The sequence below is a fragment of the Mustela nivalis genome (assembly GCF_964662115.1).
Source record: "Mustela nivalis genome assembly, chromosome: 11".
NCBI classification, from domain to species: Eukaryota; Metazoa; Chordata; class Mammalia; order Carnivora; family Mustelidae; genus Mustela; species Mustela nivalis.
This window is the reverse complement of record NC_139030.1, coordinates 103,586,943-103,659,031: the sequence shown is the minus strand read 5'-3', so window position 1 is coordinate 103,659,031 and position 72,089 is coordinate 103,586,943. Positions and strand designations below refer to the sequence as shown.

The 72,089-nt window shown below is 39.5% G+C and overlaps 1 long non-coding RNA gene across 1 annotated transcript; it reads right to left on the bottom strand.

Annotated features, from left to right (window-relative positions):
* Positions 1 to 16,204: 16,204 nt before the first annotated feature.
* Positions 16,205 to 58,375, bottom strand: LOC309844462. The gene is made up of 4 exons (XR_014300711.1): positions 58,280 to 58,375; positions 21,560 to 21,622; positions 20,156 to 20,248; positions 16,205 to 16,403 (listed from the first exon to the last, which is right to left on the bottom strand). It is a non-coding gene; the product is annotated as an uncharacterized lncRNA (long non-coding RNA).
* Positions 58,376 to 72,089: the final 13,714 nt, after the last annotated feature.

The following is a 72,089-nucleotide window of genomic DNA, read 5'->3' as shown; positions in this document are numbered from 1 at the left end:
TGGAAAGGGTATTTTAGAATGTTCTGGAATATTTACCATTGCTGTCAGTGTAGGGAGGCACCTGCCCATGGATCGGGGTCAAGAACGTAATTGTGCCCCCGTGCATAGGACCCGAATCTGTCACGGTGCACTCGAACTGTGGCGCTCCTTACAAAATAAAGGACATGCTCTGCAATTACCAGTCTGCCTGGGCATGTACATAAAGAGAGCTGACAAATGATAAAGGAAATTGGAAAGGTTGAGAGGATGAAGTCAATAATAGATTTATCTCCAGACATTTAGCACTTGAAGTGCATCTGTTATACAATATGTAGACATATTTTACAGCAAATTTGGAGATACTGTGAGCCCACTGGGAAGGGACAATATCTAATTTTATATTCTATATAATTCTGAGCATAACTTTGGTGCTTAATCACTAGGAGGAGGAGGTACCCTGTGCTTACAAGAGGAGAAATGCATGAAAAGGAGCACAACTTTGGGTTTGGGATGCAGGAGCCGTGAGGGGGAATGGTGCGGGGAGAGCAGAGCCACACACAAAACCAGGTCTTCCGAGCGACAGGACAAGACTGCATTCTGAAAGTTCTTTTGATGATGAAAAATCACAATTTCTATTTTTTTTTTTTTTTTGCAAACTCAAGGAAAGTTATTGCAAGGTGTGAGTCTAAAAGTAAAAAAGTTCAGGAAGAAATTGAAACCAAATTTTAACTAGATCTCACTGGAAAGCATTTAGGAAACAATTTCATGCCAGCCTGAGTATTATTTCCCCCCAAAGAATTCATCTTGTCCTTTCGAAGAATTTATTTTATTTCGTGAATGCTCTAAATACAATTAACCATAGATACTGTAAAGTATTAGCCTTTATAGTGCTAGTATTTACAGTAATATGGCCCCATTTCTCATATGCATGTGAAAGAAAAATTATGCCTCTTTATTTCTATAAATGTGATCTGTATGTGTACTTGAAAAGTTCCTATTTTACTCTCCACGCTTTTCTTTCCACCTATCTGTTTTCTTTCTTCTACCACACTGCACAGAAAAACACACATGTCTTAGGGCTTAATTTTGCTTAATTTTGTGTAAATTTGTTTATACTTAAAAATGTGGAAAGACAGAAAGGGAAACAATACTGTAAAATATTTTTGCATCGTAGCTTGGTGCCCTGGGAAAAGGAAAATATATGCTTGAGCCCTATTGTCACTTGTCCTATTGTGCATGGTGCTATACCGATCAGTCAATTCAGCTAAAAAAATTTGTATCCCGTGGCGTTGCTTCTGGCCCTGGACCTGAAACAGGCTGACTTGTGTCCTACCATCTCTACACACACTTAATTTCTTCCTAGAGTCCCTGTTTCAGCTGCCAGTTAAAATGAATTATTTCACTTAGTTGTTAAAGAAGGTTATTTTGACCAGTACAGAAAGGACTTGATACACAGTCCCTTGCTGTAGGAGGGGTTTATGCTGTTACCGAGAAGCCAATAGCTTAGCATTTAGTGATGTGATATCATTCTTGCCCTAAGCTGCAGTGTTCTGTCTTGGAGAGTGCGTGGCTCTACTTTTTTTTCAAGGCATTTCACATCAGAATGCTTGGTCTTAGATGGTGAGTAACCAGCTAAGTAACCCAATTTGGGGTGAGTAACCCCAAGATGGGGTGTAAATAGCTTGCTGTTTGTCACTTACCATACTGTACAGAATTCCCATGTATTAAAACTTCCTGGTGAGAAAAATGTCAAACTTACCGTACTCTGGTACATAGATTCAAAAAGACTTGCCAGTCTTATTACTACTTAATTTTAGTGTAGTCTTTCAGTTCTATCAGTTGATTTTCTTCCCCATACCGTCTTGTTGTGAAAAAACAAATACGTGACCGTTCTCCCTGGTGTAAACAACAAAGGAAAAACTTGAAAACACCTTTAATATGTAAGATTTACACTCAGAAAACTTTTTCTGATTTTAATATTTAAAGTAGTCATCATGATCTATATCTTGATTAAAATAGTTTTAAAGAAAGAAAGAAAGGAATCCAGATCCTGGCATTATCTCAGCAAAGCTCAAGCTAACATTGAAGAAAGATTACAGAGAACAGGAAGGCTTTTTTTTTTTTTTTTTTGGAATACACAGTGTATTCCTCTTTGCAACTTTATGCTGATAAAATCCTCTTTCGCTTTATAAAGTTGTATCCTCTTTGCAACTTTATGCTGATAAAATCCAGCTACTTAACTGGACAGTTGTCTGAAAAAGAAGATGTACACCATTGTTTTAATGGAAGAGTTTTCTAAAGAGCTCGAGACACTCTCCTTGCTTTGGGAAGGGACTCAAGACAGGTGTTCGACCAGAATTTAACTCCATTTTATTTTGACTTTTGGTAGTCATGTGGATTGAAGTAACCTTAGGATTCAACAGTGCAAACTCAGACTACACTCTGATTAGTTCCTTCCAATCAGGGAAAACCGTGGTTTGTAAAAATCCCCAGTCACTCGCTCTTTGAAAATAGTATGAAAAAAATAATATACAGTCAAATGTGCTATTAAGAAATTACAATTAACCGAAGGAATCCTCTTTTATGTCTTTTAAAACATATAGGTAGATCTCTAATCTTGCTTTTAAAGAGATGTACATGTTTTAAGAGACTACATATCAAGAGCAGAGCAGTGAACTAAGGAAGGATACCAGCTATATTTTGCAGCTGTATACCATTATTTTTAAATAAAACATGAGAGAAAAGAGCCAAATACTACATTCTGAAAGAAATAGAGGAACAGAATGCGAGTTCAATAAGCTGAGATTTTAGTGTGTTTGACGTAAAATAAAAATGCACAACTGTGATTTGGAGAATGGTTAGGCAAAATCTTTTATGTGCTCCTGTATATTCAGAAAACTGTGTCCGGATCCTTTTTATGTAATGGCTACCCGAAGTCCTATGTGTGTCTTCTCATGTGAATATGAAGAATTCTGAACTAGACCCTGTGGATGTACCCAGATAGAATGCATTTAGAATTATTTTATAAACAAAGTTTAAGTCAGAAAAAGAAATGTGAGTTTTGGTTTTGGAATTTTGCAAATAGAAAAGAGAATGAGTCAAAATAGTCACTTCCAGCCTTTTTCATTGATCAATTTATGGTTTCAAATAAAAATATTCTTTTAGATTTTCAAAATGGGAAAAATATGTATATATGAGTCTATATATTTTCTGCATGTTTCCAATATTAGCAATTACAAAATTGTTTTAAACATTGCTTCTAAGAATGGATTCTCTTTTTTTCATGAATAAATATGGACTTATAGGAATTTTCTCAGATGTTTACAAAATGCTGTGGCAGATTATATTACAGCATTTTATTCTTCTATATACAATATGAAGGTCACTTATGTTCTGTAATGAGCGAAGACTCTATTTTACTAATGTTTTCTATATCACGTTTCCAGTCTGATCTCCAGTTTTATCCTTGTAGTCTGGAAGTCATTGGGCAGACCAATTTATTGTCTAGGGTTAAATGAGAACAATTCTAAGAAATAGCTGCAGTTGAGGAAAATGAAAATTAAGAGAATGATTTAATTTTAACCTTTAAAGAAATCAGGTGTTTGGTTTTCCTTCTTATTAATGTATATTGGACTCTGTGAAGCTCTCATAATTATTTTCCAAGTTAATTGTCAAGAAAGCTTTTGCTGTTTCAGGTATTTTAAAGTCTTCTGCTGTGCCTTTTTCTGTGTTCACGCTCTTTTCTCTTCTTGCATTCTGTGTATTTTCTTGACTCTTTTTAGTTGCTGCCTTTGATCTTTCTTCCCTCGCTTAGGAACTTTCTTTGATTCTTCAGACTCTGGTTGAATCCAAAAGGACCTCCATGGATACATGGTCCTCCCAAGCCCAGCCATGCTAAATGATACGACTGAGTTTCTCAGCAGATACTGTTCTGTTTTTTTTCTCATAGTCCATTGTTTGATTTGCAAAAAGAAAAAAAAATATATCAAAAGGTGATTTTTTTTGAAAAAGGTAATAAAATGACATATACTAAAATTAGATTTCATAAGCAAGGTTTACTACCGATGGTGAGGTAAGTTACTGCAATTTGGATCTGTCACAGGTTCATGGAGACAAGAAGAAACTCGAAACCTTCCATCATTTATCTTTTTTCCAATCTAGCAACCTCCTTTTGTTTAGGGGCTATAGGAAATCAGTTAGTAGTATCTTTTGGAATATGAGGAAAGTACATGTTGCAAAATTCTTTGAGGCTTTTGACTTTATTGTTCCAAATCAGGAAATCAGAAAATCTCCTTTTTTTTTTTTTTTTTGGTCATTCTTTTTCTAATCAGAAACCAAGAATGACAAAAGCATAAAGTTAGATTCTGAGAGGGTATCAACCTTAGTCAATCCTTCATAGTCATATGCACAAATATGATGTTTGTGCAGAAAATGGTTACTGAACCATGTAGATCACACAATATAGAGTTTTCACAGCAAAAAAGGAGCTTGTGTGATTTGGAAGGCTACTGTAGAAAAAATTTGGCCTCTGGTGTCTAAGTCAGTTGCCACCAGAGGGCGATTACTATAGCAAACTTTACTCAATTGCTTTCTTTTTTTCTCTTTTCTTTCCTTTTTTTTTTTTTTTTTTTTTGGCCTGGTGGTCCAGTTAACAAAAAATGTACCATTCTCACCATGGAACGGTTAAACTTTATACAGGATAACTCTGACGGCAAGTTCATTTTCAATTTCAAAAAAGAAGTAAATACTGTTGGTGTTGGAAGGGCAAAGGGAAATGAGATTTCTTATTAGATCGGCCAGGAGATTTTTAGATGACAAACTGAAAGAAGAAAAGCGTGCCTGAGTAGAAGACTAGTGCTCCCATGCACTTCCCCCCAAAGAGGTACTCTTTTACTCTGTTTGATCCTTTTTTTTTTTTTTTTTTAATTTAGGAGTGACAGAACAAGTTGATGCCTACTCCAGTGGTTTTAAAAGTCATTAATTTCTAAAGGTTGTTTTTTTTTTCTTCTCCTTGCCAAGAGTCATCTCAATGAGATATTTGGTTTTGATCCTAAATATCCTTTATAGCTTTATATACATTTTATCCTGGTCTGAACATCAGACTTTATAAGCGATACAGTGATGCATTTAATAGCACGGAATGTAACATGATACAAGCTTTTAATACCTGGAATACAGTAAACCAGTAGCTTTGAGTTATATTACCCATCGTAAACTTCTTTAACCTGTGGCTCATTTTCAAAATAATAAACGTAACTATTCCATAAAAATATCTCAACACAGAAGAGCCAGAAAAGTGAAGGACATGAACAGATGGTACATCAATCTTTTGCATTTATACAATTTGTTTTTTAATGCAAATAGTGTGGGTTGCCTGCTCATGCCTTGGATATTTGTTCCAAAGATGAGCACATTTTCTTATCTTTCTGGATCAATGTGACATTTGCAGTTATCATAAAGTGGGAGCCCATTTAATGATGTTAATGCTTCCTTAATGTAAAAATAAAATCACCTTCTTTATAAAAGCAAACAGATAAAAAATCCCAAAGAGACCATTGAAATCTGTGACATTTGCAGTTACTGGTAACTAGATGGCTTGATTATACACAGGTAAAAAAAAAATCTTAAAAGCATTGTTGATGATCATTAATCAGAACATTAAATATGAATTCTAGATTCCCCTATGAGTAAGAAGGTAAATAAGCATCATTTGATTAAAGAAACAAGCAAGTTAAGGACTTTTTAAAAAAGAGGTACCACAATTAAATGTCAATAAGCACCTCTGAATTTTGAGAAAGCTTGCAGCATCTTTGTGGATCCTTACAAACAAATGATAGTGTTTCTGAGATATAATATTTTTCTGAAACAGAAAACAGACTTAAAAATAGTACAGCAGTGTAGATAGTAAAGCAGTTTAGGTGTGGCACTGATTTTTTTTAACTTAATTCATAAAATGATTCTAGTGTGTACCCGCCCACCCCCATATATTTCCACTTTCACAGAGAAAAGTCATTTATAGAAGAAAAGAGTGATGTTTCTAAGGCTTATTTCGTTGCATCAGTAGAGACTACTTGGCTACTTCATGAGGAGCCTGCTTTGGGAATTCATCTCTTTTTCGTGTGTATTGTGTCTGTTTTCGATGTTTCATACACATGCCCAGAGGCCGTCTGGCAGCATATACACTTTTTAAAGCCAATTTGAAAAAGCAAATCATTTCCCTTCCTGATAAGACAGCTGGCTGTTGCGTACAGCCTTTTCCACTAGATATGAGCTATGGTCACTAACTAATTCCAGAAGGCCCAAAGACTTGGCATTTGATGAGAGCAAGTTTTGATCACTATCAAGTTGGCATCAACTCCAATAATGGGCCAATGTATGAGATGCAGGGTACAGGGGTGTCATGGAAGTAACCTCAGATGCTCTGTGTAGCTCTCCAAAGGGCCTGTGGAGATAGAACAAGGGCGACACCACCTCAGGAATGTTCTCTGAAACAAATAGAGATAGGTCTTAGGTGTTTTTTATAGATCTTTTTATAGATCTCATCTCATGTGGAATGACTCCCTTCATGGGTAGGTGGGTCATGTCTGCAAAGCTTATCTATATACTTGCCGTAGATCTCACACCCAGTCTTATAAATAGAACTGATGGAGTGAGGGAATTTAAATCTGGGTAACAGGGCCTTTATTGCAGCATTTAAATATTTTCAGGCTTAGGCCTACGTGCCCAGGGTGAAAATAAAATCATATTGACTTGAAATAATTGAATCGTATTTTGAAAAGAAAAGAAACACGCGGGCTGGGGCTTCAGCCTCTGAGGAACGTGATTCCTCTAGTCACTCATTCCATCATCCATTAAGGAACGTATATTTCTGGAACACCTGTTTTGCAAAGCCAGGCACACATAATAACTGGGTGTTAAGGGTCCAGTAATAAGATGGCACACCCTGTCTTCACAGAGCCTGTGGTCTACTGGGGAAGATCTATTAGTCCAGGCATTACAATAAATAATAATAAAGATAATCCTAGAGGATAGATAGGGTGTTTATGGCAGCACAGATTTTGGAGATCTAATCTAGCCTCGAAGTCAGGAATGAAAGAAAAGAAAAGATTGTTTCTAGAAGAGGAACTGATAAATGTTCAGGCTCAGTGACGAGATACACAGACTAGAGGAACTGAAAGTCCTGGCAGACTCAAGTGGGTATAATGGAAGAGAGAGAATGACAAGCAATGAAGAGGGAGAGACAAGTGGGGTCCATGCAGTAGTGGGTCCAAGCACTGAAAGGTTCTACAACATGACAACCGGAGAAGGGATGAACTAATAACCAGGACTGGCTGGAGGGATCAGGAAAGACCATGTAATGCTTGGCATGTTGGCAGCAGAAGCGTAGGTGGTAAGTCTTTACTTTCAGTAGCTAAAGAGTGGTCATGAGCCTCACGCCTTCCTGCAGTACTGGTTAAAGCCACATTCACCATCGTATGCCCATAAACTCTTTCTCCGTTCCAGCATGGAGACTGGCAGATAGTAGCTGCTCAGTAAAGTGTTAGGAAACAGAATCCAGGGGATATATTAGTACTTGTGTGACTGCTGTACCAGATTACCACAGACTTTGTGGCGTAAAACAACAGAAATTTATTCTGTCACAGTTCTGGAGGCCAGACCTCCAAGATGAGCCCAAAACGAAGGGGGTCGCAGAGATGACCTCCCTCCTGAAGCTCTAGCGGAGAATTTACTCCTTGCTTCTTTGAGCTTCTGGAGTCTGCTGGCATTCCCATGGAGTGATTGCTCACTCCACTCTCCATTTCTGTCTTCACTTTGCCATCTTCCCTGTTAGTCTTTCTCTTATAAGGACACTTATAGGACACTTATAAGGACACTTTCTCTTATAAGGCCCTTAAAGAGCCTTTAGGGCCCACATCATTATCCAGGATAACCTTCCCATCTTAAGACTCTTAATTTAATCACACCACCAAAGACTTTGCCATATAACATAACGTTTAAATGTTCTAGGGATTAGGAACTGATATCCTTGGAGGGCCAGTTTGCAACTTACTACAGTACTTACAGTCCTTAACATCTTTAGTGCTGACAAAAAAGATAAAATAGCCTTCCATGTCACAATTGTTCTAAGATTTAAGTCTTAAACTCCAATGGAAGCAACCATTCAACCTTCCTCTAAAGATGATGCTAGCACCCTGTGTCACTGTGCTGTGACACACCATGTAGGTGTTGGAAGGGTCCTTGGGAATAAGTTATCACAAAGATGCTTGGAGTAATTTAGTGCTTACTTGTAGTGAAGTGGATCATAAGAAATGTGAAAGAAAAGCCAATGCCATTTTGCACCTCCTACAGAGATTAAATCCAAAGGAGTTTTCTCTGTGCTCTCTCTGTGGAGGACCCTGTCTTAAAGCATTTCCTCACAGTTTGATTAGGGTGGGTTAAAACTTCCAATGTAGGGTTTTTCTTTGAACCCCACACTAAATGCTGGGAATGGTTCTTTTACTCAGAACAAACAAAAACCGACCAAGATAAATATCTTCTGTATTCCAGGCACTGTTCTAGGTTCTAGCTCACAACTATTAGATCTCTTGGAGGAAGTTCTACACGAGGAATAAATAAAATAAATTCTAGGTGTTTTCTGGTCCTGCAGTATATCATCCCTACCCCAGAACATGGTCGCAGGGAAACCATGAAGTGTTTTGGGCACTTGACATATGGTATAATACCCAATTCTCACAACTCATAATATTATCATCAACCTTTTAACAAATAATAAATCATGGCTCAAGAGTTCAATGCATTTATGAAGTCATATAGCTAACTTGGAGTGGAGCTGTGATTAGAATTCAGATGAGTCTGACCCCAATGCTCATGATTATTTTCTCATAACAACCTGACTACCCAGAAATAGAATTGGAGGTTGGATGCCCTTGTGTCCAATTTTAAGTTTGCCATTATGCCATGCACCACAAGATCAATTCCTGAAAGAGGCCGTTTCAGGATAAATAGGAGAATGCATCATTTTACCACTACATTGAAGAAGTTCATTTCCTTAAGATGTAGTAGAGTCCAAATTAGCAAATAAGTTTAGCTAAACTAGATCACAAGGCCATAAATATCGGGAAAATGTCTTCATGGAATATTACTCACCTTTTGAGGCTGCTGTTGTGGAGAATGGCCATGACCTTAGACAAATATCCTTAAGGACATTGGTAAGGATGACCATCTTCCTGATTTCTTTTGTTTCAGATGAGCCATGAGAAATGTGTGCCATTCTTGCCTTTTCTAAGTTTAATAAAATGGCTCACTAATATTAGCAAGCTCTGAAAACATATTTTTCTGATTTACATGGCTTTAACATGAGTCAGAAGCACAACTACAAATAGTAAAATTGTCTTATTAAGTCAATGGTAGAGTAAATGATCTGGACATGCCAAGGACATGGCTACTGCCTTCTCTTCAACAATCCTTGGCATCCTAAGGATGTCACACAATTTCTTCCCACAGCGAGGGACAGATTCATGCTGTTACTTTTTTTTTTTTTTTTTTTTTTAAGCAATCTTGGTTGAAAGCACCAACAGTGATACAACTTGGTTCATTTTGTCATTTTTTACTCCCTTGAATTACTACATAAATATTAATAGCTAAACACATTGCAAACAGGTGGAGCTCATTCTGTCTCTGGAGCGCTGCCACCGTTATGTGATATCTCAGATGGGTGACGAGATTTTCCATGTGGGGAGGGCGGTCTGTCATTCCATGCCAACCCCATTGGACACACCCTTGGCTTGGAGTTCTTTATTTCCTGTGATATCTCTATGACAGCCTTCTTGGTCTTTTAACAGTTCATTCAGTAGAGTGGGAAGGAGTAACACACTCCACTTAAGAACCACATTCACTTCACTGTATATCTGGTTACTTTTTTTCATACAGTGGCTGCTCCTGATAAGATCATGGAAGAAAGCCCCCCAAATTTAAAGGTACCTATCAGCTATGGATGAAATATTGGTTTACCACACATCCAAAAATTGGTGTATGCTTGATGACCTATTCAAACTAAGGGAATCACAGATTTATTATGGTAGGTAATATTATGCCAACGTCCCCTTTTTTGTCCCCTGATTTGCAAATACAAAGCTTAAACTATACACCCATTCAAAGTAAAAGTATATTATCTTACAGTTATCAATATGTAAGTGGCATGATTGTTTTCAAAGGCCTTAGGCGTGTGGGCATAATATTCATCTACCTTTTCGTGCTGAATTATTTTCTTCATGTATGTTTACCTCCAATGCCCAGATATATTTCTAAGTGAAATTCAGAAATCCGGCTGGACATAATGTTAGACGTGATGACTAGGTTATTCCTCCTGTGCCAGTAAAATTATTCATTTAAAATATATGTTTTTTTCACGGGAAGCAAGCACATTTAGACTCGTTCTGGAATATGTTGAATGCATGTGATTGCGTGTGACGTGCTCTGACTAGAAAATGCACGAGGCTCGGTGTACTTGAATTCCTCAACTGGTTTACAACAAATCCACAAATCTTGTTACAAAATTTTAAAAATTAGATTCATATGTCCAAATGGCCCATCTTTAAAACCTAGGAATTTAGAAGAGTTTCTGATTAACCCCTGCAGTTAGGCAAAATTTAAATTTCATAATTTCATGGAGGAGGTTTTAGTCCAAATGAAGAAGCAAAGTTGTATTTCTCTTGTCATCTCATTGGTTATTTATTACATGTTTAAAGAAAAGCAAACTATTGAGGTAAATGCATAGCTTTCATTTCTCCAATGTAAACATCATTGACATTAATACTTTTGGTATCTGTTTAAAAATCTGCATTAAAATTAATTAGTAGTCCTGTCAGATCTGAAATGGTCAGTTTTTAGGATCTTTTTCCTTCTCTACTTTTAGCTTAGATTCGGCTCCATCCCCATTTTCTCTGCCCGTTGAGCATTGTCTGGGGTACAGGGGTCCTCCTCAAGATGGCTTCCAATTTGCTTCTTAGGGAGAGAGAGCTCATAATGTCCATTCATGTACACAGGAATCTATGACAATCTACCATATGAATCCATACACTTACATAATTCAAACCATGGTAGAAGGTGTCCAGAGAAATGAAAACCAACAGATTATGTGAGGATGGGAACATGGCTTCCATTTTCATCCAGCTTTGTACATGCAGACTGTTTCATTACAGGGAAGAGGAGCTCAATGTGACCTAGGACTTCCGGTCCTCAGCAGAGGCTTTCGTTTAGAGGGGTGTCTGCCCCAGAGATCTGATAATACACCAACAGATATTCAGATGTATTTTAATTTTTTCTTCTTCTCATAAATACTGTTAAACGTATCCACTTCTAAACATGAGTTGAGCAATCTCAAAGAACCCTGATCTCTTAGTCATAGCTGCCTTGTGTCCTCATGGGAACCCCTGCCAGTAGGTATAACAGAGTACTGGGCTGTTCATTGGAGAGCCTGGGTGCCAGCCGGATTCTCCTGCTGGTTAGCTGGTGACTCCAAATAAGTCACATTCAGGACCTCATTTTCCTCATATGTGTTTTGAAGAAGACATTGGATGGAGTTTGATGGATCCAGATTCAAATTCCTGGCCTGTCACATACTATTGTGTATACTGGGGCAAGGTGTCTATTTTGTTGCTGCCTCAGTCTTTCCATTTGTTGGAAAATCTGTACACCGTGGAATTATTTCAATAATTAGATGAGGTAAATCAGATAAGGGCTTATCATGAGACTTGACATATGATAAACATTGCAGTTGTTATCCAGAAAGGTCAATTTAGTGATAGTTCTTAAGAATTAAAGTTTTGTTTTCCTGACTTATAGTTACCCCATCATTTTCTATTTTCATAAGCTCAAAAAAAAGTAAATATCACTCACTTGTAGTAAGTGATTTTCTGTCACCTTGATTTTGCTTCTACCATGTGCTAACCTCAAAAGGACACTTGTTAAATAAAGAAGGAGCAGGGGCATGGATGTGTAAGGAGAGCACTGAGCGAGGGGGACCATGGTATAGGCCAAATGACTGGTCAATGCGTCTGGGGAAGTTCAACTTGAAGAAGCAGTGTGACTCAAAGCAAACAAAAGGTGGTCATGAAATATTTAAAAGAAGCCTTTATGAAAGTCTCTGCTCATGTTCCCATGATGCTCAGGGGTAGGCGTGTGACAAGGTGAGTGGGGGTTACATGAGAACAGAATTTGTCTCTCTATAAGTAACATCAACTTTAATGTCAGAACTCTCCCAAAAATGAAAACATCAGATTACTTAAGGGCGCACTGTTTTTCAGTGGTAAGAGATTTCGGACTTGACATAAACCCCACCAAAATAATTTGCTATTGAAGAAAATTTTTTTTTCCTATATTTAAACCAAATCTGTCTTTATATATTTTCTTTTTCACTTCCAATTTTTCACATCTATGTTTTAAATTAATGATTCAGTCAACTGTTCTTTGTAATGCCATTAATGACTTTCTAATTCCTGAAGCTAATAAGCAAACATTCAGTTCTTAAATATGTTATATCTGGTTGTCAGTGCATACTCAATGTTATTGTTATAACACCATCTTATTATTATTCTTATTCAAAAATCTGAGATTTTTGTCATAACTAACCTTGATTTTTCTTGAAACTTTCTCTGATTTCTATAAATTCATTTCTGAAATCAACATTTCAAATATCTTGAGTCTATTTTTTTTTTTTTTTTTTGCTCTTAGGTTCTTTTATTTCCTTGACATTGAAATATAGGTGGTCACAGCTCTTGATTCTTCTTTTCCCTAGGTTAACTTATTCCCTAGGTTAACTTTTTCCTAGGTTAACATCTCAATAAGGGTGCACAAAGAGAAGGAAACTTTGATGCCCTAGTTGTCCATTCTATGTACTGACTTAACTTTTCTCCTGTGCATTTGGAATAATGCCAGCTATGTACCATCCTTGGGAGAATTGAGAAAGTGGTAATTGAAATCATTTTCTTTAAGATTTAATTCCTGCAGGGGTGCCTGGATGGCTCAGTTGGTTAAGTTTCTGCCTTTAGCTCAGGTTATGATCCAGGGTCCTGGGATTGAGCCCCACATTGGGCTCCCTGCTCAGTGCAGAGTCTGCTTCTCCCTCTCCCTCTCCCTGCTGCTCCCCCTGCTTGTGCTGTCTCTCTGTGTGTCAAATAAATAAATAAAACCTTAAAAAAAAAAAAAAAAGGATTTAATTCCTGCATGGAATTCAGACTGAAAAAGGTAACTCTCCAAGATCTCTCTGGCCCAGACCACTCAAGACACATTCCCAACATCTTACTAACCATTACCTGGACAAACAGGAGCCCTTCAAACCTGGTATTTTCTTCTAAAAGCTTTCTCATCATCTTCATGCATAAAGATAAACAACTGTTCAATCACTCGCTCCAAAAGTTCAGGAGAAATCCTGGGCTCTTTTCTCCCTGAAACTCGAAGAGATTAGCTACTAAATATGTCTCAGATCAGTTGCAGTCTGTCTGACCATTGGTTATGTTTAGTTCTTAATTACATTTTATTTGGACTATTATCAGAGAGAAGTAGCCCTATACCTATATTTCTTGCTGTATGAAATATCACCTAACCATTATCATCATTTTAACCTATTCTTCAAAACTGTCAAAATGATCTCTTCTGAACATAGATAAGATCTATATTCATTTGGTTTGATCTTGGCTCATTCATTGGCATGGAACACAGTTTTCCATTGGTCAACCCAGGTTAACTTTCCCAACCCCCTGGGACAGTCTGTCTTCTCCTCCTGCTAGACTACTTGAAATTCTTTGAAGGTACAACATTTTTTTTCCCCTTAGTTTTTATGTTTGCTATTACCCTTTCCTAAATGCCATTCACCTCTTTATCTATCTGGTGAACTTTACCCTTCCGTCGATATTTAATTTAAATTCACCATTCTCATTAAAATACTTTGATCCCCCAGTTGATTAGTATTGAGTAGAATGTCTGGAACATAAAAAAATCTTAATAAGTATTAAATTTGATATATATATATTCTTAATTGGGCTAAAATTGGAATATAACATATTAGTTTCAGGTGTACAACAAATACACAGTTGACCCTGGAATCTTGAACAGTGCAGGGTTAGGGGCATTGACAAAATCTGTGTATAACTTTCAGCTCCCCATAAAATGAACTACACTTGATTTTAGCCAAAGGCCAGGAAGCTATCCCCTCCGATAAAATGAACTACTAGTAACCTACTATTGACCAGAATCCTTACCAATAACTTAAGTAGTCAAACAATTAATTTATATTTTGTATGTCTTAAATATTTTATACTGTATCCTTAAAATAACATAAGAATTACTTTAAATTAAAAAAAAAAACAGAAGGAAGAGAAAATAACTGATAAGAGTATGCTGTACTTGTCAAAAAAAAAAAAATCTTTGGATAAGTGAACATGCCTGGTTCAAATCAGTGTTGTTCTAAGGTCATCTGCATTGTGAAATGATCACTAGTAAATATTTTGTTAATAACGTGTTACATTATGATTATGGTATTGAAGATGGGATGGAGGCTCTGGATATGAAGTTGTTGCAACATAATTCTAGGTGTCTCCTAAGATTCCTTGGTTCTATGATTTATTTTCAACTGTTTAGAGTGCTGGGTGGTATAGGCAACAAATGAATCACTGAACACTGCATCAAAAAATAATGAGGCACCACTATATGTTGGCTAATTGAATTTAAATAAAAATATATCGTTAAAAAAAGACACACACACAAGAGAATGATATTTATTTCCTTTTTTGATGATGTCTTTATATTCTTTGCCCCATGTTCCCACTGACCAACTAAAATGTTGAAGTTTTCCATGTTGATCTGTAAATGTGGTCCATATTTAAATAAACGAATTTATCATGATCAGAAAAAAAAAATCCTATATTAATTCAATTTCTATTTTCCTTTGGTTAATATGACAAAAACACATTAAGACCTCAACAATATTTCTCAATTGACTAGGCTTGAGTTCCTGGAATTAATATTGCAATCCTAACTCTAAGACTATAATGTCATATTGACATTTCAAAAAATACATCTTTTAGCTCACTGGCACTTCAATGGAATTCTTTATCCATGAAGGTTCCTCATTTATTTTGTGCCTAGTATAAGGCATATTTTATAGCATTTAAACATTAAATCACATTTTATTACTTCTCTCACCTAGCCCTAGGGTCTATTTTAGGTTCGAACAATTCTAAGTCAGTGTTCTTGCCTTACCTTATGGAGGAAGAATCCTGGAAAAGAAAATCTGTATTTTTTTTTTTTTTTTTTTAGTCAAAATGTGTCCTTAAATCTCTCTCTACCCCACCATAGTGCTCTGTGTTTTTACTTTTCTCTTTCCCTCTCCCTCTCTGCTGACATTAGCATAAAAATGTGCTACCCTAACTAAGCAGTCTGCTAACTGATAAGCTATCAAAAAATCATCTGTTATTTTTATAGCTCAAAGGCAGATGCCATTTCAAGAACTAGAGTTGAATGAGTAGGGTTTGTTAGTGCTTTTTAGATTCATCATTGTAAACTTGAGGTATTTTAAAATGGAATGATTGGAGGCTTGAAATATTATCCCATGAGCAATCAAGCTTTAGAATTTTGCTAGCCTTAAATTTTTGTCTGCATAAAATCATTTCATATCACATTGTATCATAAAGAATTTTGGTTGTTGTCTAATGTTTGTATGGAAAAATCTTTCCTGCATTAAATCAGACCTTTGTAATTATCCAGGAAAACTGATCAGAACATCCCCTTCTTTTCCAGCAGGGGCCCCCTTTACCATGAGATGCTGTTCAAAGGGTCTCTGAAACAGGAAACTTGTGCTTGGTAAACAACTGTCTTCTCAGGTTGCTTTTCCGAATTGCTTTGGGCATAACAAAGAGGCACTCTTTTTAGAAGCGGGTCAGTTCCTGGTCCCAGGCCTCAAGACCCCTGAGATTGCTCTTGGAGGTCTGGATGAGAAGTCCATTTGAATAAAAGAATTTATTTAAAAACCAGGCAACTTGGCCTGCCAAGACTTGTCACTGTTATAAACTGTTTTTGTGTCACAGAAGCTAGTCGCCCATTAAAATATCACCCATTTATAGAAAAAAAAAAGCCAATGATTCACAGGAAAGGAAAAAAACCACAAATGGTGGAAAGGAAGATAAACTATTTAATAACACAGATATGAGAACAGTAAACATGACAGTGGATCAAGATGTATATATGATTATGGTCTAGTATATTTTATATTGTGCAGTCATCCCGCAGTGCCCTGACAGAGTAAAATTTGAATATGTTTTAATTTCCTGATCAGTAAACAATTTGGAGCAGATGATCTCAACAGTTCTTAAAATCTAGACATCGTTGTCATCTTCAGTGTATCCTTCTTCACAAATAGCCACCAACATCTTGTAGAGACGAAACAAAATATGTGGGTGTATACTATGATTATTTTTAATTCAAATAATATTTTAAATTACACAAATGTTCAATGATCGCATGCTTGTTGTAAAACTTCAAACAATACAGAAATATATTCAATAAAAAGATATTCTTTCCCTCTCTACATTTACTCAAAAACCAAATTCTGTCAATAATCTATATGTATCCTTGAGGGTCTTCTAGCGGGTGTTCATGGCATATCTGTCTGTCTATCTCTCTACCTACCTGCCCACCTATCCCTGTGAAGTTTGCAACATCGTGCAGTTTTATCTCGTTTTTAGGGAAGTGTCATCTCATATACACCTAAAACTCTCAGGAGTCAGACGTCCTGCTAGCAAAATCTTTCACCTTCCACGAGTCACTTGGCCCTCTGTGCTTCGGGTACCTCACATTTCACAGATGTATAATAATGGTCCTTACCTCAAAGAATGTTTGTAAGAAATGTCTGTGTGTGTTCCATAGTTCTGATTATTTCTCATATTGATTATATTGATGAAAAATTGCATTATTCCTATCATAAAATAAATATTGTATTAGTGTTGTTATTTTTATTTTTTACTCCAATGTCCTCTTTCCATGTAATAATATAGCTTATATCTTTCCCGATCATTCCATAAAGATCTATCACATTCATTTCAAATGCTATATAGTATTCTCGACCCTGGAAGTGATTTGTTTGACTACTTCCCTATAGATGGAACTTTCGCTCTTTTCCTTTCCTTTCCTTTTTTTTTTTTTGCAATTAGCATAATGTAATGAGTATCTCTGTGTGTGTATGTCTTTCTGTCTGCATTTACGTGCCTGCTTATACATAGCTTCTTAGAAATGGAATTGCTAGATCAAATAATATCAATATTAATTATTTTTTAGAAACTCCCGAATTACTCTCCAAATTGCTTTAGAAATTTGCATTTGCACCGACAGTGAGTACAAGTGTCTTTACAACCTCCCTGACATCCTTTATTGCAACCAAACCATTTCTTACTACTTCTTAATATTACAATTTTGTTTCAAATTGCATTTCTCTCAGTGGTGCATTTGGGCATTACCAGCTAAGTAGAGTGTTATGACTTTTGAATTTCTTGTAATCTGATAGGCAAAAAATAAATAAACAAATAATTTTTTTCAATTTTGCATTTCTCTGATTAGTAGTGAGGTTGGGTATCTTTTCATGCATCATGTTTATGTTTGGTTTTTTCTTTAAATTTATTTTTATGATCTAATACTATAGATATTAATCATTTGAATCGCATGTGAAACAATTTTTCCAATTCTTTTACCTGTTTTTTAATTTAATGTTTTTTAATTATAAAAGCTTTACATTTTAATGTTTTTAAAAAGACAGTATTATTTTTAATGGCTTCTGCATTTTGTGTTCTGTTGTGAGATAACAGAAAATTTATACATTGGCCTCTGCCCCTGCTTCCCGCAGGCACAGAGCTCTTAAAACCCTTGTAAATTCCTAAGTGATAAGAGAACTAGGAGTATCTATTGTTCTAATATTTACTTCGACCCCATCCCTGACACAGGGCTCCTAAAAACCCTGTGAATTCTTAAGTGATAAGAATTATGGGAGCAACTTTTGTTCTAATGAGGTGGCAGTGGGGGTGGACTCCTGGATGGGGACTGGTCACCAGCAAGACCAAGTCATGATTAGAAACTAGAGATTTTCAGATCCGCCCCCGCCCCCATCCTCCAGAAAGGGGGAAGGGCTGGCAACTGAGTTAATGATTGGTCATGTAGGGGGATGCCTCTATAAAATCCCAGTAAGATGGGGTTCAGAGAGCCACTAAGTTGATAAATCCACACTGGAAAGGTGATGCATCCCAACTCCCCAGGGACAGAAGCTTCTGTACTGGGGACCCTCCCAGACCTTTTGTGATCTGTTCATAGGACTGTTCATTCATATTCTTTATCAAATTCTTTAGTAAACTGGTAAATGTGTTTCCATGAGTTCTGTGAGGGATTCTAACAAATTAATTGAATGCAAGGAGCCGAGCGGGAGGGTGTGTGGAATTGGAGTCTCCGATCTATAGCAAATTGGTCAGAAGCCCCAGCTCTGCAGTGCGGATGGGGGTTCGGGGGGCGGGTCAGCCTTGTGGGCGCAAGCCCTCGCCTGAGAAATCTGATGCTATCCTCAGGTACTGCCAGAATAGAGTTAAATTACACGACCCCCAGCTGGTGGTATTGAGAATTGCCTGATGTGGCGAAAAACCCAAACACATTTGGTGACCATCAGTGTCAGAAGTGAAGTGTTCTTGGGGTGCCTGGGTAGCTCAGTCATTTAAGCATCTGCCCTTGGTTCAGGTCACGATCCCAGCGTCCTGGGATCAAGCCCAGCATCGGGCTCCCGTCTCAGTGGGAAGCCTGCTTCTCCCTCTGACTCACCCTGCTTGTGTTCCCTCTCTCACTGTGTCTCTCTCTGTCAAATAAATAAAATCTTAGGGGCACCTGGGTGTCTCAGTGGGTTAAAGCCTCTGTCTTCGGCTCAGGTCATGATCCCAGGGTCCTGGGATTGAGTCCCACATCGGGCTCTCTGCTCAGCGGGGAGCCTGCTTTCTCCTCTCTCTCTGCCTGCTTCTCTGCCTACTTGTGATCTCTGTCTGTCAAATACATAAATTAAAAAAAAATCTTTAAAAAAAAATAAATAAATAAAATCTTAAAAAAAAAGAAGAAGAAGAAGTGCATTCTCTGGGAGTAGTAAAGGAGACACACAGGAGAGAAACACAGTGGGAAGAAGTGGGTTTTTCCTTTACGCTGAATAATATAGATCAATACTCCTATATTTTTGGTAAATTTTAAACGTGTAACCCTGGAACCCATCTGAAAGTTATGTTTCTGTATGATAAAATGTGAAGTTTTTTGGTGTGAGAGAGAAATCTGTTTTACTTCCCCCATATAAAGAGCCACACCTAATACCAGTTATTAAATAGTCTATATTTTCCTTAATTATTTAAAATGCCGTCATATCACATGCCAAACTCCCATAGATGATGAGTGGACTTCTTTGCTCTCTCTTCTGTTCTATTAATGCTTACCTAGTCTTGTGCCAATACCACATGTATTTAATTGAAATAGTTTTACAGTATATTTTAATACCTGTCAGGGCATTATTATTACCACAGGGGATTTTTTTCAATTTTTTTTTCCCAAAATCCTCTTTCAAATTAACTAAGTCATCAACATATCAATTTCTGTAACACCAAATTGGAATTCTGATTGGAACTGCATTACATTTAGTGTAATTTTTTCAGTCTTAGATTCATTGAATCATTCCATTCAGGTACACATTATTCATTTCCTTCTGTTCTTCTTTCTTTTCTTTTTTTTTTTTTTTTTTTTGTGTGTGTGTGTGTGAGAGAGAGAGAGAGAGAGAGAGCAAGCAGGTGGAAGGGGCAGAAGGAGAGAAAGAGAGAAAGAGAGACTCCCAAGCAGGCTCCACCCACAGGATGGAGTCCCACACGGGGCTAGATCTTCTGACCCTGAGATCAGGACCTGAGCTGAAATCCGGAGGCTGAACTAACTGAGCGGCCCAGGCGCCCTGTTCTCTTTCTGCCTTATTATCTTAGTTAATTTGAATTTGACTTTATCTGTCCTGGAGCATGGTGTTTATTTCTATTTCCATCTACTGTGAATTATGTCCCTCGTTAACATTTTGTAATTCTTTATGGAATAATAGCAATAATAAATTATAAACTTACCCAAAGATAGCACTTACTTTTTGCCAGGCACTTTTCCACCAGCTTTACACATATCTGTTCATTTAATCTACTCAGCAACTCCGCAGTGGTTAGTACTATTGTCTGCACTTCTAACACATGAGGAAAGAGAAGGGTTTTTGAAAAGTTGCCGAGGGTCACACAGCCGGTAAGCACTAGAGTCAAGATTCACACCCAGGTGGCTAGCCCTGGCATTATTGTCCTAAGGACTGTTGAGATATTTTATGATTATATCTCTTGGATCATGATACTTTGTGTTACAACTGAGACTGTGATTTTTTTTCCTATTAAAATTTCTAATGGCTTATTGATAACATATATAGAAAAGCTATTTTTTGGCGAGGTCTTGTGTTATAAACATATCTATTAAAGACAGTTTTAAATATCAAATATGGTGCTGCTTTATGTCCAAAATTAAGCAAGTCTCAATCAGTGGGCACTTAGTTTTACTTCCAATTTGCCAGTGGAATAACTGGTCTTTTTTGGAGTTCGTCAGAAAAAATGAGAGTGGAAAGAGTCTCCTTTCTTATAGTGTCTTCCAAAAAATAATGGAATTTTTCACTCATTTATCAAACCTTTATTGAACACAAATGGAAGCTATGCTCATTGTAGCATATGGACAAGATGAATGTGAAATATGATTGCAAATTGATAGTTTGTCACTAATGAGGGTTTTTTAAAAGTCAGTATTGAAAAATCATTATGCGATTTATATGAATATTTGTTGATCCTGTATTTAAATTAAAGCTTTTAAAAACATTATTATGAATAAAATTATGACATGAGATGTCACTGCATGACATCTTGTGGGGAAAGGGTCATCCATGATTTTTACTGTCCTGTCTGTATCTATTATTCTCTTTTTCTTATCCCTATGCCTGTCCCTGTTCCTAAGCTTTCATTTTACTTAGAACACTTTTCTGCCCGGTGAAAACATCACGCAAGCAACGTGACTTCCACTAAAAGTGCACAAAACAGAGGGATGGTGTCACTGAGGGCAGAAAAGGAAGCCTTAGACTCTCCATCCTCACATGAAAACACCCACTTAACGATACACAGATCAACTCCCTTTGTGAGAAATCTAGGAAACAAGAGGTTCCTGCACCCCATGTGAACATGCATCCGAGTACATTGAAGCTAACGGGATATTTGTGGCCCTCACTCAGCACAGTCCCTCCCTTAGCTCTGCGTGGCACAGTTGTGACAAAACTCCCAGCTCCCAGCTTCTCTCCATAGGGAGGGAAGGAGAAAACTAAAACCTAAGTGTAACACACAGACTTTTCTGGGGGCTGCCCAAGGAACCGATTTCTGTCTTGCCTCAATCTAAGCACTGACAGGAGTGGGCGCCAGGTTGGAGGCTGCTGAGACTAAAGGCAAAGATTTGTGCTGGTTGCATTACTCACCATAGTTCTTCCTGGGTCAGCACGGAACAAGTGCGAGAAAATTCCCAACGTCAGGTCGTTTCCCTGAAAAACACAGATGCAAAAATCTTCAAGAAAATACCAGCAAACAGAATCCAACAGCACATTAAAAGGATCGTAAAGAATCACCAAGGGGATTTATCACTACGATGCAAGGATAGTTCACCATAAGAACATCGATCCCCTAAGAAGATCTGTACACTAAAAACCGTAAAACATTGATGAAAGAAATTGAGAATGTATAAGTGGAAAGTATTCTGAGTTCATGGGTTAGAAGAATTAATATTGTTCAAATGTCCATACTTTCCAAAGGGATATATATACTTTATTTTATTTTTTTTAAGATTTTATTTATTTATTTGACAGACAGAGATCACAAGTAGGCAGAGAAGCAGGCAGAGAGAGAGGAAGGGAAGCAGGCCCCTGCTGAGCAGAGAGCCTGATGTGGGACTCGATCCCAGGTCCCTGAGATCATGACCTGAGCCGAAGGCAGCGGCCTAACCCACTTTTTTAGAGAGAGAGAGAGGGGGATGGGACGGTTAAGGGAACGGGAACAAGAGAATCTTAAGCAGACGCCACAGCCAGCCTGGAGCCCGATGCGGGCTCAATCTCATGAAACTCCCAACTGGAAGATCATGACCTGGGCTGAAGTCAAGAATCAGATGATCAACCAACTGAGCCACCCAGGCTCCCCAGGATATAGACTTTTTTTTCTTTTCTTTTAGTTTTTTAAAATTATTATTATTTAAATTCAATTTAATTAGCATATAGTGTATTATTAGTTTCAGGGTAGAATTTAGTGGTTCATCAGTTGCATATACCACCCAATGCTCCTTACATCAAGCGCCCTCCTTAATGCCCATCACCCAATTACCCCATCCCCCCACTTCCCCTCCAGCAACCCTCAGTTTGTTCCCTATAGTCTAGAGTCTCTCAGAATTTGCCTCCCTCTCTGTTGTTATCTTATTTTACTTTTCCTTCATTTCCCCTGTGTTCATCTGTTTTGTTTCTTAAATTCCATACATGAGTGAAATCATATAGTCTTTGTCTTTCTCTGACTGACTTATTTCACTTAGCTGAATATCCTCTAGTACAATCCACGTCATTGCAAATGGCAAGATTTCATTCTTCTTGATGGCTGAGTGATATTCCTGTGTGTGTGTGTATGTGTGTATCACATCTTCTTTATCAATTTGTCTGTTAATGGACATCTAGGCTCTTTCCATATTTTGACTATTGTGGACATTGCTCCTATAAACACTGAGGAGTAGTGCCTTGTCAAATCAGCATTTTTGTATCCTTTGGATAAATACTTGGTAGTGAAATCGCTGGGTCGAAAGGTGGCTCTATTTTCAACTTTTTGAGGAACCTCCATACTGTTTTCCAGAGTGGCTGCACCAGTCTGCATTCCCACCAACAGTACAAGAGGGTCCCCTTGTCTCTATATCCTCCCCAACAACTATTGTTTCCTGTGTTACTAATTTTAGCCATTCTGACTGGTGTGAGGTGGTCTCTCACTGTGGTTTGATTTGTATTTCACTGATGATGAGTGATGTTGAGAATCTTTTCATGTGTCTACTGCCATTTGTATGTCTTCTTTAGAGAAATGTCTGTCCATGTCTTCGTCCATTTCTTGCCTGGATTTTTTGGTTTTTGGGGTGTTGAGTTTCCAGGGATATATGCTTTAAATGCAATCCCTATCAGAATTCTAATGACATTTTTCACAGAAATAGAAAAAAATCCTAAAATCCATATGGAACCACAAAAGATCCTGAATAGCCAAAGTAATCTTAAGAAAGAAGAAAAGAGATGGAAGAATCACATTTCCCGATTTCAATTATATTATAAAACCATAGTAATCAAAACAGTATGGTATTGGTATAAAAATATACATATAAACCAAGAGAATGTAATAGAAAGCCTAGAAATAAACTAATGTATATATGGTCAACTGATTTATGACAAAGGAGCCAAGAATATACAATGGGGAAGGAACAGTCTCTTTAGCAAATAGTTTTGGGGAAACTGAAAATCCACAGGAGGAAGAATGAACTTGGCCCTTCATACTATACCACAAAAAATCAACCAAAAATGAATTAAAGATTTAAATGTAACAGCAAAAATATAACTCCTAGAAGAAAAATCTTGACATTGGCCTGCCTTCCATTGATTATGTATTTATTTATTTTAAGGGTTTATTTATTTGAGAGAGAGAGAAAATAAAAGAGAGAAAGAGAGCTTGAGCAAGGGGAGGGAGAGAGGGAGAAGCAAGCTTCCCACTGAGCAGGGAGCCCGACATGGTGCTTGGTCCCAAGATCATTACCTGAGCTGAAGGCAGAGGCTTAACTGACTGAGCCACCCAGGTGGACTAGCATTGATTGATACCAAAAGCTTAGACAACAAAAGCACAATAAGCAAGTAAGATTTCATCAAATTTATAGTCGTCTGTGCAGTAAAGGAAACAATCAACAAAATGAAAATACAACCCCTGAATCGGGAGGAAATATTTGCAAACTATCTATCTGATTAGGAATCCATATCTAAAATATGTAAGAAACTCCTATGACTCAATACCCAAAATACAAGTAACTCAATTTTTTTTTTAAATTGGCAAAGGACTTAAGTAGAGATTTTTTCCAAAGAAGAGATACAAATGTCTGGGGCACCTGGGTGGCTCCATGGATTAAGTGTCTGACTCCATCTCAGCTCAGGTCTTGATCTCGCAGTTGTGAGTTTGAGCCTTGTGTTTTGGGGGAAAAAAAAGAGAGAGATAGGGAGAGAATAACAAAGGAAGATATACAGATAGCCAACAGATGTATGAGAAGATGGACAACATCACTAATCATCAGGGAAATGCACATCAAAACCACAGGAAGAGATCATCTCGTTAGGGTGTCCATTATAAAACAAAAAACAAAAATGAAGAATGTAACATTGTGTAGCCATGATGGAAAGCAGGGTGGAGATTCCCTAAAAAAAAAAAAAAAAAAAAAAAAAAAGAATTGCCTTATAATGCTACAACAATCCTACTTCTGGGTATTTATCCAAAGGAATTGAAAGTGGGTTCTTAAAGAAATATTTGCACTGCTATATTTATTACAGTCTCATTTGCAATATCCAAGAGGTAGAAGGAAACTAAATGTCCATTGATAGATGAATGGATAAAGAAAACACTGTGTATACAGACTATAACAGCCAACTTCTAAAAAGAAGAAAATGCTGTCACAGGCTTCCACATGGATGAACTTTAAGGATATTACACTAAGTGAAATAAACTAGTCATAGGAAAAATACTGTGTGATTCCACTGAGAAGAGGTTTCTAAAATAGTGAATCCCAGAAGCAGAAAGTGGAACGGTGGTTTCCTGGGGCTGGAAAAGAGGGACATGAGGAACTTCTGTCCAGTAAGAACAGAGTTTCCGTCATGCAAGATGAAAAAGTTATAGAAATCTGTAGAAAAATGTGCATATAGTTAATAATACTATACCATATACTTAAACATTTATTAAGAGGGTATATCTCATGTTTTGTGTGTGTGTGTGTTTTTTTTTTTTTTTTTTTACCACAATCAAAAAAAAAAAAAAATCAGGGGTTCCTGGATGGCTCAATTGTTAAGCCTCTGCCTTTGGCTCAGGTCAGGGTCCCAGAGTCCTGGGATCGAGCCCCAAATTGGGCTCTCTGCTTGATGGGAAGTCTGCTTCTCCCTCTCCCACTCTCACTGCTTGGGTACCCTCTCTCACTGTATCTGTCTGTCAAATAAATTAAAATTAAAATTAAAAAATTTTTAAAAAAGGAAATGCTTATGCCAATTTGCTGTTCCATATATATAACAATAGAGTTGTCTGGTTTCAGTGATTTCTTGAAAAGTGATTGGCAAACTAGTCTCATGGGCCAAATTCAGTCTGCCATCTATTTCTGTAAATGATTTTTAATTGGGACACTGCCATGCCCAATTATTTACACATTATCTGTGGTCACATTTGTGCTCCAGTGACAGAGCTGTATAGGTATGACTGAGACCCCAGGGCCCACAAAACCTAAACTATTTGCTCTCTGGCCTTTTACAAGAAAAGTTTGCCAACTTCTGCTCTAGATGGTGGGGAATTTCTTTACTTTAACGCGTCTTCCTTCATCCCATTTAAAGCCAAACATGTGTATGTTCAATAATTGCTTGCGGGTCATGACGATATATTGCTACTGATGATAATAATATGGAAATGTAAACTCTATAATTCTTTGGACATGTAAAATTAATATGAAGAATTAGTATAGAATTTCAAAACTGGACTGAAATTCTGTCTCATCTGTTCCAATGGACAGAGGAAATGAGACACAGCAGAGCAAATTCTGATCGTTATTACCGTAATATAAACCACTCCAAAACATAGTGGCTTAAAGCAGCAACTGCTTGTTATATCTTAAGTCTCTGGCTTGATTTAGCATATCTGCTCTCTGGCTGGGATCCGGTGATGCCAGCTAGCCTTGCTCGAGCATTTACAGTGAGCTAGTGACTTGGCTAGCAGCTGGCTGGTCTGGGATGGCCTCAGTTGAATGATTTAGCTCTCTTCCAAATGCCTCTCTTGTTTCTTCAGTGAGTGGCCTGGACATACTATCAAGGTGACAGGTGGTCAGAAGGTTCATAAGACAGTGGAAATGTACTTTTTTTTTTTTTTTAAGATTTTATTTAGTTATTTGAGAAAGAGCATGAGCAGGGGCGGGGAGAGAGAAGCAGGAGCCAGATGTGGGGCTCAATGCCAGAACCTGGGATCATGAACTGAGCCGAAGGTAGACTCCCAACTGACTGAGGCACCCAGGTGTCCTGGAAATATACTTTTTCAAATATTTGTTTTTATCAACTCACTAGTGTTCACTGATCAACAGAAGTCCTATACCCGAGGCCGGAGTCTGTGCAGGTAAGTACAAGGAGTGTGGATATTGGAAATTATGAAAAAGTAGAATCCTTAGTATGATCAGTTACACCGATAACTTGAGCTACACCAGAGTATTTTAGAAGGGGTCGTCCCTCTCCTAAGCTCTTTCTGTCACAGCAAATGATTATTACTAATGTTCTCTAATACATAAATTAAGTGAAAACAGTCTGTTTCAGATATAAAATAGTAAACAGAATTTAAGTTTGCTGATCATAATCACACACACCATGCTTCTAAGAGATACGTAAGGTGACGCCCTGGGCGAGAGCGCCACTATGGCAATTGTCAGACCTGGGCAGTTCTGTTTCTTGACGCAAGTCTCTTACTACCTCTCCCTTACCATTACTGTACTATTTAAAAAAATATTTAAAAAGTAATATTTTGTAAAAGTAAAATCATTTTTTTAAAAGATTTTATTTATTTATTTGACAGAGAGAGAGATTACAGGTAGGCAGAGCAGCTGTCAGAGAGAGAGGGGGAAGCAGGCTCCCTGCTGAGCAGAGAGCCCAATGTGGGGCTCGATCCCAGGACCCTGAGATCATGACCTGGGCCGAAGGCAGAGGCTTAACCCACTGAGCCACCCAGGCGCCCCGTGAAATCATTTTTTTAAGCTTCAGATAAGGTGTTTTAATTGGCACTAAAAAGAAGAATTAATTGCTCCATATGTATTCACTGGCATTTTGTCCCTAAAAAATTTGGTATGATACTGTGGCACCTTGGTGACTCAGTTGGTTAAGGGTCTGCCTTCCTCTCAGGTCGAGATCTTGAATCTTGGGTTTGAGTCCTCCCCCCAGCTCATGCTCTCTCACATTCTCTCAAATAAATAACATCTTGAAAAGAAAAAAGAACTGGTATGGTGCTAAAAGGATACCATTACTCAAAGAGTAAGTCTGTCTTTTCAAACAATTTTTTTTAAGATTTTATTTATTTATTTGACAGAGAGAAATCACAAGTAGACGGAGAGGCAGGCAGAGAGGGGTGGGGGAAGCAGGCTCCCTGCTGAGCAGAGAGCCCGATACGGGACTCGATCCTAGGACCCTGAGATCATGACCTGGCTTAACCCACTGAGCCACCCAGGCGTCCCAAGTCTGTCTTTTCCATGAAGGCTCAAATCTGATATAATGCCGAGGCTATTTTTGTGTTATATATATTCAAGACTTAGTAATAAGATAAAAGATGAAGACTAAATAACTCTAAGATTCATACATTTGCCGACCTAGGTTGGAGAACCGGCAGAGAACTTGTGCAGTATGTGCTTTTATTTATATCAGTGGATCTTAACTGAGCAGTTGCTAAGTATCTAGACACACACATGCACACAATATGTCATTGATCTTTCTTGGATACTCACTGTATAATTGTTCCGTCCCTGTTTTTATTAGTGATAGCAAAGAATTCAATGGAAAGCACCAAACTTAAAAATGCCATTGGACACAGACCATTCGGATTCCATTCACAGCGGAGCCAAAACTCTGTTCTAGGAGATGGAGATGAGTAGGGTTTTAGTGCGAACAGTGTGTGAACTAATCCAGGGCATATACTTTGGAATTAACCGGCCTGTTTTGGGATTCTAACTCCATCACCTCCTAAGTATGTGACCTTGGACAAGTACCTAGACCTCACCACGCCTTGGTGTGAAGAACCTCCTGTGCTCTGTACGTGACCAATAGGCATTCGTTTCTAGAATAAACAGTGCTAGGATTTATTGAGCCCCTGCTTTGTGTCAGATATCATTCCATGTGTTAGGGTGCAAATAACAATGACTATAGCGAACGAATTTTGACCGATTTTTCTCAGTTGTGCCAGGAAACAAAATTCCTAATCTGAAACTTCTAGAGTCAGCTATGGTTCAGAATCCAAAATTTTTAAGATCCTAAAACAGCCGTGAGGGTCTGGGGCACCCTTCCTAATCTAACACATTAACTTTTCTGTACTGAAATGTGTGACAAGGTGCACTAAATGAGATAGTCTATACTTTCACATTAGTTCAGGCCACATGAGTTCAGGCCATCAATTGGGTCTACTGGGAATTTCAGAATTGTGACTCAGGGATTGTGTCCCACTTTAACCTATGAAGTTGGGACTGTTCTTGATTATTGCCATGGCTGGTTCAAGGAAACTGAAGTGTGATGAGGTTATATACTGTATCCAGTGTCCCTAGCTACAGTGAAGCAAACCCAGGTAAAAGCACTCCAGAACCACTCTCTGAGGCAAATGATTTCGCAGTAAATAAGATCGATTAAGAGAAGCTCAAGGAACTCGGAGTCCGCAGGAACCGACAGACAAGCGGTTGACAAACACAGCGCACGGCAAGGCAGAGCAGGGTTCTAGGAACCACAGGATGGTGCGGGTGACCTGTAGGGGTGCTGGGGAGTGGTCCACAACCCCACAACATATAGGACCGCAGTGTCTCTCAAGTAACTACGAGTCTAAAATTTAACTTAGAAGCTTCGTATGGTTTCGTGCCGTATTAGGTTTGCAGCATGAGGATCTTGACTTCTAAAAGACGCTCGATTTGTCTAAAACAAAACCTGGAATTCCACTGCTAAGGAAAGGCGGCCAGAAAACCCAAGGCATTTGAGAGCAGCCAAGTTAAATATTGTATCTCTTTTTAAGAAGTTAATCCCCCTGGGTCTTTGACCTTTGTTCTTTTCTCCCTAAGGCAGCGACATACGATGTTTATCTTGCCAAAAATAGTTAAAAGTCATCTAGAAGCTCTCTGCTGAGTGGGCCAACCGGCTCTGACCTTTCTGACTAGACCAACTCCTGTTACGTTAACCTCTGACTTCAGTCGCCTTAATGGCAATATCCCCCAGCACTGTGATTTCCCTCCCACTGTGTTCTCTCAGGCAAATATTTACTACTGAGGTTTCACAATTTATTTTTCAAACAAAGTGGCAGGGACCACCCCATGCCACCACATCTTCATTTCATATTAGAACCCATCATTGCCGAGATATAATTTTACCAGAACAAATGTGCTTTAGGGACTTTTGACATGAGATGAAGGCTTGACTTCCTATCAAAACCAAACCCGGCCCTTGTCAGCCTCGAGATGGATATAAACAAGAAATGCAAGCCTGTAATTGGTGATGGAAATCAGATAAGACCTCTTTAAATACAACCATTGATACAAAAATGTGAACTCGAATTACCTTTGATTAAGTCACTTAAGAAAATAAAGCTGGGGTGGGTTGAAAGAGATTCTGAACACACTTGTGAACGGGATTCTTGCAGTTTCCAGCCTCTCAAAGGCAAGCTGAAGAAAATTAAAGTCAGAACCAAAGGCTTATGAAATGAAACAGAACTCGGAGTAGACCTCCCCGCAACCTTTACCGTCTTGTAGGTCCCAATCCTGACAGAAGTCCAGTGGTGATTCCTTCGGAAGCTGCCTTGGGTTCTTTCTATGCAGCGGAAACCCTAGGACTGATGGAGTCGACATTCTTGTTTAGCTGTGAGAGGTGTAGCCCACCAGGGACAAACAACCAACAACCTTCTACTTCATGCGCGGCATGAATTATCCAATAGCAATCTTAATAAAACTTTTTCAACAATAGTCTTTATCCCTGATGTGTTCTCGTGCAGAGACCAAGCCTTTTCTAAACTTGGACATTTTATACTCTTCTCTAGAAGAAATAAAATTCAAAAGGATGAAGTTACTTCCTGCCCCCCCCCCCTTTTTTATGTTTTGCTTGAAGTTTTACAACTTGGTTTCAATTCACTAGGTAGAATTCCTTAAAATGAAATTTCTCATGTTATCAATGTGGAAGAAATAAGTTAATAGGATGTATTTTATTTGGTTCAATATATTCTATTTTCTGATGCCAAAGAGAAATTTGTGGCAGTGCTTTAATAATTATCTAAAATGCTTAAGAAAAGAGGCAGATAGAAATGTAAATAGAACCGTATTTTAAATCATTAGAGTTTATCAGTTAACAAACATGTAGGCAAATATAGGAAGAAAATAAATATACTATACGAAAACATGTTTTACGTTCTTTGGATTTTTAGCCTGTGAGTATTTCTTTTCTATCATTATGTTATAAAAGCCAAATCTTATTATCTCACTTGGGCTCTATCTTAGAAAAAATGGGAACGTTCTATAATACATATGTAACCTTTCAAAGTCTGCTTCAGGCTTCATAGACAATACCACATAAAAATCTTACATATTTAAAAAAGAAAGAAAGAAAATGACAGTATCTTCTAACAGATGGCAATCTAACAAGTTGAAATTTTGATACTCTGTATTCTATTTAGAGTGTTACTTTAAAAATAGAAAAAGCTCCATTACCTACCCTCACCATTTTTAGTCTTGACTTGAAGCCTAAGTTATCTATATTTATAGTTATTATTAAAAAATAATTATATGGTGTGCTTCCATCCACCCACATATCATATTTGTGGAGTAATTTTCTATCAGGATAAAATTACGTTTCCACAAAGGAGTGAAGGGAGGACAATGTTTGGGGGGGTGTCCAACATACCGCATTCGAATGTCCTCGGAAATACATAGAAAAGCATTATGTGGGCTCATTTTTTTTAAAATAAATAATAGTGAGCATTGGTGTAAGGAAACACATATGCAAATAAAATTAGATTCTCTAAACAATAAAGTATACTTGTTTAGACAGATCTTAATATTTATCAGGAAGAGATGAATATTCTACTTCTTGCTCTTTTTGTTTTTGTCTGTTTTTCTTTCTTTCTTTCTTTCTTCTTTTTAATCAAGGCATTATTAAGCCAAAATATCACAACCTTCCACTTTTCTTGGGGTTCCTATTGACACCCCTGAAGGAGTACCAGGAGAAGGGAGGAAAGGAGAAGACATCTAATTTAGCATTTATTGCTGAATTTAGCTGCTTCTTCTTTTTTTTTTTTCTAGCTAGCAACTTTTTTTTTTAATTTATTTATTTTCAGCATAACAGTATTCATTGTTTTTGCACCAAACCCAGTGCTCCATGCAATCTGTGCCCTCTCTAATACCCACCACCTGGTTCTTAATAGAGCTAAATAGTAACTTGACTATACTGTTACCCGCATCCTCACAGCATCCTGCCTGTGCTGAAGGACCAGTAAAGCAAAAATAATGCCATTGCTGTGCTACTTCTTTGCCACATTTTCCCTAAAAAATAGGGTGAGTTAGGAATATGAGAAAGGCATCCCTTCTCTAATGTGGAGTTAAAATAAGGCGTGGGAAAAATAAATAAATACAAGTGTTATATTAAAAATTAAAAAGCATATCTCATTAAAATAGATGTGTCTCTTTATTCAAATGGTGAGTAGGTAATTTTTAAGAGAAATTTTTTTAAGGGAAATAACTTTTTTTTTTTTTCTTTTAAACAAGAACCCTGGCTGTGCTCCTAATGATCACAAAAAGATAACTCTGGAATATAAGCAGTGTCATGTGCTACTTTATCACACTTACATCTCTGCAAATTTATTGTTCATAGAAAAATAGAAAATCTCTAAGAATAGTAATATTTCCAAACCACACAGTCAAAACAAGTTTTCTCTTGTCCCCCCCCCCAAGGACTATTTACAATAGAACGATATCTTTAGAATTCTCTATTGAAATACAACTGTATGCACAACTGAACTCCATTGGTCCCTTTGTGCAGATAAAACTAAGATTCCTTTTTTTCCTTTCTCTTTCTCCAAATTGTTATTGTATTTGTGCTGAAGGACTGATTGTGGGAAAATTGCATTCTCTACCATAAAAAAACAAAAAGAAAATATAATAAAACAGTAATTGGTCAAAGACAATTGAAGCAACAATTTTACAGTGCAAGTCAGACACTCATTGTGACTGATCTTTGTACTCTTCTCAAGGTACAGTGCATTCCATAAAACAAGTCCTACTTGATAAAGGTCTTATTTTATATCACATCCCTTTATCTTTGAGTATGCAATACTATAAATTGCGTAGGCTATTAAAGTTACTTTTTTGTTCTATAGTACTGCTATCAACAAAAGTTCACTGATGGCATACGTGACAATAAATTATTCTAGAAAGAGAAGAGTAAGATGTTCATTCTGTAAGTTTCAGTATCGAGAATATTAAGGTGTGTGTGTGACCAGTAAGAAGATCTGTGTCATGGTGGAAGGGGAAGGCAGGAAGGACTTCCTGACTAATGCACGTGTAAGCTCAGCCAACTCAGACAAAGCCAGTTCATTCAAGCCAGCATCTGGGGATTTTGACATTGAGTTTGTATCTCTAATTATTCTTCTAATTATTCTTTTTACAAGTCTTTCAGACACTATATGGGAATGGATTAGCTCTCCTTTTATTTGCAAGACCTCTCAATGAAATTTTGTATTTTACCCTGGTATCTTCTTTATTGAGTTTTCTCCTTGAGAAAGAACAGAATACACTTCTGTTAAGAGATGGGGTAGAGAATGCAATTTTCCCACAATCAGTCCTTCAGCATGAATACAATAACAATTTGGAGAAAGGGGGTTTGGGGAGATGTTCAACTCAAACACTTCTTTTAGGCTGCCCGCATTAACACAGACAAGTAATCAGGAAATATGTAATTAGTTGACTTATTTACTTTGAGAAATTACCACAGAAGAAATTCATCTAATGGTTCAATTTTCCATGATTTTTCAGAATGAGAAACATTTATTTTTTTTATATTTTTTTAAAGATTTTCTTTATTTATTTGACAGAGAGAGATCACAAGTAGGCAGAGAGGCAGGCAGAGAGAGAGAGAGAGAGGAGGAAGCAGGCTCCCTGCTGAGCAGAGAGCCCGATGCGGGACTCGATCCCAGGACCCTGAGGTCATGACCTGAGCTGAAGGCAGCAGCTTAACCCACTGAGCCACCCAGGCGCCCCAGAATGAGAAACATTTAAAATAGGTCCATCTCAGGAAGAAGAGCACTGGGAATTCATTGTCATTTCCTCTTAAACAGCATCATTTTTCACATGATAAGCATGTAATCAATTCTTACTTAATATTTTGCTGATAATAGCATTTTCATTCCCGTCGCTTAGTTTGTTCTGTGCACTTTTTAAAAAAATTTTTCAGTGTACCAGAATTCATTGTTTATGTACCACACCCAGTGTTCCATGAAATACGTGCCCTCCATATATTCCGTGCACTTTTTAAGAAATACAATTACTTTCACTTTGAGCCTTTGAACATTTCGTCAGCAATCATGCATTGATAGGTACTGTGTGAATAATTTGGTATTAAGAAGGCAGGGTCCGTAGTTGCCTGGGTTCAAATCCTAGCTCTTCTGCCTACTAGCTGCAGGTCCTTGGATAACTTGTTTAATCTCTTTGTCCTTCATTTTCATAGTACTAATATTTATTCCATAGAAATTGAATGAGGTAGTATATACAGAGCACACAATGAGATAGTATATACAGAGCACACAGTACAAGACACATAGTAAATACTCAGGAATAGTAGCATTTCTCATCAGGATTCAGGTTGACAATGGTGCTAGTGGGTGATCACCTATAGAGCACTGTAACAGGTTTGCTGGAAGCTATAAGGAAAAGTTAGAGCTTTTAATTTCAAACAACTCAAAGCCATGTAAGTTCTGTTGCAATCATGGGCCAACTGATAAAACAGTTGCTAAAGAATGAATAACTAGAGAGTACTTAAGGAAGCTATGTTTTAAGGTCCTGTCAACCACAAACTCTAAGCAAAGGTGAGCTATAAAAGACTTTAAAGCGTACTTCATTTATGTTTTAGAACTATAATTCAGGCAGCCGTGTAAAGAACATACTGAATGGAAAATAAAGAAAAGCCCAGTTGGGTGATAGAAGAAACATACTGGAACCATCAAAGGGAGAGAGAGTGGGGTCTGGTACATGTGGAAGATGTTAAAGAACAGGGCAGAAGAGAAATGACCAACTCAGTTTGAGGAGTAATTTAGAGACAGTTCTTAGATTTTTAGTTATCTGATATTGAAAAATATGAATTTCAGTTTGTACTTAGGGGTAGATGTTCCGTGTCTGTGAGAGAGATAGAAGACAGGAATGAGGAAAAGACAGACGGACTCAAAGTATTAGGTGAGAGCTCTTTGCATGTATTATCTCATTTAACCTCTCGGCAATCCTGTAAGTCTCCCATTTTTGGATGATTAGATCGAAGGCATCCAGGTCTCTAAGCTGTGGCCTTAGCTATGGTGTTCTGTGGTTCCGCAATAAACTTGAGGCAGTTGGAAAAATGAGTCTGAAGCTCAAGCAAAGAGAACTAGTAATATAAATGCCTACGTAAATGTGTAAAATGACACAAAGTTTGTGGAAAAAAGAGAAAAAGAAGGAGTGGAAGCCTGAGGAACAATAATCATAGCTGCTGACTGAATGAGAGAGAGGGAGTGGCCAGGAGAGGAGCCAGCGACCGGTGTGGACCGGTGTCGGGAAGACAGAGGCAAGGAGGAGGGAAGGAGGTGGGTGAAAGGGACACAGGAAAAGGAGAAGAAAACCGGCAGTTTGGGCAAGTAGTTCGTCTGTCCAACAAAGGGTCATGAGGCCCAACTACAACAGATGGAGAATGAGGAGACATTGAAGAAATGAACTATGAGTATAGACAACTCTGACATGAAGTTTGGCAGAAGGAGAGGGAGGAAATGTGACAGTGGTTTGAGGGAGTCACTGAGTATCGCGCAGGAAAAACTAATTGACCTTATATATGCCAAGAATCTTCCTACTGATTGAGACATTTTATATCCCTTAATCCCCATGGCAACCTATAAAAGCAGTATTATCATCTCCACTTTACAAATGAGTAAACTGAAATTCAGTGGTAGCATTAAATAATTTAACCAAGATTATTTGGTGGGAAAAGTTGGGAATCTGGGAAGTCTTTGTGGAGGAAGTGACTTTGCTTTGTTTCTTAAAGGTTAGGATTTTCAGCAAGTACACATGAAGGGAGAGGACTTCACAGGGAGGCAAGAATGTGAGAAAAAACCAGAGGGGGTGGAGGAAGGGGCTTCAGCCTAGAAATCTTGGTAGAAGGGACACAGAGACAGGTGGCACACCATGTTGAGAAGCAGACCAGTGGGCAATGAATGTCACCATAGAAACATCTGGGCAATTTTTTTTTTAAAGATTTTATTTATTTATGTATTTGACAGAGAGAGAGAGATATCACAAGTAGGCAGAGAGGCAGGCAGAGAGAGAGGAAGAAGCAGGGCTCGATCCCAGGACCCTGAGAGCTGAAGGCAGAGGCTTAACCCACTGAGCCACCCAGGCGCCCCTGGGCAAATTTTTTTGAGTAGAGGGAGAACAGTGGAGTTATATTTTGAAAAATAGTTTCAAATTTTCTTTATTTAAAAAATGAGTAAAGGGGCACCTGGGTGGCTCAGTGGGTTAAAACCTCTGCCTTCGGCTCAGGTCATGATTCCAGGGTCCTGGGATGGAGCCCCACATCGGGCTCTCTGCTTAGCAGGGAGCCTGCTTCCTCCTCTCTCTCTGCCTGCCTCTCTGCCTACTTGTGATCTCTGTCTGTCAAATAAATAAATAAAATCTTTTAAAAAAAAAAATAAATAAAATAAAAAATGAGTGAAAAATCAAACCATTACAAATTTTAAATCTTCGATCTAAAATAATCTTTGAAACAAGAGAGCATATTAACTATAATGATATAATATTGAAAAATAATTATGACAGTAACACTATGCATTAGGTTTAACCGTATGAAAGGATCATTTTTGTTATGTCAAAAACTATCAACTACTGATGTCAGTTTCAGATGGTTCAACCTAAGATTTCTTACTAGTTATAATCAGGGAAATTTTCATAGTTTTAAATGCTTTTATCATTAAACAAGGAGGAATTAAAATGACTACAATTAAATTTAAGAAAAAAAAAACAAAGATAAACCTAAGAATAACAAGAAAAACCAAAAGTAGTGAATTTTTTAAAATGAGAAGGGGTAAAATTTTTAATAAAGCCAAGAATCAGTTCTCTGTCTATAAAATAGACCAACCTCTGGTGGTTCTAATGTCAGACAGTCGGGATGGAATTGCATGTTGCCATACTGATCTAAGGGACTTTGAGCAAAACTGTCTCAATGTTAGGAGATCTTTTATTATCTTTTATATATTCATACATCAGAGGAGAAAAATGTAACATTGTAATATATGCCTTACTACTCTCATCCAAAAATGGGAAAATGATAGCATCTACATCCAAGGATTGTTAGAAGGATTAAAAAAGAAAGGTGTGTATGGTGGTTAGCCTGGCACCTGGCAAATTATATTATGATGACAGCTGCTAATGTATTTATTATAATGGGGAAAAAAGAGGAGGATACAATCGGAGATGGGAAAATTTAAACATTCTCACTACCCATCAAGTATAATTCTAAATTGATGATATTAAATTTTCAGTGAAGTGGGTATTTCCAATAAAATCGAAATCTCTGAAGCAATATAAAACTTAACTATATTAGTTATTATAGAAGGCACGTCTAAATTGGTCAGTGATTATGAAAATATTTGTCAAGCCAAAATGACTTCATCAGCAATTCTTTTTTCTAAATCTTCAAGAGACAGACTCTCACGGAACAATGAAATCCTGTTCTAGTTGAGCTGTTCGAGAACGTAAATAAAGAATAAAAGGCTTCCCACATCATTTTTAAATTTAACGTAACTCTAATCTCAAATCAGAGACTGATATCATAAAAATGAAAACAATGAACCAATGTCATTTATAATAGAGGTAGAGTTCCTATGTTAAACTACAATATAAGAATACTAAAAGGAGTTATTCTAGGATTTAAAGGATGTGTTAAAATAAATCACAAAAAACCAAACAAACAAGCAAACAAAAAAAACACCACTTTCGTGCCAGGTTAGCAAAGGAATATCCGATTTGTTAGTATTTCTGTCCCTTTCCTGCTTTTCCATGGTTATTAAAATATTTCCCTAGGCTGTATGGGAGCATCCGTGCTCCTGCCCCACTGTATTCTAATGCCATCTCCTTTCTCGTCCTTTGAGCTTTCTATTTTTCTGGAGTTTTTTTTTATCAGTGACACACAACTGAAAAACTTTCAGCCCAGTTCAGATTAACAACAGAAGCTTATTCAAGCAGGATGGTCCTTCCCTGCAGACGTTATGGGCCCTCAAAGCAGACCAGTCCTGGCTCAGTACCTTCTATCCTTAATATTCCACAGTAAGAGATGAGCAGAAACAAGCTGAAACACTGGAGGCGGTACCTGAGAGGACAGGTGTTTCCGTCGGGGTCCCAGCAACTCACAAATGCCGTATTTGCACTGGGTAGCTGGAGGCGATATTGAGAACAGTGTACACAGGATGTACACCAGTTACAACTGCATGAGTGGGTTCAATGAAACGATCAAGGACTAAGCTAATACCACTGGTAGTAATAAGGCTCTGTGCTTAAAGGGTTAAGGAAAAGGAGTTAGATACTGTATTGGGTTAAATAGTGTCCCCTCCAAATTCATGGTCCGTCTACTGGAAATAGGGTCTTTGCAGATATAATCCAGTGAAGATGAGGTCATCGCACTAGGATTTGGATGGGGTCTACTTCAATGACCAGTGTCCTCAGAAGAAGAGGGAAATTTGGACCCAAACAACATGAAGGCGGCGTGAGGTCAAAGGCAGAGTTTGTCGCGATGCTCTGTAGACCAAGGAGTGCCAGCGACCATCAGAAGCTGGAAGAGACCAGGAAGGGATCTAGCGAGTGTCACAGAGAGAGCGACCCCGGCAACACTGTGACTTTTTACCTCTGGACTCCAGAACTGTATAAGCATCAGTTCTGTTGCTTTATGGCACCCAGTGTGTGGTACTTTGTTACGGCAACCTGAGCAGACGAGGAGAGAGACCAAAGACAGCACGGAGGACAAACAGAATCCTCCAGATGGCAGAGGCGTGGTGACAGTGAGAAATAGACAGTGTTGGCTGGAGTCTTCTTCAGCGTTCGTCGAGCCATCGGTCTCTCTCCTCCTGACTCTGAGAAATGCTGACCACTCAACTCAGGGTGACCCAGCACCTCCGGCTTCCTCAAAGGGTCTGTGCTCTGACCGTTCACCGGGCTGGGCCGTGGCAGGAGTGATGGGGTAGGAAATCAGTCCGGAGGGTGCTCCTACTTCTTCAAGGAAAAGGAGGAAGTGCCCCAGAATGCAGATGGTATGCTAGTGCTGGTAAAACAAACAAACAAAATAAACAAAACATGCTGTTCCATAAGTGAAGGGAGAACATACCAAAATGATGCTGTCTGATGGAAGAATTGTATTTGAAACATGAAAAGAAAACGGAAGCATGGGACGTCGAGCCTGAAACAGTTAGGGTGCCCAACAGGGGTGCGCTTGGCGCCCCCCTGGCTGGCGGGCTGGCTGGCGGAGGGAATGAATGAATGAACGGACAAACCAAGAAAGGGCTTACATAAACTCTGCTCTCACCCAGTCTCGAACACTGATTCTGTGACAGATTCCTATGTAAAAAGAATTCACCTGGTTCTGTTTCCCTAATAAAGAGAGACTCTGGATCAGGCTTGCTAAGGAATTTTTCTTCTCCTCTGGACTTAAAAAGAACCAGAAATTTTATTCTAGTCCAGAGCTAAAATGTCACAGAATACATTCTTTTATTCATTCAGACAATTTAACCTTTAAACTGTTTTAGTTGTTTAAATTATTTTACTTCCAAATTTTTACTTGAAAAAGGACCTTAAGTTCTTAGGGAACGTGGATATTGACTTTTCAAAAATTAATCACAATGGAGAAAGCTCATCACTTCTACTTGTTTGATTTACCAATTTCCCGCAAAATGCTTTAGGAGTCCAGAACAGACACCTACTCCTGGCCTGACCTGTCTTTTGGGACCACTCAAGAGGACAGAAAAGTCTCCCTCAGGAAATACATTTCTTGGAAGAGCAACTTGTGGCACGCCCTCTGTGCCACTGTCACTGCAAGTCACCCCACTCTCATTGGCACACAGTAGGTGCCTGGCAAATAAGCATGAGTTGAGTCAGACGAATGTAATGCATGGATCGTCAGAGGAAGCTGCTTCCCTTTTACCACTGTCTCTGCTTTCAGCCTTTAAACTCAAAACTTAAAGGGCAAAACATATAAATATATGCAAAGCTACTTGTGTTTTCATTTTGCTAAAGGTATTTATATCATAAGGCATTTAGAGTCATCTGCAATGCTTTGTGAGACATTTAACTGGTACTGCCTTGGTTTCTCACTAATTAAAAATCAAGTTATTAGAATATAAATCTACTGGCAGCAGATTTAGGCAAGCGCAGCACAGACACAGTATAAAATACAGGGAGGGGTCGGTGTTAGGTTTTATGACTTTGACATGCTGAAAATGACTTCCTCGTTAAGAAAACATCTTGCCTCAAAGTGCATCAGCTAGTCTCAGGGGTCTCGGGACCCACCAAATAATTATTCTGATGGCATGTTTTTAGTTTTTTAATTTTAATTTAATTTTATTTTATTTTGGTACAAAAATATATTCCATGTTTCTAAATGTCCATGGCTTAGCTAAAGGAAAAGAAAAAAAAAAAAAAAAAAAGAAAAGAAAGAAAAAGAAAAAATAAAAAAAGCTTTACCAACACAACTGTGTAAAAGTAGTGTGTGGTGAGCTGTCGGCTATATGCCTTGGATACAGACAGATGAGCAATTAGCAGAGACACCCCCCGCCGCTCCTCCAAAGGAGGAAAGTACTGTGATCACTGGGGTGAGGTGCATGTTTCGTGGCCCTTGGAGTGAGCTGTGAGATGTGGCTTGCCAAGGAATGCTGTGTCACCAGTGGTTCCAAAAGCCCATTCACGGGCTCCTGGTACTCTCTGAGACACTAACATGAACTCGGCTAAAATCCAGGTTTATATTCATATTGAAATTTCTTTTCCAGTTCCATCCATGCCCATGCCCATAAGGGACCAAAATAAGCCAAAAATAAATCAGATCCAGAATAGCTACAGAGCAATTGCCAAAGGGTTTATAACTTTCCAAAGGTGGCTTTATAGTGAGGTTCATCTCAGCCTAGGTCCTGGGGCAGTTGGGGGGATGACAGATTGCAGATCGTGGACATCAAAATACCCCCCGTTGGGTGCTTTGTCTGTCTGTGTAGATGGAAGAACTACATAGACCGACAGTGTTAGCAGGTAGCGTGTTAGAGGTTCTCGAGGGGTCATGCTCTTCAGACTCAGTCATTCAGCAGCGGTCGTGTTTCCTGGCCATGTGTTGTGTTCTAGGGGCACCAGGAGGAGTGAGACTCCCTACCGATGACCAGCTCTGTCAGAACATATCCCGTCAAGGCAGTGTGACTGACCCAATCCCGAAGCTGTTCAGGAGAGCATGACGATGCTGGGAAGAGCCTAGCTTACGCTTGGAAAGGGAACACTCAGGCTGCCTTCGAAAGGTAAGTGGGAAGTAGCAACCCAGAGGAGGAAGGTCAAAGAAATCCTAGGCAGAAGAAGAGCGGGTGCTGCGGTCGGGAGAGGGGAGAAAGCCCACTCTGCAGGAGAGAAGTGGGCAGTCATTACGGCCGTGGCTGCAGGGGCCTCATGGAGAAGCGATGGCGGAGGAGGCCAGGAAGGAGGGGTGGGTGCAGGCATGGTCATGCGTCTGAGAGAAAGCTTAGCGTCTCTCCTGGCAAGGAGATGGCTGAGACTTCTTAAGTGACCAAAAACATAACCAGACACAAATTTTAGAGAAACTGCTCTTTCTAATTTGTGGAGAATGGAGACGAATGACCTCCTTGTCCATTCTTGCGCATCTTAACAAATGGGAAAATTGGCTACCGAATGTTCAAACCCCAATCCTAAGTGTCATTCTTTACTTCTCAATTGGGCTCAGTCCCCATATCCGAAATACCTACTCAATCCTTTTTCTTCGTTTCATTTTCCATCACCATCTTCCCTTACCTGGATCGTTGGAATAGTCTCCTAAGTCGCCTTTCTGGTTCAGGCTCTGCTCCCAGACAGCTTGCTCCCAGGACAGCAAGAGGGAACTAACCAAAAATTAGATTATATTTAATGATATTCTTCCCTGCTTAAAACTCTCCAGTACCGTCTTAAAGCTCCTAGAGTGAAATCCAGACTCCTTTCAGTAGCTGATGAAGTCATGTGATCTGCTACCAGCCCTACTCCCCATCTGAGTGGCTGTGACACTTTCACCTTTTCCATTCGCCGTTCATGCTGGCTTGTTCTCTATTTCAGTTTTTTGCCTCCGTCTATTTCTGGGAGACTCTCTACCCAGTTTCAGCTGGCTGGCTCCTTTTCATCTTTCAAAACTCAGCTAAATGCTACAAACTCAAAATGCCTTTCCTAAAAAAAGTATCCTCCCTTAATACCCTCCAGTCAGTAATAAAATAATTTCCTTTGTAGTACTTAAAACCATCTGCAGTGATCTAGTTTGTTTTCTTGGCTACTGTTTGTCTCTAAGCATTAGAATGAAAGCCCCTTGTCAGCAGAGATCTGGTCCTTATCCCCAGTGCCTAGGAAGCACCAGGTTCATTGTCGGTACTCAAGAAATATGTATGGATTAAATTAAGAAGTAAATGTGGCAAAAGCAACTTGGAGGGTTATGAAACAGTCCACGTGGAAGACAGGAGGGTCTGGATTATGGCAGTAGGACTAAGGGTAGAGGGAAAGAAGGGGATGGGAGAGAATTGTGGTGGATGGAACAGATAAAGCTGCGTGACCAGTTGGATGTGGTGAGAAGGAGAACAAGAGGTACCCACTCAACCCAAGAATGTACCAGATGAACCAGACATAAAATGCCCTTTGGGCTCTACCAGTGTAAAGATTTGGAGCATTTCTGCTGCTAAATAAAAGTATAAACAGGCTGTGCTAGTGAATGAATGAAAGGATCATTCTAACAAAAGAGTAACTGAATTATTCATGTTACCTAGGAGAACTTACAAAATATGTATTAAAATTGCACTGAATGCTGGCTCTGTGTTGGGTGGTACAGGGGATATGGCAGAAGTAGAAGATGCTGCCCATGCCCTTTTTTACTCAAGAATACAAAATGAAGAATCATAAAGCCATTAGAGAGCAACGCAAGGGTGGCGCAGTCACTAGTTTGGAAACCGAGTGATTCACCAGGGCTCCAGGAATCGCAGACCAGACCAGATAATAACACCTCAAAAGAACTTCTGGGGTAGAAAATATCATTCTGCTTTCACCTCAGCTCTTTCTCTGGCCAAGAATGTTCCTAGATTAAGCAAGCTATCTTTTGGAGCTCCAAAAAAATGTTGGCACTTTGAGACTTAATTTAATAACATTCAAAGGGAGAAGAGTAGAAGTCTTTTTTTTTTTTTTTTTTTTTTTTGTACAGCAAGTGGATTTAATATTTATATAAAAGTTCCAGAGTGGTGCAGTTTGTGCCAATGCTCTCTTGTTAGCACAGGCCCAGTTTTGAACAGGACAGGTCAAGAAAAGAGGAATAGATGGAAATTGCTTTAGGAGAAATTGCCTCATAAGATGTTTATTCTCCTCTTTATCTTACTTAGTTTCTTCCTACAACACTGGAATCTCTCCCACCGTAAGTATGGTGGTACCACTATCTCTTAGAAGACAGCCCATAGTTCAGCCCAGATCTTTGCTCCACCAGGATTTGCTAGTTGATAGATGAGAGAAATCTAGGTCTTCAGCCCTAGGGAAGGCATAAGGAGGATTCTTTTTTGTTATCTGCATTTGTTTAAAATGCCTGGAGGTAGATTGAGAGAGGCAACACAATTTCTGAAGATCCCTCTGAAGTGGATGGATCTGAGTACAAAACTGTTTATTCTGTATCATCACATCCACAGCCTGTGTTAATGCAACTGCTAACTTGAAAAATCTCTGGGTTCTTTAACGATGGAGTGGACTTGGATGAAGGCCCTCACAATGGTACAGTCATGCCTCAGAACTTCCATATCATTCTTGCGTGTGCTACCTCATTTTTTTTTTTTCTCCTAGCAAGCCTGTAGCAAGGTTGATCTACCAGTGATAGTGTCATTTTATAGATAAGACCTCTGGGGACTTTGCATGTCTCACAGGGAGTCATCATGAAGCTCGGGTTAGATCCTGACCCCTGGCCTCTTGGTTCCTCTCCCTTTCCATGCTAAATAACATGGGAACCATGATATGTACTATAATGATTTGTGGGTATCATCAGCTTACATTCAAAGAATGCACAGCCACTCCTAAGCCTTGATACTCTTCTAATATCTGGAATCATAAAAGCATACCATAGCCTTACACTGACAGTCAGAATTATGAACACTTACTGTACTGATAAAAATTTATATTTACTCTGTGCACTTGGCAGTCTCAGCCATGAACACTTCTGTTACAGAGCAGTGCCAAAACACATAAAGTTTAAGGCTTGACCAAGCACTAAAGCAGAAGCTTTCACCCTTGAGAGTACTGAATAGGAGAATTAACTAAACACTTTCATGCTGTATCAAAAGCATCTCTCACCCTGCTAATTAAGATCAAATTGAAATAGTAAACACTTGCACCCATGTGTCTTCCATAGTTGGTAGGTATATTTCACATCTGAACTTGATTAATTTCACAGTTCTTAGTGATGAAATCTTAGTGACAAAAAGGAACAAGTATCATTTAAAAACCTAGTATATAATTGATATTCAAAAGAATCACATCCATAAATCAAAAGCAGAGAAGAAAGAGTTCCACATGTCTGCAGTTTATACAGTACCAAATCCTTATGTGTGGTATCTCCTTTAATCCCCAAAACATCCCAATGATGTTGGTATCATTGTCAGCATTTTCCAGATGAGAAAACAAAGGTTGAGGGGTATTAAGTAATTTCTGGAAAGTTGAACAAATATTTCTCCAATTCTGACTTCTGGAGAGTTGAACAAATATTTCTCCAATTCTTATTTCTCCAATTCTGATTACATAAATGATTTTTACTGTTGCCTGAGAACACACACACAAGTTTGCTCTAAAATACCAAAAGACCTACCAGTGATCACAAGGAAAGGCCTTGACCTTCAGGATAAAGACGCGGGAATAGGGCCCTCAAAGTAATGGGAAATCCAGAATTTGGTGGAATGAAGGTAGCAAGTAAGCAAAGGCAGTAAAGTCACTATTAACAGAAGTAGGAGCATCAGCGAGCAACCAATGAGGTTGAAGAAACCAACATTGAAACAGAGCAGGAAACTCTATACTCAGTTGGAAAATTTCACTCAAGTGGATGCGAATATTAAAACTCATGCTCTTCTCCTACCCACTTAAGCCTCCATGTTGCATCACCACTTCCTCATATCAGGGAGATCATATGATAGTTGTCTTTCTCTGCTTGACTTATTTCGCTAAGCATGATACGCTCTAGTTCCATCCATGTTGTTGCAAATGGCAAGATTTCATTTCTTTTGATAGATGCATAGTATTCCATTGTGTATATATACCACATCTTCTTGATCCATTCATCTGTTGATGGACATCTAGGTTCTTTCCATAGTTTGGCTATTGTGGACATTGCTGCTATAAACATACGGGTGCACGTGCCCCTTTGGATCACTACGTTTGTATCTTTAGGGTAAATACCCAAAAATGAAACAAGATGGGATTGGGATGGAGACAAACCATAAGTGACTCTTAATCTCACAAAACAAACTGAGGGTTGGTGGGGGGAGGGGATTTGGGAGAAGGGGGTGGGATTATGGACATTGGGGAGGGTATGTGCTGTGGTGAGTGCTGTGAAGTATGTAAACCTGGTGATTGACACACCTGTACCCCTGGGGATAAAAATATATGTTTATAAAAAATAAAAAATTAATTAAAAAAAAAAAGAAAAAAAAGAGACTATTAGTGGGAAAACTGATGAAATCTAAATAAAGTTTGGAGTTTAGTAAAAATAAAATAAAATAAAATAAAACTCATGCTCTGCATCTGTGGATCTCAGACCCTCAGATTTAACATTCCCCCTTTACAACAGATAGTTTGTAAAATCCCCCATACCACCACCACCAGAAAAAAAAAAAAAAAGAAATCAGAGATAATATGAGAACTTTGAAAAATCAGTATAATGCCCTAGCTGTAGTAAGAGAATGAAATAAAGAACAATATAGATTTAAAGTCTTTTTGAATATGGAAATATCCAGTGATGCCTACTCTAGAAGACAAATCCCCACATTTCCAAACTGCCCCTGAGGGTAAGCCCCCTACGTCTTCCAGGTTAGATAGGTCCAGGGGCATTAGCATGGACTTTCATTAGATCTTGGTCTGAGCTAAAATGGGAAGGGACAGTGTTTAGGGCTTTCTGCCCCATCCCTTGATTTCCAAGGATGTTATTGATGCAGACATAGGGTTCAAGTGGAAAGCAGCGGGAGCTGTTTTGAAGGTGGATTTCTCTAGTGGGAGAAGTCACACAGTTCACAAGTTAAAGGGAGAGTGGCAAACGGACTCAAAGTTGCCCAACCCCTCATCTTTAGGGGAACGTAGGAGATTTTTCTCAGAAGGCTGGAGGAGGAGGTCTCCACAGGGTCTCTTGGCATCCTTCCCCGCTGAAAGCAGCATATCTGGATTCAGGGGGCAGTTCAGCACCCACATGATGCAAAGGGGCGTCTGTCCATGATCCCACTCTGGACCTCACCGTGAATCCCCTTCCGAACTGCACTAGGTTTTTCCTTCACTGTAAAAAGCAGTTGTGATTAATCCTCCTTACGCTGAACAGTGTAAACAGTAAAGCAAACTACTTCCCCAACCGTTGCACACTCTTGATAATACGCTAAAGCATAGGATTTTGTAACTCTTAAATCACCTTCTCTTTGACGGCTCGGATATATATCTAACTGAAGCCTGTCAAATTCCTTCTCGAAGCTGGCACCGTGTCAATGACCTCCTGGCAATGGTCTCCGAGGGGTGAAGTGTTCAATGGAAGGAAGTAGTTCTTTTTATTGGTTCTAAATTTACTAGCCTTTAGCTTCATTGAATTAAGTTATGGCACGGGGCGAACATTAGAGTTAGAACTGACATTTATAAACTGCATTCCATCCATTAATCCTGAAATGCTATGCAAACTGATTAACAAAATTAAATGTACAGATGTGTGCCCGTTCAGGCTTCCTGACAACTCTCCGGATACTTACAGGTCTTTCGCGGTGTGAGGGGCGCACAGATTGCCCCCGTGGCCGCCTTTCTAACCCCAGCCTTCCCGGGGGCCAGAACAGGTCTTTAGACGCGGTGTCCTGTGAGCCTCTGATTCTTCCCCTGACTCGGGCAGAAGGAAGCATTTGGCACAGCATGGGGTGTCTGGCCAGGGGGTCCGTGGGTCTCCACAGTTCTCTACTTCACGTGCACCTCCTTTCTTCTTTTTTCTTTTCTTTTCTCTTTTTTTTTCTTTCCTTTTCTTTTCCTTTTTTCTTTTCTTTTCTCTTCTTTCCTTTCCTTTTTTTCTTTTCTTTCCTTCTTTTTCCTTTCTCTTTTCTTCATTTCTTTCCCTCTCTCTTCCCTTTCGCCTCACCTTGCCTTCCTTTCCCTTCCTTCCTCCATCCATTCACCCATCCCCCCCTCCTTCTTTCCTTCCTCTTTCTTCCCTCTCTGAGAGGCAGGATGGTATGCAGGAATGGCCAACGAGGCCAGTGCAACGACCCGTGTTTGTAACTAGGCTCTGACAGTCACACCCTGTGTCATCGCAGATGAATCACGTAACTACCCTTAACTTTAGTTTTATCAGCTGTAAAATACTTGAGTTGCATGACTGCTCCAGTTCCTCCGGTGACTTTCTAGAGCTCTATACTTTTTTACTTTTTATACGACACTTTTTCTCAGATTGGGTGGCTTTTATCAAATATACCTCTCGCCAATTAACCCTGGTTTGGCTTTACTGCAAATAAAATCCTAAACTTAACAATATATGTGGGCACATGGTTGGCTCAGTCAGTTAAGCATCTGCCTTTAGCTCAGGTCAAGATCCAGGTCAAGATCTCAGGTCAAGATACGGGGCTCGATACCGGGATTGAGCCCCATAACAGGGTCCCTGCTCATCAGGAAGCCTGCTTCCTGCATATATGCAGGAAGCATATATATATATATATATATATATATATATATATATATATATATATATGTATCTGTGTGTGTGTGTGTGTGTGTGTGTGTGTGTGTGTGTTCCACAACCAGGGAAGAATTGACAGCCTTCCCACTTATGTATCAATATGTGCAAAAGCAGGCAAGCTGCAAAGTTCCGCCTGGGCTATATAAATGAGATTGTGGACCAGGTTCGAGGATCTATAGAAGGATGTCGATCTCTCCACAATAATATATTGTGGTATAAAAAACATTGTAGTACAGTTTGGGTTTTTTCCGCCTTTAGTGAGCTATAATTGGCATATGACACTGTGTAAGTTTAAGGGTTCCAGTGTGGTTATTTGATACCCTTATGTATTGCAAAATATGATTTCATTTTATGATTTCACTTATCTCTTGACTTAGCTGATACTTGCATTAGGCCATATAATTACCATTTCTTTTTTGTGGTGAGAATATTTAAAGTCTACTCTCTTAGCAATGTTCAATTACATAATACAATATTCTTAATTATAATCACTATGCTTTATGTTAGTTCCCCAAACTTACTCGTCTTACAGCTGAAAGTTTGTAATCTGACCAGCGTCTCACCTTCCCTCCCCCCAACCCCAGCCCCAATCAGCACCATTTTAGTCTTTGTTTTTATGCGTTAGACTTTTTTAGATTCCACATGTGATACCATGCAGTATTTGTCTTGTCTCTGCCTGGCTTATTTTATTTAGCATAATGTACTCCAGGTTTATACATGTTGTTGCAAATAACAGAAGCTCTTTTCTTATGATTGAATAATATTCCATTTTTATAGCTACATATCTGTATCTCTATACATCTTCTTTATGTATTCGTCTGTTGATGGACACTTGGGTTGCTTCCATATCTTGGCTATTATAAATAATGCTGCAGTGAACATGGGAGTGCAGAATTCTCCCTGAGATCCTGTTTTTGTTTCCTTTGGACATATACCCAGAAGTAGGGTTGGTGGATCATATGGTAGTTCTATTTTTATTTTTTTGAAGAACTTCCATGCTGTTTTCCATAGTGACTGCATCAGTTTACCCTCCCACCAACGGTACACGAGGGTTCCCTTTCCTCCACATCCTTGCCAGCCCTTGGTATCTTTTTGTTGACAGACATCCAACAGGCATGAGGTGATCTTTCATTCTGGCTTTGATTTCCGTTTCCCTGATGATTAGTGATGTTGATGAGCCTTTCATTCACCTGCTGGCCATTTGTAGATCTTCCCTGCAAAATGTCTATTTAGTTCCTCTGCCCATTTTTAAATTGGATTGTTTGAGGGTTTTGCTAATGAGCCATATGAGTTCTTTATATGTTTTGGATATTAACCCTTTATTAGAGAAGAATGTTCATTTTATCTGACTCAAGGTGGTCAATTAGGTAGCAAGTTATTTGATGACAATCTTGGCAGAGAGTCAATGAAAAATGGCCTTTATTTATTTCTATTTATTTATTTATTTTATTATGTTCAGTTAGCCAGCATATAGTCCTGTTATGCTCAGTTAGCCAGCATATAGATGTAGTGTTCAGCGATTCATTAGCTGCATGTAACACCCAGTGCTCATCACAACATGCCCTCCCTAATACCCATCACCCAGTTAGACACACATAAGGGAGGAGGAGTTTTGTTCACCAGACAGAGAATACTGCTGGGCTCTGCCAGAGCCAATGAGCTAAATGATGAGTTATGCCATGCATCATACCCCAGGTCCAAATGTCAGCAAGGCAAACACTAGTGGACAAAGAGCATTGCCCTCCTGACCATTGGAGGTATAAGATATCATGAGTGAAGTCTTTCAACTCTGTTGTTATAAAATTGGATAAGCTACACATAGACTCAGACTTTAGGAAGGAAACATTAGACAGGGGCTACCTGAGAGATTGCACATGTTTACATGAAAGCCTGATGTCTAAATTGACTATTTAAATAATTGGATCTGATCATACTTTAAACCATATTTGACTTTTTTTTTTTTTCCGGCTAACCAATAAGTGGGAGTTTGGGATGGGGGTGGTGGTAATTGGCAGAGGACAACTAGATTAAATTTAGACAGAATTAAAAGTACTCTCCTTTCTCTAACAATCCAAATTGTAGAGTGAGTTAAATTTTGTGACTCCATTAAAAAATAAATGGGGAAAGGCAAGATAATCCTAGTATACAGTTCTCATGAAACATTCTCAGATGTCAGGGAAAAAAAGAGAAGGAAGACAGAACTTTGGTGGGTGGAAATGTGCAAATACACCATTAATTTTAGTGTAGGCTGAGTCCTAAAATCTAGAATAACTGCAATTATTATTTAAATTAATTCATTCATTTAGTTAATGTAGTTTTTAATGGCTACCATGTGTCAGGCACTATGTTAGGCCCTGGGGATGCAATAATGAGCAAAAGGCATGGTCCCTGCCTTCATGGAAATTAGAGTTTTGTGGGAGAGGCGGATAATAGCCAACGGTCACACAAATGACTGTGAAACTACCACAGTGATAAAGTGCTTCAAAGGGCAACAGTGAACTCCGCAATAAAGAGCTATGAGAAGGCACAATGAAGAAGCTGCCTAGGGAAGGGAATAAGATGTGAAGAGAGGGCAGGGCTAAACTCCTTTAGGAGAGCCTTTAAGGCAGGGCTGGGGGTGATGAGCCCAGGGGCGTGGCCAGAGCAGAGGAAGCCTTGCACGCAGGGGGCGTGGCCTGGGAAGGAGGGGTCTGTGCTTAAGGGATCTGCTGCTGGTGGAGAACAGCCCCAGTGGAGAGGTGAGAGGGTGGTGGGAGGGAGGTGAGGGGGAGAGAGAAGAGAGGTGGGCGGATGGTTGGGGAGAGGTGAAGCTGGAGTGGGTCCCTCTGCAGGGAACTGGTTTTTATCCTAAGTGGAATATTAAGCCATGAAATGTTTTACAGGTGTGTTTGTGTATCTTGAGAAGACGTGTGTATCCTTTCGACTTCTAAAACCAACTCCAGCCGCACACATTTTGGTTTTAGGTGTTCAGCGACATGTTTACAGGTGAATTGTGTCTCTCTGAAGTTCTATGCTCATTACTATTAATTACGCAAAAACTGCCATCCAACATCCCTGAGCAAGGAAGGCATTTATGAATTCTCTGAGAATGTCTTTGTATATGGAATGCGTGCACCTCCCATCATGCGGTTATTTCTCCTGAAGTTTTAATGGTCATACTGGTTTTATTGCAACCGACAGCTTTTCTGTTTAGTAACGGGCTTGAGCAAGAGCCTGGATCGCCAGTCTAGAGAATTCTGTAGGTTTCCTGAATATGTCACCCTTATTTAATTGGGCATATATTAAACACTGTTCTGTGTGTGTTGGTGGTGTTAGATTAAGAAGGAGACAAAGACCATTGAGCAATAACATAATCTCTTTCCCATCAATCTGAACCACATAGAAAAGCCTCACTTACATTTTGAGGAGTTCCATTGGCACTAAGCAATATGCATATCATTTATTACTAAAAATATTACTAAAGCTCTTTTAATTATGGTGATTTGAGGGGGGCAGGAAATTAACCCTTAAAGGCAACTTCAGTTCTAAACACTGTGTGTGTGGGAGTGTGCAATGTCCTTATTGCTTTACCTAAATTATAAAAAGAATACATATTTGTTAAGTTATTCACACATTACATAAAGGAATAAGCAAAACAAACCCCAAAATATCCCCTCTAATGATGGGGCCGGGGAGAAGGAGAGGCACAGGCTAGGAATGCCGGCTGCTCATAGCAATTGTTATGGTTACCAAACCACAGTACTTCATTAATGTACCTTTTGACATGGATACATTAAAGTGATAACATCAAAAGAGCCAAATATAAGTTGCTTGGTCAAAAGGTCTTCTTTAAGATAATGGAAAAATATATCCAATGATAAATTCTTTTCCTACTTTCTTAAAAAAGTGTTTTCCCTTCTGTTCTATTTCCCTTTTTTTTTTAATGTTTTTTCATCATTTTATACTGTTCTGTCTTCCTCAAAATAGAAGACTTAGAAACCTAAAGCAGTTCTGTCCCTGGATCAATAATGTGAATGCTGGTTCCTGTTTTATCGGGGGTGAAGTTTTCTGATTTCTTCACTACCCAACTCAAGAAGTTTGGAGGGTTTGTTCTCCCCAAATTGGTTTTTAGAGGGCAAGCTCTACTTGGGGTAGCAGAGAAGACTGTACTCTCTGTGAGGTACATAGACATCTCTCTACCACCTTCTTTATCTGGTCACTACACACCCACTACTGATTTTCTTCAACCATGGAAAAAAATTATGAGCCATTATACATGGCGAACCAAGTTTATCTGCTGTTGGTGGTGCCTGCGTCCCTATCAATTATATTTATTTCTTGGGCAACTTATGTGTCTTGCTTTGAATAGGAGGGAAAAAAATCTAAAAAATTGCAACAAATAAAAACTAAGCAGGTGTTTCGTTGTTTTATTTTGGTGTGATTTTAAATCTAGCAGACTACATATGCGGCTATATGCTGAGATTAATTATAACTCTTTTAAAGATACTTATTTGCAAATGTCAGCATAAATATAAAGGTCTCTAGTGGTTTTGATAGCAAATTAAATATGAAATAAGGGAAAGCGTTATGATCTATAGTACCATTAAGTTTTTTATTGTCCAGGTTAGGTAGGTACTCATGGACGGCAGTAATCTTAACCTCTTTCAAACAAATAAATGTAATTCTCTAATAATTTATTTAAAATACTTGTGAAAGAAAAATAGGAGACTTGGAGATAAAATTTTTTCTAAATCTTGATTTGTGTCTTTAAAGACTTTGTGGAAAGTCACATATTCTTCCTCTCTAGTCTGTGCCTTCCGGATAAGTTTTCTGATGCGTAGAAGCATCTATGGCAACATGAATAACAAGGTAGCAGCATATCCAGGGCCAATCTTAGACAGAACAAGTACCCCCTTTCATCTCCATTTCAGACAGTTGTAATACTCCTGCCACATTCAGATGCCAGCCCTAACACAGAGCTTACTCTTGTCTTCCGTCAGGTTGTGGTAGGGAGAAGTTAAACCGGCTGTGTCTTGGATTGGCCGTATCTTTCTTATGCCTCACCTTTCTGCTGGTACCAGATACTGCTGGCTCCCTGACCCTGGAGAGGGAAGCACATGACTCCGCCTAGCCATGCTCTCTGCTTCAGTTATCTACTCCTACATATCAAACCACTCTATAACTTACAGACTTGAAACATAACTGCAAGTTCTGCATTTTGGTCTGGGGACAGCTTGTCTCTGCTCCAAGTCGTATAGATCGAGTTGACTGGGTCATCCATGCAGCAGCAGGAAGCTGGGAGCTTAACAAAGGATGAAAAATCACAAAATGGCTCTAGTCGCATACCTGGTGCTTTAGCTGGGATGGCTGGAGAGGCCAGTGTGCCGTGATTTTCCTCTAAATACTAGCTTTCTCATTATTTGCTACTCTCCCAAGCTTCTTTACATGGTAGCGAGCTTCCAAGAAGGTGAAAGCAGAAAGTGCCAAACCTCTTCAGACGTAGATAAGCAGATGGCACAGCATCATTTTTGCAAGACACACTGTCACTGTAGGTTCAAGTGGATGGCAAATAGGTGTCTCTCCAGACGAGGGGGGTGCCATGCATGGAGAGAGGAAGAGCGTGTTGGCAGCCATGTTTGTAAACAATCTGCCACGGTGTCTTTCCCTAGATAGCTGGCTGCCCTGCTCTTCCCACCCAGGGGGACACCTAACGTGAATTAAGCCAAAGTAGCTCCCCAGACTTCCAAACTGCAACTGAGATGGAGGAAAAAGAGCAAAAAGCAAAAAAACAAGAGCATACCTTTTTCCTCTCAGGTTATTGATCTGGAAGACCACTGTTCTAAGTGACCATCTCCAGTGTGTAGGAAAGCCCCTTTGTGACAGGATAGGACAATTAACCCTGGGGACAGAGGTAGAGAGTAAGAGGGAGAGAAGAGGGAGGGAAGGAGAGGGAGAGAGAGAGAAGGAAGAGGGGAGGCTGGAAGAGAGAAATGGAGAAGGGGAGGGGCGAGAGAGAGGGGAAGTCAATGGATGAATGAGAATTGAATTCCTGGATCTGGTGCCCCAGACCAGCTTATTTTGCTTAAATTAAACTGAAATAGGCTTTTGTTATTTTCAGTCCAGAGATTAAAAAAGAAAATTCTTCCAGTCCTAAAGACATCATCTAGAAAAATTAGGCATAAGGCAAAATATGTGTTTTTAGAAAGGTGGGGAGGGGAAAGTAGGAATTAGGGAAAGTTTGAAAAGTATTAGTTCAAGTCAAGCCCCATAAGAAAATCATTCTGTGGCTTTTTCATACTGATGTGACTTTTGCAAAGCAGAGTCCACCACTCTGAATTATACGTGCTTCTTTGCTCTCTCAAACTAAAGTGGAAAGGTGGAAATGTTCAATGGTGCTCTCACTGACTCACTGAGCGTTTGGAACTTTTAACCACATATACTTTGTTTTCAGATGAAGTTATTTATAAAGTATGCCCTCAAATGGGGTAAGAAAGAAAATCCACACACCAACACCGTCTATTTGTCTGACACTCCAAAAATTAAAAGTGTTTCTAGTATTTTATAGACTTATTTTACTAAATAATACTCTAGGCACTCTTTTATAGTGAGGTGAATGATGGCTGTGAGACAACAGAGAAAACATATATTGGTCTCTGTCCTGGTTCCTGGCACAGAGGTTCTAAAACCTTTGGAATTGCCTAAGTGATAAGAGTACAGGAGCATCTTTTGTTTTAACATTTGATCTTTATTTGGGGTTCCTATGCCTCTTGGAATGTCCTCAGTGATGAGAGCATCCTTTGTTCGAGGTGACTCTAGGTAGGCTCCTGGATGGGGCCTGGTCACATCCATACGTAGTCCTTGAGGAGAGGGACTTTTCTTGTCACCAGATCATTCCTAACTGAATCTATGCATGTGGCAAGAGAGGATAGCTCCTGACGTAACCAGACATGGGTTTATTTTTAAATTAAACAAGAAGTCCAATAGTAACAAGTCCAGATTGCTGAAACTAGTTTATTTTTTTATTTTTATTTTTTTTTCTTTTTCCTTTAAAGATTCTATTTATTTACCAGAGGGGGGGGGGAGAGAGCGAGCACAGGCAGACAGAATGGCAGGCAGAGGGAGAAGCAGGCTCCCCGCCGAGCAAGGAGCCCGATGTGGGACTCGATCCCAGGACGCCGGGATCATGACCTGAGCCGACGGCAGCTGCTCAACCAACTGAGCCACCCAGGCGTCCCCTGAAACTAGTTTAGAATGTCATGAAGGACCCAGGTCATCATGGTGTATAGCATCTATCTTCGATTTTTGCAAGGTGGGTCTTCTTTTCTAGTACTGGGTTTGCACTCCATACAAGAAGAAAGGGAATGAGGGAAGACATCAAAGATCATTATAATAATGGCCCTCAGTGTGCTGCACTGTGCTTTTCCTATGCCCCTTCAAGTATGAAATCCCTCTCCCATAAGAAGGTGAGAGTCCTTTTCCTGAGTCTGGACTGGACTTGTGATTTGCTTTTCACAAGGGAATGTGGAAGAAGTGACATTATAAGAGTTCTAGAGCAAAGGGCTCAAGAGAACTTTCAGCCTCTTCTTCTAGTCCTTGAGAACTTTAAGAAACCATGCTGTAAAAAGTCCAATAAAGCCTACCTAAGAATAAGAGGTCTCAAGAGATCTCAGGGTCTCAGCCAACAGCTAGCACCACCTTCCAGATGTGTGAGTGAAGCCCGCTTGGACCCTCCAGACCAGCCTTGCTCTCAGATGATTTCAGCTGCATGGTGTGCTCAGGAAAGACCAGGAGGAGAATTGCCCACATTGTCAAGGGACAGAACTATGAACACTAATAAAGTGTAAGTTATTGTTGGTTTGGGTCAGTGAGTTTTGGGGTGGCCTGTTTTGGGATGGCAACAGTTAAATACTATCCTGGATTATGGAACCGTTCGTTCCTAAGTAAAAAAAAAAACCAAAAACAAAATCTGGGCCTTAATTAAGGTACATTCTCTGAGCCGTGGTAACTGAGAACATGTGCATGGCTGAATTTTGGAACTGCTATAGACCATCGACGGGAGGAGACACTGGAAGTTGGAAGATGGGTGAGTGTATCTGCATAGCGAGGACACCCATCACCATGACCAGAGGACAGCTTTGTTAGGTTGTTATAAATGGTCACAAATGAACCAAACCTCCCTGAATCCACAGGTCGTCCTTCCTCCTACTTCTTGCCTCTGGGCCGCGTAGACCAAGGAATATGGCAGAAGTGCCAGTTCCAGATCCAAAGCTCAGGAGGCTTCGCAGATGCCACTTCGGCTCTCTTGCTTCCCTGAAACGCCAGCTTCGGAAGTCTGGATGCGTCACCGTGAGGATGAGAGGCCCGATGGAGGGGGGAGCCCTGGAGAGTGAACAAGCTCAAGGACAAAGAGAGAAGCTCAGCCAGGTGGCCCTTCCACCCCACGAGATGTCTTATACACCAAAGGCAAAGATGATGAAACTCTACCCAGTAAGTCTTCCCATATCTTAGCCGGAAGTACGTGACACAGGTGCCCTCAGGGGCCAGCCTGGAGATAGGAAGTATTTTAATTTTTCAGTCTCAAGGGGAAAACACAAAGGATGGGGGAGCTAAGGATGTTTTCTGGGTAATCAGCCCCAAATACACACCACGCTGCTGTATCACCTGTGACTAAGAAAGTGAGTGCCTGTCACGTAATAGGGTTTCAACAGATATGAGTAAGATTCAGTGTAAACAGCTTCCCGCAGTCAGCTTGCCTCACAGGCATTTTTCAGAAGGACCTTGTAGGAACGCAACCTCCAGCTACTGTCTACCACCCACGTCTCTTGCAGCAGAGTCTGAAAGATTTGTTGACCTTGTGGAGAGTGTATTATTTATATCATCTTTCCATGGGAAGGAGTGGGACATGTTCCTCCCACCCAGAGCTAAGGGAAAGGGACCATCGTTAAAGATTGGGGGTTCCCTCAAGAAGGAGAGCCTGGTACCACATTCCCTGGTGAAATGCTTTCGGACTTGCAGACGTCCTGGGCCCCTCCAGAACCACATGCTCAGAGGGTAGGAGACACATGTGGCCCTAGCACTCCCAGCATGGAGAAGAAGGATGTTTGATACACGTTTCTGTGCTTTAAAATACAGTGCATGAATAGAAAATTAGAGGTATAGTAAAAATAGAGGTAAAAATATACAGTAAAAATAGAGGTATAGAGGTCGGTTAAGTGTCTGCCTTCCACTGAGGTCATGATCTTGGGGTCCTGGGATCGAGCCCCATGAGCGGCTTCCTACTTCAGTTCTTCCCCACCCCCACCCTTGTGCTCACGTAAGCACGCTTTCTCTCATAAAATCTTTAAAAAAAGAGAGAGGGGGAGACATCAGGGAGCAGAGTCCCCCAGGGGAGGCAGGTGAGAAGGCAAATGACTCTGCGTCTCAGTCCTCCACCTCTTTCAGGGAGCCCCAGAGCGTGGGGGGCCCAGGCTTTACCGGAGGCAGCAGCGTGGCTGACGAGGGGGCGGATGTGGGCCTCCAGCACCAGGCAGAGCAGGGAGGAAGCTGTGTGAAGCCTGGGCCCACCTGCAGGTGGCAAAACGGGCCTGTCCTCTTAATGGAGCTGGGGAGAGAAATGCTCCGGAAGTGAAGGGAGAGCGCTCCGGGGTCTGGGTTTGAGAATGGAAAGCCGAAGGAGAAACAAGTCTCCAAAATGTGTAACATCGTGGTCTGTTCCTGCTTCCACATGGTCCACCTCAGGCCCCAGTGTGAGTTGAATATAGGACTATGAGATTTAAGTCTTAAAATCACCAGGAATGAGTTTTATATGCTGACATGTATACTATTTTGATATACCAGAATTTTTTTTTCTTTTGACCAGGACGGTTTTGTTTTATTTTATTTTATTTTATTTTATTAACTTATTTAAGAGAGAGAGAGAGAGTGCACAACCAGGGAGAGGGGCAGAGGGAGAGGGAGAAGCAGGCTCCCCACTGAGCAAGGAGCCTGATTGAGGCTCGATCCCAGGACCCTGAACGACTGAGCCCCCCAGGCACTCCCCAGAATGGTTTTATATGCAAACCTTGGTTAGTCTTCACAGCAACCTTATGCAGTAAATATTATTAAATCCCTTTGAAGGTTTAGGAAAGCGAGGTACAGAGAGGTGAGCGGAATGAACAGAGTGAGGTACCAAAGTTGAAGTGTAAGTTCACATTCATCATTGCCTGAATTCTTAAGTCCTGAACCACAGCGGTGTGTTCTGAGTTCTGCTCGTGGGTTTTGTTACTAATATTGCATTTGAACTTACTTGTCCTTTTTCTCACAAAAGATTTCATTTCACTTTCCACGTCATTCTCTAAAGCCTTGAGAGAGCTCTCATTTCTCTGACAGGGCAGGAGCCCACCGAGGCCACAAGTGGTGGCTGAGGCCACATTGGAACCCAAGATGCCAGACTCCTGAGGCTTCTTTATTCCAGTTTTGTCACAGTTTTGCCTCTTTTAGTTCTCCTTCTCTGCCAGTCATTTCTACCAGTCTTTGTTGCAAATAAGAGACGGGTTTGTGAGTACCAGCTCCGGTAGTCCCATGATTCCTGTAGTTCCCCTTTAGTTTTAACTTTTCAGACTCCTAAGACAAAGGCCAGTCTTCTTTCTGCAAGACTTTTAAGTAAACTTTTTCTTAGATCACCTATTTCACATAAAAATAGTCCTGAAGAAGCCTAGAAGGTCAGCTCACCTGGTCCCTGACTCCTTTCCGAACCATTCGAGAGACAAAAAAACTGAAGGCCAGGAGGGAGAATGACTTTACACTTACCTTTAGAAATATATTTCTGAAACACTTCTCACAGAGAGCCCGAGTGTAGCTTTTGATGTCCTTTCCCTGTATCCTGTCATCACCAAAACTCGGGAGTGGAAGTGAAAGACCTGCGGATCCCCTTACCCAAGAATCCAACACTGCCACTGGATGCAATCAGCAAGAGGTTCTTTATTGTTACGCAGGCGCCTGCGGGTGGTCAGCGCGCGCCTGCGGGTGGTCAGCAGCTCCTGCTAGCTGAGCACACCTGGCTGGGGTGGTGCAGGATTTTTATAGACAGGTGCAAACAAGTTTTGGGTGGGACGCAACTGATTGGTTGACAGTTAGAACTTTTGAAAAAGGCATATGTGGAGTTTGCTGATTGGCTTTGGGGACCCGCTCGCGGGGAAGAGAGAGGCGGGAAGGGGGAACAAGCTGATTGGTTCTGAGGGCCCGCGCGCGGGAGGAGAGAGGCAGGGAGGGGGAACAAGAAGGGGGAAGGTAGGAATGCCATCATGGCATCTTCTATTATTTCTATAAGCCAAACAGTTACAGAAGGGCAAAAGAGCAATTAGTCACGCAATTAATAACCTAATCTACGCCTAAAAGCCAGCGGTTCACAGAAAAGCAAACAAGCGGTTAGTTATCCTATCTATCTTCCAGGGGAGGGGACTTTCCAGGGCAGGGGTCTTTCAGAAGAAGCCTAGAAGTAGGTAGAAAGTGCACAAACTGCTCATGTTTCATTTTGTTTCAAAGAGCATTTCATTGAAACGATTAAATCACTTTCCAAAAGAAATGACAGGATGCGTCATCTGTCGAGAAGGAAGTGTGTTTTGGTTGCCACTTCAGAACTTCTGTCAAGATTGTCCAAGGCATGTGTTCCGAGAGGAAGATGCACTTCCTAGGTCACCGAGCGTTTGCTGCCGAACATATGCTACCTCACAATGGCTTACACCCCGGCTTCTTATTGCACAGCGATCTGAATCTTTTATGGCTCTTCTGAATGGTAAGATAATTGATGATAGAACCCTGGAAGAAAGAACCGATGGCTTATTTTGTGGGTGGCATTTATCAGACTGCCAGTTAAATGCTTGTCACGGGGTAAAGGAACAATATTGATAGCCGTAGCAGGACACCCGGCACGAGTCCACGGGAGCAGGCCTGGGGATCCACACCTTCTAGAATGACTCGCTGCTCTTTCTTGTCAGCTGAAAGCCCGCAAGCATTGACATTAGTAACCAAGATCGGGGTCGCCTCTCTCATTTCAAGTTTATCGGGAAAAGAAAGAATCGGTGTTTGTTTTACAGATCCGTCGGACTAAGTGCCTGGCTGAAAGAGTCATTTTGGGGAGGAGGCAGCATGTAAAAATTTTACAGCTTTGAGATATTTATGTGCAAAGTACAGGAGAGAACTATTCGCTAATCCCGTTAAAAGGGTTTTAAAGGGCTTCTCATCCAAGGTATTCTCTCTTTGCCGGAAATGGGTTAATTCCCCTTTTCCGGGCTCCCATGGTGCTCTGGGCTCAACTCAGATTCAGACTCCAGCTCGCTTGCCCTTTGATTTTGCGCGCCCTCCGCAAGAGGTGATGAACCCGACGGCTTCAGGAGCCAGGCCTGTCTTGTTACGTCTGTAACTGCCAAAGCCGCGCATTGGGCTCGACACAGTCGGGGTCCGTAAATATTTGATGATTCACTGATAGTTGCCTAAGAGGGAGTTTTCCAAGATACACAGGCAGCTCGTTGATATTTACCATGCGCCTTTGGTAAAATCTGCCTCAGCATCTTCCAACAGTCGAAAGTAGTTAAATTCTTTTTTAGTGCAGCCATAGTAATACTAAATCAAAGGCCTATTCAGTGGATGAAAAAAAAATTGTTCCATGTCTTCAAAGAAGAGAATGCTGTAAGAAATCTAAATTCTTCTGCAATGATGAGCTTGGTGTTAGAACTAACGGGCAGGTAAATGAAACTGGAGTCAGAAAACGGTGTTCCGTGACACCAGATGATGGACTTTTTCTTATCTTTTTTAAATCATCTGGCCTGGTGTTTTGACAATATTCATATATCATGACATATTCATGATATCAGACTAAAATATATATAACATATAAATATATATAATACATATATATAATAAAATCAGACTAAAACGGATTTTATTATAAAGTCTATACATATCTCCAGAGTTGAGAACCCTGTTCTCTTATCTCTGGTTGTATTCATACTTCAATGGGCTACTTTCTGTTGATACTTTTGCAAACGTTGCGCGCTCTCTAGAAAGTTGGACGGTGACTCGAGTTTTTACTGCTCTTCAATGCCAGGCACATAAATAGGCTTAAAATTACAGTTTGCTTAAAGAACCTTTTAAAATAATCTATAGATAGAAGTAATCCGGTAATGATATCCTTAGACACAGCAGCGTGGCCACTCGCTCTGGCAGCCTTTCGATCACGTTCTGTGGGGCGAGGCGCTCATGAATGCCTAATATGGTCCTGAAAGCTGGGACTGTGGTGGGTTTAATAAGTCCCAGCCTTTTCACAGAAACCAGATTCAAAGACAGTGTCACGATTTCTGGAGCAGCAACTGAGAGTCACTTAATATTAGGGAGAACCGATTCCAGGGCACCGACTTCATTCCCTGAAATCAACTCACAATTTTTAGTTTGCTTATTCTTTCCCAGGCCACTCACCCTAAATTACAGAGCTTTCATTTCTCTGGCAACCGCTAAAAAAATGACATCAAACCAGGCAGCGGTCATTCAGCTCATACCTTCAGCGTGTTCTTACCAACTGTATTTGAAAAGGCGGCCCTGCGTCCCCAACTCTGTCATGCTAAATCCTGAACCCTTGACTGTGACGGTTCGCATGATTTTCACTATCAAAGATGTTCACTCTTTCAAAGATGCAACATCACTGTCCAGATTTTTTAACATACCAGATATTGATGGTGTTAGCCTCACACCACGTGGCCCGTTATTCCACCAGGTTAAGCGATGAGGAAGAGAGATCTATGTTATTCATTATTTTAAAACCATTACAAAAGTGATGCTCACCAAAGGTAAGCTGGCCTTTTAAATCATGAAAATATTAAAATTGTTCTACTGTTCAGCAATGTGTGTTGTTGAATACTCATATGTGACAGCACTGCTCACTTATATTTGCAATAACTTCCTGAGATAGTACTACTCTAGTCTCCACCTTACAGATGGGGAAACTGAGGCCGAGAGAGGAAGTGTCACGCTTAAACTCCTACAAAGTGGCAAAGTGATCACCATTTAAGCATAGCCAGTCTGATGTCAGGAATTAACTGCTCGGCTGCAGTTAATAGAGTGTGGATTATACCGACATCAGGGGAGACGTGCTTGCTTTGAACCCTGTGAGAAACACCTTCCCATTCCAGCTTCAAAATAAGTTATTGAGATCTCGGGAAGATATTATAAAACAGTGAAGGCACAGGTGGAAAATTGAGGACAGGGTGTTTTGAAATATCCATAGACAGTATTTTATGGCTGCCCTCAAAGTTGCGAGTCAGAACCCAACCTTGACGTAGTTTAACACACAGACACACCAAGTAAGAAACATGAATGTATGTCATTTCAAATTTGGAGCCGTCAGTGTCAGAGGAACAGAATAAGCGATGTGTGACATTTGGTGTGTATTGGCAGGGGAGGGACAGACATGTGACTGTTAAGGTCGAGGGATGTGAACCCAGAAGACTAAATATTTAAGCAAGGGCAGGTGTCTGGGTTAAGCACCGATACTTTCTACAGGCCGGATTTGCGAGACGCAGAAGCTACACAGGTGCTAAAGATGCTCTGTAGAAAAGGAAAAGGAAAGCACATGAGGGGTTGGGAGGATTAGCTTTGTTAACACTGAACACTGGTTTTTGGTCACTTTGTAGCCCTAGAGCTGCGGTGATAGGGTGGAAGCCCTTGACCACGGTAAATCAACACTGCACTTCCCAGGTACTCACTCCAGTTCCGTCTCCGTGTCCTACCCCCGTTCAGCCTCGTGCCCATTTCCGGAGGCGAGTGTTTCCAGCCTGAACTCACCCTCCTGGGGACGGTCTCCCCTCCTGCTTTTGTAGGGCTTCATCTTCCTCTTCTCTGCTCAACCTGAAATTTATTTTTACAACCAGAATCCCATCTTTTCTGTAGAGTACTTGCACACTGGTGCCACTGACACAAGTCCACTTACCAGTCCCTAGGAACCCTTTCATTCTGTAGTGGCTCCTTAGTGAAATGCTTGTCACGCTTCTCCCCGTGTGTGTGTGTGTGTGTGTGTGTGTGTGTCCACGCACATCTGCACACACTCTTAGAAGTCTTTGCTTGATCTCAAGGTCATGGTTGATCCTCATCGTTACTGGACTTCTCAAATTAAACACATCCAAGTCCTCCACGTTTCACGTAACCCTCAGGGCCCTGACCACGCTGCCTGAGCTTTCCCCTGGCTTCTGGTCAAACCACTTGCTGAACGTTAACGAGAGCTCTCATTGACAGCCTTATTGTCAGAGCAAGTGCTTTTCCCTCTCCCATTTCCCAGAGCTTGTAACATAGGTGTAAGATGTTGCTATTAACCATTCTCTCCTCTTCCAAAATCTCTTCTGATGTATTTTCCTGACGACTCCTTTGACTAATTTATTTGTTAGTTACCTATCTGATCATCCACTCCTCACCTGAGCCAATTCATTAAAGGCCCATGTGGCGTAATGATAGCTAAGAAATGCAAATGCAGACATGAAAGTTGGCCCGGTTGGTCAGTAGGAAACAAAAAGCAAAATAACTAGAGAGGAGTTTGAAAAAGGTGTCACCGAGCCATGAACATTTCCTGCAAAGAGAGTGAAAACAGAGGTTTCTGATCCCCGTAGAAACGTAAGGCTTCTAAGAGGAAGAGATGCTGGGGCTGCCCTGATGGTCAGGCTTTAGGCAGTCCGTCGGGAAAGGAAGGACGAGGTTGTGTGGCCATGGGAGAAGGTGGCAAGTCTCACCGGGAGGCTGACCCAGAGCCTGGCTGAGTGATGGTCACAGCAGACAGAACGGGCTGGGTATATGATGTCAGCAAAAAGAGCAGGCTAGCGAGTTTGAAAATCATCCAGGTGCTTTAAAGAGTTTTGGCCCGTGGAGATGACATGATCCATTTGCGGTTTAGAAATATTGTTCTGGCATCAATGTGAGGAATAAATTGGAGGGGCCAAGACTTCCTTGATGTAGCCTCTTCCCTCTCCCTGGTTCCGGAGATCCTCAAGGCCTGTGCTGTTATTTCACGGTCTCTTCCTGGAACAATGTGTCCACTCCTATCATCAATTATCCTAATAACCAAGTGACTCTTAAATATTATTTTCTGTCTCTGACCTCGCTTCTTACTAAGGTCCATTCTACTTCTGTGTGTTTTCAGTAATTTCCTCTGCAACACTGCAGTCTTCCGGGCTTCGCAGCAACGGGGTTTCCCGGTGGCGACACCTCTTGGATGGCCTCCTTTCTCGCCTTGCCCTGACCTAAAGCCACAGGCTGGTGACTCTCTATGTTTCATTGACTTTGGCATTTCTTTTCTTTCCTTTCCATTCCCACTCTTGCCGATATTGCCCAGATCTATTTTGTTGTTATCAGATTAATGATCAAGACTCTTCTACCTCGGTTGTTCGTTTGGGGGACACATATACGAGTATTGTACCGTGGAAACAGCATGCACACAAACGTAGAAAGCACTCTATACTGTAGAAACCATAAAATGGGCATTCATATTTCTCCCACCAAGATTAATGCTTAGGACATTATTAATAAATTAGAAACCTTCTGTGTACCCCTCTTCAGTCTCATCTCCTCCCTCCACCACCCAGAAGCAAACATTATCCTGAATCTCAGGCCTATTAGCCCTTTCCATTGCTTCATATTTTTAAGCACCGATGTTTAATACATTCTTCATTTTTTTAAAAACTGTATTCATCAAGGAGTTCACTTAATGTTACATTTTTGAGATTAATCTAAGCTGATGCATGTGTAGAGCAATAGTTTGTTTATCTTCACTACTAATAATAGTCCATCATTCTTTCTCTATTCTGCTGGTTATTATTTTATATATAGATATAATATATAATATATTTTTATATTTTATATACACATCATTAACTACTTATTCATTTTATTATATATTAATATTTAGAGACCCTCATACAAGTTTTGTGGTGGACGTGTACAAACATTTCTTTGGGAAATAGAAAATGCTAGATTGTGACTTATGTGTGTTCAGCTTGAGTGATTTATACCCATTAGTTTTTTAAATTGGATATATCAATTTATACTCCATCAAAGTTTTTCTTGTTCTATATTCTTGACAATTTGTATTGTCCAATTAAAATTTTTTTTGCCCATCTGATAAATGTTCTAATTTATATTTGTCTAATTGCTAATTAAATTAAGCTTTTTTCATAAATTTATTGGCCTTTTGAGCTGCTTTTTCTATGAAATTCTTGCTTAATGTTCCAGTCTTTCTTTTCGTTCTTTGTCTTTCTTTTATTAATTCCTAGAAGTTCTTTATATATTGTGGGTTATAACACTTTGTATTGTATGTATAATTAAATTCTATTTTCCTTATTTTTATTATGGGTTTTTTCCACAAAGAACATGTGCTACCTATAAACTTAAAAGTTTGCAAATGATGGTACAAGTTGGACATTTTTCATGTATAAATACATTAGTACCACACCTAGGTTCTCAGCACTGATATACCCAGGACAAGAAAAGGGACTACAGGGGCGCCTGGGTGGCTCAGTGGGTTAAAGCCTCTGCCTTCGGCTCAGGTCATGATCTCAGGGTCCTGGGATCGAGCCCCGCATTGGGCTCTCTGCTCAGTGGGGAGGCTGCTTCCCCCCTCTCTCTGCCTACTTGTGATCTCTCTCTCTCTGTCAAATGAATAAACAAAATATTTAAAAAAAAAAAAAAAAGAAAAGGGACTACAATCTGAGTACATTGCACAGATACCAGTAAATAAGTACGTTATCAAGTTGTATATTTTTAAGTCTAAATCTAGAGATTAATTTCTTTTTTCTCTTTTGAGGCCCTAAAAATATATAAAGGCATTTTAATAATAAAGCTAGGTAGAAAATTGCTCTACCAAATATTAATCCCATTTATGATATCCCTGAGTGGCAAGGTCTTGTAACCAGCCCCAGGGATATACACTTTATTACCAGATATTATACATCTTTTCTTATGCCTTAAAATTAATAAGTTATTTTTACATTGTTACATGCATATTTTTAATATAATTCTATTTTTAATTTTTTTAGCCACACCCGAAGTGGTGTGCCAGGCTGGTTTTCTCCTGCTTGCAAAAGCCAATCGTGCACATCATTTTCTAATTCCATATTCAGTTATGTCATGTGGGCAAATCAAAATCATCAATGGTGGGAGTGTTTACACCATGGAAAATACACCATGGGAAAAAAAAAACTAAAATGCTTCAATTCAGAGATTTTTTGCTCAGATGGTTAGTTTTTTAAATTTATGACCACACCACTGTCCACCTTCCATTCCTGAGAAATCACCCTTGGTTACCAATGACTATAAAGTTGCCAAATCCAGTAGACATTAACTGGGTTTTTTGGCCTCATTCATAGGTGATACAGCTTATCACTTCTTTCTTCTTGAAAGGCTTTCTTCAGCTGGACTCCAAGAATCTTTTCTCCCTTGGTTCTCCAGTCACTTTCCTGACCACTCTTTCTTAGTCCCCAGACCTCTTTTCTTTTTCTCTCTGCAACTTCTAAGTGCTGGATACTGCAAGGCTCAGTCCTCAGTCCTCTTCTACTGTCCATCTGTGCTCACTCCCTAGGGGGCGCTAACCCATGCCCATGTCTTTTTTTTTTTTTAATTTTGGATATCAGGAAATTTCTTTTTTTTTATTAATTTTTTTATAAACATATAATGTATTTTTATCCCCACGGGTACAGGTCTGTGAATCACCAGGTTTACACACTTCACAGCACTCACCATATCACATACCCTCCCTAATGTGCATAACCCCACCACCCTCTCCCTCCCCCCCTCCCCCCAGCACCCCTCAGTTTGTTTTGTGAGATTAAGAGTCTCTTATGGTTTGTCTCCCTCCCAATCCCATCTTCTTTCATTTATTATTTTCCTACCCCCTTAACTCCCCATGTTGCATCACCACTTCCTCATATCAGGGAGATCATATGATAGTTGTCTTTCTCCGCTTGACTTATTTCACTGAGCATAATACCCTCTAGTTCCATCCACGTCGTCACAAATGGCAAGATTTCATTTCTTTTGATGGCTGCACAGTATTCCATTGTGTATATATACCACATCTTCTTGATCCATTCATCTGTTGATGGACATCTAGGTTCTTTCCATAGTTTGGCTATTGTGGACATTGTTGCTATAAACATTAGGGTGTCCCTTCGGATCACTACATTTGTATCTTTAGGGTAAATACCCAGTAGTGCAATTGCTAGGTCATAAGGTCTCTCTATTTTCAGCTTTTTGAGGAATCTCCATGCTGTTTTCCAGGAGTGGTTGCACCAGCTTGCATTCCCACCAACAGTGTAGGAGGGTTCCCCTTTCTCCCCATCCTCACCAGCATCTGCCATTTCCTGACTTTTTAATTTTAGCCATTCCCACTATTGTAAGGTGGTATTTCATTGTGGTTTTGATTTTTATTTCCAGAGTGATGTGGAGCATTTTTTCATGTGTCTGTTGACCATCTGGATGTCTTCTTTGCAGAAATATCTGTTCATGTCCTCTGCCCATTTCTTGATTGGATTATTTGTTCTTTGGGTGTTGAGTTTACTGAGCCCTTTATAGATTTTGTATACTAACCCTTTATCTGAAATGCCATTTGCAAATATCTTCTCCCATTCTGTCAGTTGTCTTTTGGTTTTGTTAACTGTTTCCTTTGCTGTGCAAAAGCTTTTGATCTTGATAAAATTCTGATAGTTCATTTTTGTCCTTTCTTCCCTTGCCTTTGGCAATGTTCCTAGGAAGAAGTTGCTGCCCATGCCCATGTCTTTAAATACCTTCCGTAGACTACTCTCAAATGAGCATTTCCAGGCTTAACAGTTCCTCTAATTAACAGACTCATCTATCAGATTCCAGCTTGTCATCACCTCATGAAGGCCTAACAGGTAATTCAAACTTAACACGTCTGAAGCCCAGACTTTGATTACTCTTTCTAAATCTGTCTTCCAGTTGTCCCCATCTCAGCATAATACAATTGTATTCTGGTCAGTTACTCATGCCAGAAACCTTCAGGTTCTTTTTTTTTTTTTTTTTTGAAATTAAAAACCTTTTTATTTTTATTTTTTTTATTGACATACCATGCATTAGTTGTTTCAGGATTACAGGTCTGTGACTCATCAGTCTTACACAATTCACAGTCATTCTTGACTCCTTTTTTCTCTCATTCCCCACCTGGGTCCAGGCCACCATCCTATGCCTCTGGATTACTGGCTCCTGGCTTCCACAGTTGTCCCTATATGGTCTGTGCTCCATACGATACAGAATACAGTGCATACAAGAGACAGAATCATATTTTGGAATCACAAGTCAGATTTTTTCATATCTCTGCTGAATACTTCAGTTGTTTCCATCTGACCCTAGTACAACCTAAAGTCCTCATCACCGCCTACAGATCCCCTCTCTAATCTGACTGTCCACTACCCCTTCAACACAATTTTCTACCTTTCTACCTGGCACCTCACCCCACTGTGGCCATGTATGCAATTTTTCAAACAATCCAAGTCTATTTGTGCCACAGAACCTTTGCATATAGCTGTTCTCTCTGTCAGAAGTGCTCTTTCTTCTCAAAGCCTCAAGACTCACTCCCTCAAGGGACATTTTATCAAAGAGGTCAGGGTGACCATTATTTCTTCATTCTCTACTATCTCCTCCCCCACCTTACTGTTTAATCAACGTGCTTCTCACAACTTAGCTCATTGTTTGTGTGCTTTTTTTTCCCCCCTATTATATATCTCCCTGGTAGTACCTGGCCTAGGTAAGAACAGAAGTCCTGTTTTTTGACTGCTATATCCCAATAACGTAGAAGAAAGTTTTCTCTATAGTAGGTACTTTTAAACTTTTTTTAATAGAATATATGTGTAATGGGTACTTTTATTTTTAAGTAAAAACAATTTTTAAATAACATTTTGTTTTACATTAGTTTTTACATGTTAGGATAATTACAAGAAAAAAGTGTTTAATGCCATGCTCTCATTAGGTCTCTCCTGTGCATTTAATAAAGAGGATATTGAGTATGGAAAGGAGGTTTTGTGTAGGGAGAAGTGAACTGCCCACTTGCTAAGGTATCTGACACAGAAAATCAGGTACAAAAAATAAAGTAATAAAACCTACACGGATACCATGGGTATTTTGCCCACTTAATTGTAAAGTAGATAATCCTGGATAACTGCCATTTTTCTAGGTGGAAAAAAGTGGTCTGATGGGGCACATATTGGCTTTAATCTTGCTATTCACACTGATTACAAAAGTTTGCTCTTCAGCAGAGAGAGTACTATATAGACATCCCATCAGTTCTGTGAAGAATTTCTGAAATCCTCTACTTGATATCTTCCTGCCAAATTCCTGCTGACTGCAAATGAGCACAAAATGTCAGCTTTTGTTATTTGAAGCACTAATGATGGATTTGAAATATTATTCTAACTTTGATTTCAGGATTCACCATTAAAATTTAACCGATACAGTATCCTAAGCTCTGTTAACAGAAGAATCAGATTTTAATAGGGACCATGCTCAAACCTAAGTAGATCAATTTGGGAGAAATTATTTTGAAAGTTTTTTTTCAGATTCTACTCAAATTTTAAAAATTATGTCTGCCTCAAACATGTCGAATTTCTTGAGGAACAAGGGGTGTGATCCCATTACTAAGGAATATTCTTTTTTCTCTTTTGTGAGTTAAATCTTACTCAGCTGAAGTGATCACAATCAATCAAATGTTTAACGATAAATCTTTTAAATAAAATTTGAAAGTTATAAGACCAAATAATTATTTGAAACTATTCTTAATTTTCAACAAGTACTACCTTTATGAGAATGTGATACTTACAAAGAAAATTTAAAAAAAGATTATTATAATGCCCTTTCTTTCTTCAGTTCATTCATTTGTTTGAACTCTGGTTTTAACACCTCTGCATGTTCACTGTGCCTTGTTAAATTTTATGTCTTACTCATTTCTAGAACAAAGAAAAACTGAACCAAGAGGTGAAGTGGTATCTGTGACTGATCTCAAAACAAAAGTGTATTCTCCAAAACCCCGGCCCAGTTTTGAAAATACCAGAGTTGTTCTTGGAAACCTTGCAAAATCTGATAGCATTCCCCAAAAAAACAATTAAAAAGACTGGTACATTTGTATGTCTTTATGCAAGATAATCTAAAAGTTATGAAGTAATGGGCTCTATTCTTATATGAATTACTCATTAGGTTGGTTGTAACACATTTCCATCTGTCATGTTTGTAACTTTCTTTTTATTAAGACTTCATGTTTTTAGAGCAATTTCAGGTTCACAGCAAAATTGAAAGGAATGTACAGAGATTTCAACCCCTGCCACCAGATTGGTACATTTGTTACAATTGATGAACCCACACTGACATATAGACTCAAAGTCTATAGTTTACTTTAGAGTTCATCCTTGTTGCACATTCTGTGGGTTTTGCAAACGTTTAATGATAAATGTGTAACCCATCATTATGGTATCATACAGAGTATTTTCCCTGCCCTAAAAATCCCCTATGTTCCACTCAACCAACTGGTTGGTTCACTCAACCAACCCCTGACCTCTCTACTCTCTCCAGTCATGCCTTTTCCAGAATATCGTATTGTTGGAATCATGTAGTATGTAGCCTTTCAGATTGGCTTCTCTCACTTAATACTGGACATTTAAGGTTCCTCCATGTCTTCCCACTGCTTGATAACTCATTTATTTTTAGTGATGAATAATATTCCACTACACGATGTACTGCAGTTTTTAGTCATTCACTTGCCGAAGAATATCTTAGGTCCTTCCAAGTTTGAATGATTATGAATAAAGGTGCTATAAATAGCCACCTGCATGTTTTTATGTGGACCTAAGTCTTCAGCTCCTTTGGGTAAAAGCCAAGGAATGCAATTGCTGGGTTACATAGTAAGAGTATGTTTAGATTTATAAGAAACTGGCAAACTATAATCCAAAGAGGCTGTGCCATTTTACATTCCCACCCACAGTGAATGAGTTTCTGTTGCTCCAAGTCTTCATTCACATTTGGTGTTGTCACTGTTCCAGATTGTGGCCATTCTAATAGGTGTCTAATGGTATCCCATTGTTTTAATATCTGATATAGAGCATTTTCTCATATGCTGATTTTCTGCTTGTATACATTTTTTGGTGAAGTGTCTGTTGAGGTCTTTGGCCCATTTTAAAAATTGGGTTGTTTTCTCACTGTGGAGTTTTAAGAGTTTGTCAGACATTTTGGATAAGAGTCCTTTATCAGATGTTCCTTTTGCAAATATTTTCTCCCAGTCTGTGGTTTGTCTTCTCATTCTCTTGGCATTGTCTATGACAGAGCAGAAGCTTTTAATTTAAATGAATCCAGCTTATCAATTATTTCCTTCATGGATCATGCCTGTGGTATTAGATCTAAAAAGTGATCACCATACCCAAGGGCATCTGGGTCTTTTCCTATTTTATTCTAGGAATTTTATAGTTTTCCACTTTACACTTAGGTCTGTGATCTATTCTGAGTTAATTTTTGTGAAGACTGTAAGGTCCGGGTCAAGATTCAATTTTTTACATGGAGGTACCCAGTTGTTCCAGAGCCCTTTCTTGAAAAGGTTATCATTGCTCTATTGTATTGTCTTTGCTTCTTTATCAATAACCAGTTACCTATATGTTGGTCTATATCCAGGCTCTTCATTCTGTTTCACTGATTTATTTGTTTTCTCCCCCAGCCCCAATACCACAGTCTTGATTGCTATAGCTTTAGAGTAAGTCTTAATATCAGGTAGTATGAATCCTCTAACTTTGTTCTTCTCTTTCAATATTTTGTTGCTTGTTTTGGTCTTTTGCCTCTCACTTAAGGACTTTATTATTCTAATATTGGCAAATTGTTTGGAAAATAATTCTGGTTGGATTTTTAAGACAACTACATGGAATGTTAAAAAAGGAAGATTCCCCAAGTCAGTAGCATCATCCATGGCAGGAAAAGAGTAAGGCATGCAGGTGATTTTTCCTGTTACAGAGTCAGGATCGAAATGGAGCCAAATCAATATTTTTTATAACATTTCACTTAATCATATTGGAATAATAAAAGGGAAAAACATAGAGAATTTGTTTTAAAATAGGTACCTTTTAATTCTTAGAATAAGTGTTTTGATATAGGAGCTACAACGGAGACTAAAAACTAGAAAAATCTGAATCTTGATACTAAGTGCTAATAAATAATCCTTGCAAAGTAGATAACTTATCAAGAAAATCTTCACATTCTAAAATCCTTCTCTGAGATAGTAATTATTACACATTTTATATTAACATATTTACATAAATGTTAATGTACATTATATACTAAATATACAACTTCTTTATTTGTGTATACATATAATAATACCTACTACACTCTACCTGATGGTGGTGATCTGAAAACCACATAGTGCCTGCCCTTAAGGGTTCATAGTCTAGTAAGAGGGGAGGGATAAGCACAGAGTTATTTCCCAGGTCCGCTGGGTATTATTATATGATCCAAAAAACAAAAACAAAAACAAAAAAACTCAGAAGTGGTTGCTTTTCTTTCTGGTCCACCAGCTAGATTCCTCGAACTGTGGCCTCCTTGAGGC